The 71375-nt window shown below is 42.7% G+C and overlaps 2 protein-coding genes across 9 annotated transcripts in view; both read left to right on the forward strand.

The window, feature by feature from the left end:
- Positions 1–14692: 14692 nt before the first annotated feature.
- On the forward strand, positions 14693–41736 carry Havcr1 (hepatitis A virus cellular receptor 1). Of its 6 annotated transcripts, none has more exons than XM_021240663.2 (9): positions 14693–14756; positions 15417–15547; positions 17514–17852; positions 22019–22153; positions 25645–25749; positions 29259–29317; positions 34170–34278; positions 35750–35786; positions 38251–41735. In XM_021240663.2, exons 2-9 carry the CDS (start codon positions 15496–15498, stop codon positions 38339–38341), a joined length of 927 nt encoding a protein of 308 aa, XP_021096322.2. In that variant the 5' UTR covers positions 14693–14756; positions 15417–15495; the 3' UTR covers positions 38342–41735. The 6 variants fall into 6 exon arrangements, with proteins under 6 accessions (XP_021096322.2, XP_021096321.2, XP_021096328.2 ...); XM_021240662.2 differs by having other exon boundaries at positions 14695–14756; positions 15412–15547; XM_021240669.2 differs by lacking the exon at positions 14693–14756 and having other exon boundaries at positions 14767–15547; positions 29262–29317; positions 38251–41736.
- A 15034-nt stretch (positions 41737–56770) lies between these two features.
- LOC110344976 (hepatitis A virus cellular receptor 2-like) overlaps positions 56771–71375 on the forward strand; it is a 26492-nt gene continuing 11887 nt past the window's right edge. Inside the window, exons 1-5 of one of the 3 annotated variants that reach the window (XM_087194917.1) lie at positions 56771–56981; positions 58532–58870; positions 60242–60325; positions 64583–64623; positions 66443–66566. In XM_087194917.1, the coding sequence (XP_087051043.1) occupies positions 56924–56981; positions 58532–58870; positions 60242–60325; positions 64583–64623; positions 66443–66566 (646 nt within the window). In that variant the 5' untranslated portion in view covers positions 56771–56923. Of the gene's footprint in view, positions 56982–58531; positions 58871–60241; positions 60326–64582; positions 64624–66439; positions 66567–71375 lie in introns of all 3 variants that reach the window. The other 2 variants (XM_087194916.1, XM_087194918.1) reach the window with 2 other exon arrangements.

Raw genomic sequence — 71375 nt, forward strand, 5'->3', positions numbered from 1 at the left:
GGACATGAGTGGGACAAAAATATTATCAACCATAAGATTAGAAGTAGTCGCTTAGGTAATATTGATAAATCGGGGATACAATGGGGAAGGAAGTCATGTAGCAAGGTTATAAGGAGGGAACAAGGATTTTTGGTAAGGGATGGGTCAGGGATCTTTTCTGGAGGGGTGGGTTAAGATCTTGGTCTCCCACCCAAGTGACTGATACCTATTTAGAATACCAATCACTGCTATGCATCCCTTGGGGAAGCACAAAGGTGTAGCAGTTTCTCTTCTGCAATGCTGGCCTTCAGTGAATGTGTCTTGACTGTCCTCCATGTTGGTTCTTCCAGGGGGCACGGTCCAACTGCCTACAAGATGTCCAGTTAACTTACCTATCTACAATAGCACCACCATGTGGATAAAAAGTTGACACAGACCTTTACTTTTTGCCTTTTACATGTTTCTGCTTGCTTTAATTATTTTTTCCATTTTCTTTAAAAAAATTTATATTTCACCATGATACCAATGTTTCCCTATCCTTCCCATAGGAAAAAAAAAAAGAGACTTGGATAGGTTAAGGTCAAAGTCAAGGGCAATGATAGGATGCGGCATTAAGTCTAGACTGGAACATGGTTTTCAAGATAGGATTCAGAAGGCTGGGGATTTAGCTCAGTGGTTCTGCTGCCTGCCTCGCAATCACAAGGTCTGGAGTTCAATCCCTGGTACCAAAAAAAAAAAGATAGGATTGAGATAAACAGTGTGGCCCTCCAGGCACTGAGGCGTAGTGCTCCTTGTGCCCTCACAAAACTTAGGATTTTTTTCCCTCCCACCTAAAATGGAAGCAGCCCAAAGCAGTGTAGGAAGGGGCCTCCCTGTCAGGATATCAAGTGCTGCAGAAAACAAACAACAAAAAGCAGTGTGATAAGGCTGGATGTGTGGTTTGCCTTTAGGTGTGTCAGGGTTTTTCCCTCCAGAGGTCCAAACAGAAACCCCACAGATTCTGGAAAGAGAAGGCCCCTGATCTATTTAGAATTGAAAAAATAAAGCTTGCCATGTTTTATCTACCCATTATTTCTATCCAAGGGGAAAATTGTAAGCAGCTCAGTTGCTCTCAAATTGACTCAGAAAACATCAGTTCATGTGAATGGAAATTGCTTCCCCCTTTTTTAATATCATAAGAGGATATATTTATGGAAACAACTCAATTTAAAAAACACTATAATTACATACAATAAAATGCACAAAGTTTTTTTTTTTTTTGGTACTGGGGAGTGAACTCAGGTCCTTGCGCTTGTGCAGCAGGCGGTGAAACCACTGAGTTAAATCCCCGGCCCAAAATGCACTCGTTTTAAGCATATGACTTGAGTTTGCCAAATGTACTCCCCTAGGTAAATACCATGTCAAGCATGATATAAAACATTCCCACCATCCTGAAATACATAAGTTCAAATGATTTTCATGTCTATTTCCAAAGGTGATCTGATTTTAAAAATAAAACAACACAAATTTTGTCTCCAGATTTCTACTGAAAAAGTCTAGATCCCTCTGAGATAAGTGGAGATGCCCTGGTGATCTAGGGGGAATAGATGCAACTCCCAAACTTGCTAGATATCCCCAGCAGAGTTTGTGTTCTCTAAAGTCGAAGAATGAATTCTAGGAAAAATGGAAGTTAAGAGTAGGAAAAATTTATTGAAAGATAGCTTCTGTCTGAGAGAGACAGAAGGGGGACTGGTAAGTGGATTGCTCGCTCACCCAACTTCTTCCCAAAGGTGTTTTATGGGACAAAGCCACAAGGTGAGGTGGGTTCAAGGTGGAACAAAACTACAGTCAACTCGTAAGATTACAAATAGAGTAATACTGATCCAGTGAGAAATCACAAGGGGGACAAAACTATGAACAACTACTGATTATGACAAGTATAGTCTCTTAGATAATATTGATTAAATGGGGTTCAATGGAGAAGCAAGTCGGTAGCAAGCGTACAAGGAATGAGCAAGGATTTTCGGTGGTAAGGGGTGGGTCAGGGATCTTTCTTGGATGATTTTGGTCCTCCACCCTTGAGTGATTGATACCTATTTAGAATATCAATCACTGCTATTCACCCTATGAGGTGTGGTAGTTTCTCTTCTTTCACCATGCTGGCCTTCAGTGAATGTGTCTTGATTGTCCTCCCTGCCTGCCTGCAAGATATCTAATTAACTTACCTATCTACAGTACTAGGATGGTCATTTTTAAGGTTTTTCAGTCATCTTTCCAGGACTCAGTTGAGAAGTGCAGAAGAGGAGCAGCTGACCATTGATTGAGTGGTTTTTCCGAGTGAGGAGGACCCAGATTTCTGTTGGTTTTTAGTGGAAACCTGTATGAGTGAGAAGTATGAGTAAGAAATGTGAGTTTCACAAAGCCTTTGTAAATAGGGAAGGGTGGAGGGGTTGAAGGGAGGGCAGGGGAATGGGGAAAAAATAAAAACCAAAATACATCATGTAAAGGTATAAATTCCCAATGATGAATGTAAATGTATTATATACCTAAAATGTACCAATAAAAGAATTCAAGAGAAAAAAAGAAATGTGAATTTCAGGTTTCTGCATCCTCTATACTGCTGTCTCAACCCCACTGACTGCCAATATCAAGGCCGCTCTGTAACAGACACAGCCTGGGCCGTGGGTAACTAAGAGCAGGATGAGCTTGGCATCTGGGTCTTCACTGTTTTATTACCTTAAAACAAATCCTGCTCAGTTCCATGTGTGGGCATGTTAATCACTTAGGAGTGTCTAATACAAGGTTCATTAGTTCTAAATTTACTAACCCTGTCTCATCCCCCTTCAAGAATAGCTATTGTCTTACGCCTGCAGGCTTCTCAGGTTCCAGGAAAAGGTGAGCCTAGCTGAGCACCATGAAGACACCACTGCTCAGGCCTGAGTCAGCACCTCGGCAGGACCACAACCAGGAGCAGTTCCCAATGATGGGAGCCAAATTGCCCCTCAGGCTGATGTCTGGCCTAGAACTCACAGAACCAGTCCTGAGATCAACCAGACTAGAGCTTGACAAGGGTTACCTGTATTACCAACTGTACAAACCCCAGCTATGCAAACCCCAAGCCTGTTTGATGTCCACTGATCTAAAACTCCCGACCCTCCACCTGCGCCCAGAGGCAGATCTGAAACCTCTTTATCTGTGCTTCCCAGCAGGGCCCTGCAGCCAAGCTCCTTTGCCACACTTTCCCCGGGCTGACCTCCTTGATGGCTTTGTGGCTGGGTGGCTGAGCCAGGTCTATGGGACCCCAGAGCCAGGGCTTTTTCCCTATATCTTTTACTTCCTGATGAATCTTTTTGTGTAATTTTCTACCTATGGTATGACTCCTTTTTTTTTTCCAGAGAGGATAGTGAGATTAAAAAATAATTATTAAAGGTATTCAGATAGATAAGGTATTCAGTGGGACATCTGTTTAAATGTGTACATAAAATGATTTGTGAAATCTTTTATTATAGGTTTGTATTTTACTCTTACAATCTGCTATACGATATATTTTCTTCTGTAATTTATACATTTTACATTTCTTTGGGTTTTTTTGGTATCAGGGATGGAACTCAGGACCCTGTGCTTACGAGGCAGGTGGTGGCACCACTGAGCTGAATCCCTGGCCCTTACATTTTACATTTCTACTTTTTAATTCATGTTAAATCTAATCCATGTAAATAGGAATTTTTTTATACTTCAGTGCAGTGTTCTGTTTTGTCTTGCTTTGCTGGCACTGAGGGTTGAACCCAGGACCTTCACTGAGCTACATCCTCAGCCTTTCTTTTATTTTTTATTTTGAGACAGTGTCTCACTAAGTCACTACGTTTCTCAGGCTTGGCTGGAATTTGCGCTCCTCCTGCCTCAGCCTCCCAGAGTGCTGGAAGTACTGTACAGGCGGTGTGCACCACCATGCTTGGCTTGCAATTTCCATTGATGTCTCCAGCAACCCTCCTATTCCAACCAAAATTCACATAAACAGCAGCCTAGTCATCAGGATAAAAGAGAGTTACCTTGATGTGATGACTTATCTCATTTATTGCTCTTTTTAACTTTTTATTTTGAAATAATTTGAGATGTACAGAAAAGTTGTAAGGACAGTACAGAGAGTGTCTGTATTCACCCAGTTTCGTCTAGTGTTAACAGCTCGTGTACCACTGTACATTTATCAAAACCGTGAACTGGGAACTGATAGAGTTCTCTACCAGACAAAATGGCCCCAATGGTCCTACATTCTAAAATGGCTCCCATTCCTAAAATGGTTCTTGCTTATGGAAATGAGCCACTTGGGGGGGTGTGTGTGTGAACCTACCCCCTCTGGAGAAGCAAAACCTAAATTGTTGCTCCACCCTGCTACCCACGTGATCCTTCCTTTCCAATCACTTGCCATCCCGTTGTCTGCCCAACAAGCCGACCAATTCACGCCTCCTACCATATTCTCCCTACTGCACCGCCCTATATAAACCTCACCCCCGTTAATCTGGCTCTCTCTCGCCATTGTTTGAGACAGCCTGGCAGCTCAACTAAACTATAGTTCTTACTTGGTTCCTTATATTGGTTTTTAAAATTTAAAACTGAATGTTTTTTAAAAAATTTATTTATATATTTATTAGTACATTTTAGGTATATAATACATTTATATTTATCATTGGGTGTTTGTACCTGAACATGATGTATCTTAGTTCTTATTTTAAAACTGAATGTTTTTAGAAAATTACACAGTATTTAAGCCACACCCCAAAGTTCTGAGCTCCACACTCCAGGTCGATCTATGGTGCTGTTGCTGCACCTGTGCAGCGCAGTACAACGACAGCGGGGCTACTTCTAGAAAGCAGGCGACATTAGCTTTAAGAATATATTTAATGTAGCCAGGTATGGTGCTGCACACCTGCAATCCCAGCACTCAGGAGTCTGAGGCAGGAAGGGTGAGAGTTCAAGGCCAGCTGGGCTACTCTGTGTTCAAGGCAGAGGAGTGCACGGCAGGACACTCTCAAAACAGTGATGACAACAACAACAGAACAACAACAGCATACATTTATTTCATTTAACTCAATACATCTGTGTTGGCTTTCTGTTGCTACAACAAAATACATGAAATAAACTACTTAAAGGAAGGAAAGATTTAGCTCATAGTTTCAAAGCTTTCAGTCCCTGACAATTGGATTTATTGCTTTTGGGCCTGTGGCAAAGATGACCACCATGGCAGGGAGCACATGGCAGAAGAAACTACTCACCTTGTGAAATTGCTGAGTCAAGGGTTATGATCTTATTTGAGGTCCTATGACTATAAGACAATAATATAGTTTTATTTATTATTTATTTATTTTTGTTTTTTTAGTTGAGGACCCCCCCCCTTGAAGAATCTGGCCTCGAACTCAGAGTGACCCTCTTGCCTCAGCCTCCCAAGTGCTGGGATTATAGATGTGAGCCAGTATGTCCAGCAATAATACAGTTTTAAACAAATACACCGTAGCTAAAAAGTAGGACTGAAATTACACATCACTGAGTTGGAGGCGAGCCTGAACTACATAGGGAGATCCCATCATTAAAAAGAAATTGAATGAATGACAATCAGTTTAGATAATCCAACTTTTCTTCCAGCATGTTCCTTTCACTGAAAATAATTTTGTTTTTGCTTTTTGAAATTTGACTTGAAAAACAGACTGAGCTAAAACATCTAGGCCAAGTGATTCCTGTGAGCCTTTTCTTTTATAATCAGTTATTTTGACTCATTCATCCCCTCCTTCCTTCCTAACCTCCTCCCTTCCTCCCTCCCTCCCTCCTCAGAACCAGCATTCTGTCTGTAGCTTTCTGTTACACTTCTGCTCTCCTAATAATCCATTCTCCTCACGCAGCAGCCCAAGTGTTTTATTTAATTTGAACTCATCAGTCAGATTCTGTTATTGAACGCCTGTCAGCTGCTGCCCAGGCACTGGGCTTTGCTGGCCTCGCTGGCTCTCTTCCCTCCCTCTGTGTCAGCCCTGCTGGGTGCTGTCTGCTTGGGAAGAGCCCAGGTCCTTTCTAGCCCCAGCGCCTTTTTAATGCCTGTCCTCCTTAGAACTCGGCTTTCAGAAGGTAGCGCAGCTGTGTCTTCCTCATCTTTCAGTTTCCAGCCTCAATTTTACCTCTGAGATTCGACCCGTCATCCCTTCTGCAGTAGCAATCTGCTCGTCTCTTGTCTCCTTTATTTCCCGGATACTTTATTCCAATCTGAAATTCTCTTGTATTCAAGAGAATGTATGTGTGAGTGTGTGTGTGTGTGTGTGTGTGTGTGTGTGTGTGTGAGATCTATTTTTCCAATCTCCATTTAGAAAGTAGACTCTGTAACACATCCTATCTCAGGGGCCTAGCACAATGCTTGACTAGGCTGGTTGTAGACACTTGGAGGCTGGCTACATGGACAAGTGTAAGCCTGCTATATGGCACATTCCAGATGGGTTACAAGGGCAAAGATTCTTGTTTTTCTTTCAAGGAAGTCAGAATCCAGCAGCAAGGCCCAATATCCAAGGGAAATTATTATCATAGAAAGCAATAGACATAAGGCAGACCTGCAGGCTACTGGATTCTGAATAACACAGAAAAAGATTTTTTGGTGCTATCTTTATTTTTTCTTTTTTATGGAACTGTAAATCATTGGGCTGGGGATTTAGCTCAGTGGTTTCGCCGCCTGCTGTGTAAGCGCAAGGACCAGAGTTTGATCCCCGGTACCAAAAAAAAAAAAATCATTACCTTTACCACTTGCTTAATTTAACGCTGTAAAATTCCAAGTAACTGTCATGGAATAAGGATGAATAGCTTGACACAGAGCAGGTAGGTGCTCAATAACTGTGAAGTAGGAATTTCATGAAGCGGCAGCATGTGACTTAGATTCTAACAGCTGCCCCCAAGTAAATATGTAGTGGCCTCTTCATTTCTCACTTTGCAGAAGAAAAATATGCTTCTCTGTAGTGCTTATATGTTTATTAAAGCATTATTTCATCATTTGGTCCTTGGTGATGGGCTAGTATATCTTTAGACAATTGAAGTTGCTTTTTCTCTCTGTCTTCCTGGGTTATAGACAAGGATGATTGCAATTGGGCCAAATAAAATGTATCATGTTAAGGTAAAACAGGTTCCAGTTTTGTAAGAATGCAGAGTTCTGGCACTTGTTTATTTAATAAAATATTTTCCTTTTTTTTCTTCCCTTTCTTTCCTTCTTTCTTTGGTGGTGCTGGAGATTGAACCAGAGGCCTTGTGCATGCTAGGCAAATGATCCACTACTGATGCACATCTCTAGCACCCCCTCCTTTTTTTGAATAGGATCTTAATATGTAGCCCAGGTTGGATATGTAGCCTTGGCTGGCCTCAAACTCAGGGTATTCTTCCTGCCTCAGCCTTCTGCATGCTAGGATTACAGGTGAGCACCACCATGCCAGGCTATACCTGGCCTTCTTAAAATGTTTTTTAAGTTTTTGAGATAGGATCTCACTAAATAGCCTAGCTTGGTGTCAAAACAAGTATCCTCCTGCTTTAGCCTTCACACTTAATTGGGGTCACAGCCCCGCACCACCACCTGATGCTCATTGGTACATTCTTGTAAAGCACTCAAATAATATATAAGTACATAGCTTCAAACTGAAAGTCTCTCTTGTCCAGTCTGCTTCCCCACCAGGTAGGATCCTCTGAATAATTTGATGTGTCCTTTCCCATGATATTTCTGTGTAGACACACACGTGTATATATATGTTGTTATTTTGTTATGATATTATATTATTTTGTTATGATATATATATTATATACATACACATGTATATATATATATATATGTTGTGATTTTGTTATGATGTTTTTACAAAAATCAGCTCCTATAAAGTAGGCTGTCCTATGGATTGCTTTTCATTAATATTTCATTGAAATATTCCCATATCAGAGTGTCCTAACAGAATATTGACGTTCTGTGTCAACATAGATAGTTAATAAGCAGTCAACGTTTTATAACGCCAGATGCACTTCTCAACATACTGCCTTGACAGGGGCTTCCACAGAACCCAGCATTTTGTACATTTTGTACACTTGGTACTTAGGACGGAAAGTTCAGCTTGGTGCTCAAGTTCTGTGAGAGGTCATGGTTTTGGAGTGCTCAGAGTCTTAAAAAACTATCCTACCCCATCTGGTAAAAAAACCTAATGCTATGAAATCTCCTTGACCCACCCATCTTCCCCAAAGTGGATGTGGTGGAAATGTCTTACATGTACACAGTAATACAGCAGGACACACTGATTTAATTATTGCTTTTGTTGTTCTTTGTTGTTGTTGTTTGGTTGGTTTTTGTTTTGTTTGGTACTGGAGGTTGAACTCAGGCCCTTGTGCTTGTGCTTGCGAGGCAGGCAGTGGCACCACTGAGCTAAATCCCCGGCCCTGCTTTTGTTCTTAATTTTTCAGTACTGAGAATTGAACTGAGGGCCCCTGGAGCACATCTTTGGCCCTATTTATGTTTTTGTTTTTTTTTTTTAATTTTAAGATAGATTCTCACTGAGTCTCTGTAGCTCAGGCTAGTTTCAAACTTGGATTGTCGTGAGTCAGCCTCCTAAAGTTGTGGATAAAAGTCAAAGTTTTAATTTATTAACAAATACGTGATGTCATCTTTAATGTATTATTATCATCACTATTAAATTCCTTTTGGTGGTGGTCTGCTGGGGTTTGAACCCAGGGCCTTCACACTGAGTCACACCCCAGTCCAGTGTCTAGCTAATTCACTAAGTTGCTCAGGCTGGGCTCAAACTTGTGATCTTCCTGCCTCTGCCTTCCTGAGTGCTGGGATAACAGGCATGTGTCACCACGCTGGCACCAATGTCCTTAAGTAGGCAGTGTGCATTGTACTGCACCATCTCATCTTTCTTTGGAGAAACCTCCTGCATTACACCAGGTAGTGCCCTCTAGCTGCCTGCACAGAAACTGGCCACACCCAAGATTAACATCCTTGTCCTACACTGTAACTTCAACACTCCAGCAGTCTGAATAAGTGCATTATTACTTTTTTTAATAAGTGCATTACTAACATTAGAACAATGTATACAAATCACACTGGGGCCTGGGGTAGCTTATTTTATTTTTTCAAGTTGACAGCCTATTTTCCTAAACTTCTGAGGCAAAGACAGGTTTCGTTTGCTTAGAATGTTCCATTTTTAGCAGGAGTTTCTCAATAAGCATTTATTGAAATAATCTTTGCTGAGCCTGGCCAGGTGGCACACATCTGTAATTCCACCTACTTGGGAGACTGAAATAGGAGGATCACAAGTTCAAGGCCAGCCTGGGGAACAGAGTGAGACCCTTTCTCAAAGTAAAAAATAAAAGGGAGAGCCCAAATATGTAGCTTCATGGTAGGGCTGCTTACCTAGCACGGGTGAGCCCTGCATTCCATCCCCAGTACTCGGGAAAAGAGTTTGTTGAATGGCAGAACTGTGCAGGGGAAATAGTTCAGCAAGGCCTTCACTTCTGCCTCCGCTCACAAAAACTCCTCTCCCTCCCGTCCTCTTTTAGGGTTCAGTTCACTCGCCTGTAAATTGAGAGTGTGGCCCAGGTGTTCAGAGTCAGTTCCCGCACCAGTCATCTCGAAGTCTACCTGAGCTTTCAGGCCTGGAGTCACCAAAAGTGAAAATCTTGGGGTGGGGGTGGGGGGGGGCATCTTTTAAAATAGCCCTGCAGATAAGAAATCCTGTTCATTCTAGCCCAGGATTTGCCCAGAACCTGCTTCAGGTAGTAAGTGGATAAAATCTTGCAAAAGGCCCAACCTATTGCAGATCTGATTTTCAAGCCTCCCTCCCAGTGTTCTAATGTAAAGGTGTGGTGCAGAGATAAGCATGGAATTCTGGGAGAGGATGTCTCTGTCCTTAAGCAGCTTTGGAGAGGGGGTCAGCAACAGGCAGGTGGGGAGAAGCACAGGCTTCCATCGAGAGACTGAGAAACCATCTCCTGACTTACTGGTAAGTCCAGTCCTCTGCGGACTCATGCCAGGGAGGGAACCAGAACACTGCTGCCTGCCTCATTCTCAGTCTGAGTTGGGTGTCAATGAGCAGGATGATGTTTGATAGCAGAAATTAGGGGAAGTCAGCATAAATGGTTCCTTGGGTCTGTTGTGAGATAGATTCTCATTTAAAAGGAGTAATAACACCACATAGCTGAATTGTTTAAGCTTTGTCTTAAGGAAGGGCAGACTGACAGGAAGGAAAAAACCTCTAGAAAACAAGATGATGCCTTTGGATTAAGCCATATTTCTTTAGGCCATTATTTATAGGTATGATATAATAAATATGGTAACATGTGTCAATGGTATGGCTATGTTCAGTTTTGTTCACTGACTTTTGTGACTTTGTTAAAAAAATATTTGTAAAGAATTAACTCACTGGGGCCGGGGATTTAGCTTAGTGGTTTTACCGCCTGCTGCGCAAGCCCAAGAACCGGAGTTCGATCCCTGGTACCAAAAAAAAAAAAAAAAAAAAAAGAATTAACTCACTGAGTGGAGTGTAATGGTCTCTGAAAGAGGAGGGTCATACTGGCTGCTGACTTTTCAAGGTCTGTGTTAGAAACTACTGGCTGCTGACTTTTCAAGGTCTATGTTAGAGACTACTGAGGCTATGAAAGTCTGTGCATGCAGCAGGTTTGGTTTGGGGGGAGTGGAAGGGTGTGTCCAGCCTGGGATATGGCCTGAGGGGCCTCTGCAGTTGGGAGGGGCTGGGAAGCCACTGAAGAATTTTAGGGTTGGGGAGAGATCTAGAGAAACCCTGAGTTTAAAGCATCATTATCTCCCTAAGAAGATTCTCCTACTCCTTCCTCCCTGTGAGCTGCAGCAGCTGGTGGCAGGGGACATTGTCCTCTTGCACTCTGTCCCTCTGATGTCCCCCTGCTTGCAGTGGCACCCAGGAGCAGCCTGACAGTTGTGCTTTAGTCCCCAGTGCACCCCATCTCCTGTAGCTCTCCTCAAATCCCCAAATCTGTCCTGTCCTCACTGTGAACTTTTGGTTAATTCCTCTTTTCTTTTTTTGTTCTGGGGAATTGAACCCAGAGCCTTTGAACTGAGCTACATCCCCAGTCCATTTTTGTAATTTTGAGACAGAGTGTCTCCAAGTCTCTAATTTGCCCAGGCTGGGCTTAAACTTGTGATCCTCCTGCCTCAGCCTCCCAGAGGGCTGGGATTACAGAGGTATGTCCACACACCCAGCTACTTTGGTTAATTTCCTACTCCACTGAGGAAGCCATCAGCCCAGAGCCCCAGCAACCTACCCACTTAGCGAGTGCACCGATCTGATACCTGCCATCTTGGCCAAACCAGAACGTCTAGCTGGGCACCGACTCCATTGCTCCATTACTCAGCAAAATTTCCCCTTGTGCACTTTTTTTTTCTTCCTCTTGATCATTTTCTGATCATACAAACGTATGTTATTTTTGCCATTAAAAATAAAATGACGGGCTGGGGATCTAGATTAGTGGTTCCACTGCCTGCCTTGCAAGGGCAAGGACCAGAGTTCAATCCCTGGTACCAAACCAAACCAAACCAAAAAAATGACCCCACTTCCCATCATCCCTGTCCATTTTTGCCATTTGCCTTAAATCTCATTGACAGCACTCCCTGTTCCCAGTTACTGTCTGGTTTCCTTTTTCCACCTTTTTTTTTTTTTTTTTAACTTTCATTTTGAAATTTTAAGAGAGGATCTTTTAGTTACCCAGGTCGAAACATGAATTTGCGATTTTTTTTCTCCTGCCTCAGCCTGAGTAGCTGAGAATCTCTAGTGCCACCAGGGCAGGCTTATTTTTGTTTTTCACTATGATAAACATGCATACCTGGTATAACTTATCGATATTTATGTGGGTGAAGGAGATCTAGCTGTGGTGAAAATACGGTGAATCCTGGCAGTTGCCCTCTTTTGCAGGGCGGAGTGGGGGCCGGGGGCGGTGTACAGGAAAGAATAGTGAAGCAGCTCACGCTTGGGTCACTGCACCGTTCCCGGCTTTACAGAAACAGAGCTGTGTGCAGTCAGGGCTGGAAGTGCAGGGCTGGCAGCTGAGCACGGTCTCCTGTTGAGCCGCAGCCCTCACTGTGGTGTCCCCGCGGAGGATCACGGAGCTGCTCATAGAGGGCAGTGCCTTGTGAGGCCTCTGTAACCCAGATGAAAAACAAAGGAGTCCCCTGAGCTGCCCCGTGGGGGCGTCTGTGAGACGCAGTGAGGCTGGGGAGAGGGGCCTGGGTCAGAAAACTCAGCTCTGAGGGCTGAGCAGTTGTTTAACATCGCGGAGCTTTGGTTCTTCGTCCTGGTCTTGCCTATTGGTCATCGTGTCCTCTCCTTCTCACACCTTTCACCCCTCTGCCCGTATTCCCTCAATTATTAACTTCATGTGTCACTTTGAAAGGAACTTCCTTTCCCCTCTGATCTTTCCCACCCCAGTCAAAATGAATCATCGCTTCCTAAGCCTTTATGGGTCCATGTTTATCTACAATCAGTACTGAAATTGGCTTAAAGCAGTTTATGGTCTAAATTTTGTCTTGTTTTGAATTGAGACAGGGTCTTGCTATCTAGTTCAGGCTGGCCTTGAACTCATGATGTAGCACAGGATAGCTTTTAACTTGTGATGATCCTTGTGCCTCAGCCTCCTGAGTGCTGGGATTACAGGCACGTGCCACCACTCCTGCAAGTTCATGGTCTAAAGTTGGGTGCTGTCTAACATGGCAGTCCTTTGTAGCAACTTAGCTTTTAACTACAATCAAATTAAACGCAAAACATTTAAAATCTTTTGAGTTGTACCAGCCACACTTCCAGGGCTCCATCATCCCTGTGGGTAGCGGCTGCTGTACTGCACAGCGCTCACATGGAATGACTCCCAATTCTATTGGACAGCACTGTACAGGAGGGAAGAGAGGCAGAAACTGCCTGTCACACTCGAGCACACACACTTCCACCTGCACAGACACAAGGATGTAGTAGGGGAAGTAAGGGGAAGGAGGGGAAGGGAGGGAAGGAAGGATGCTATTAGAGAACTGAAGAGCGTGATGATTCCGCGGGGCTGGTTCATTACTTGAAATGGCGGGTGGACCAAAGGCACTCTCTGAGGAGGCGACATTTAAGCAGGATTGAAGGAAAAGGGAAATGTGAACATGGTGGAGCAAGGGGGTGAGGAATGAGACAGAATACAGCTAGAGGAAAGGCTCACGGTCAGAGAAATATGAAAGAAGCCCAAGTGGCTGTGGCCAGGTGGGCAGGAGAGAGAGTAGCAGAAGAAACCTGAGAGACAAATTCACTGAGGCTTTGTTAGGATAAGGAGTTAGGAGGAAGTGGGCATGAAGTCAGCTTTTTCTTTTTCCTGAGGGACCTATGGGAGTGTGGGGAGTGGGGCCTTGGCATGGTCTGATTACATATTTACCATTTCTCTCATTCGGCCTGACTTCATCAGTTAGCTGCTTACCTATGCGTATCTCCACCTAGTTACACAATCCTGGATTCTTTGCATCCTCCTGTGTTGAATCATGTTTCGTTAGGCTCTGTATGATAGTAATAACTGGTAGAATTGAAAGAAATGTTCCAAAAATTCCTTTTCATTGACCTACTGGGCTTTGGCCCATCTGAGAGTAAAATAAGACTTGTTATAAAATATTTTGTCTCCCAAATGAAAAAGGGCATGATTTACTTCTGTATGAGCATTCGGGCATCTGTTCTCCCCTAGATGGTTGAGGTGGAGTGTTCCTTTCAAGCACACAAAAGCAGAGAGAAACAGGGCAGCTAGTGACCAGAAACAGACTTATTCTGTGTAACAAGAACTAGAGTGCAAGAGAGTGGAGAAAATTTGGCTTTGGAACTCTGGAAGGGCAGTTCAAGATCCTGGCTCGGGTCTTTTTGTTTTTTATGGAAGAGGAGACTATGAAGTGATAGGCTGTGGAACATCTTGGGTGATGGCCCAGTGATTGGAGGGAGTTTGAGTTCTAGAGGGTAGGAGCAGGGGATGGGGTTACTGGCCTATAATCCTAGCACTTGGGAGGCTGAGGAAGGAGGATAGTAAGTTCAAGTCCAACCTGGACCACTTAGTGAGGCTCTGTCTCAAAATAATCAAACCAAACCAAACCAAACCAACAATAAGAAGAACAAGATTGAGACCTCAGGCAAAGATCTCCTTTCACCCAACGTTGGTGTAAGGCACTAAAGTTCACTACGTGGGCCTGGGACAGGCTGGAGAAAGACGTTTCAATGGTTAGAATGGTACAGGCTCCGTGTTGTCAACTCATTTTATTTCAGAAGAGGTGTAAAAGAGCTAGGTGTGGTGGTGCACACCTGTAATCCCAGCACTGTTGGAGGCTGAGACAAGAGAGTTCCCAGTGTGAGCCCTCCCTGGTAACTTAGCAAGACCTTGTATCAAAATCAAAAATAAAATATGCTTGGGGTGTAGCTCAATGCGAAGGCCCTGGGTTCAACCGAGTCCAGAGTCTGTTGCAGCAGGGTTCCCAGAGAACGCGGGTCAGGCCCTCAGTGTGCCAAGTCCCCTTGTGTCTCCACCAAGCCCATCATAGGCTGCACAGCCGGAAGTGAAGTACCCTTTGCTACTTGGGAGAAATTACTGAATCTTTAGACCACACAGGGAGCTAATGAAGTACTAGGCAGCTGACCCACGTTTGTGTGGCTCAATGAGTCAGAGCAAAAGTTAAATTCCAGCCTGGAGTGCAAGCATACATAAGTCCCACTAGTCCCAGCTTTCCTCTCCATGAATGAGCTAAAAGCTGCTGCCTTCAGCATTAAATGCCTGTGAGTATTGAGCAGAGTCTGCTCCACAGGACCTAGCTAACGGAGCTTCAGCTGTTAGCTGTTAGCCCCCTAGGTCGGTTTTCAAAATTCTACCACAGCTCTTCTGCTCATTAGGACGATCATTTGCAAGAGCAAGCAAGTGCGCTTAGTGCTATTTTATCAGTGAGGAAATGAAGGCTTGGAGGGGCTCTGTCACCCTGAGGGTCACCCAGCTTTGTGAGTGTCAGGGGCTTGGATCTGAACCCAGGGTCTCTTGAGGTGTTCTCCTGACGTCCCTCAGCAAAGGAAGTCCGAGCCCCTGCTTCCGGTAGCACGAGGACGGAGACACAGTGCTCCATGCTCTTGCGCAGCTCATCTGAGCATAGGTGAACGTGGCCCTGAGCCTGGTCGAGGTGAGGCTCTGAGCCCTGCCACCCCATCCCTGCCACTGGAAGGCTGTCTTTGCTCTGGAATTCTGCTCCTGAGCCACACTCACGTCACTGCCTCTGGCTGCAGCTGTTGGCTGTCTTCTCTGCTACGTCAGAACCCAAGTCAGATTGGAGGCTGCATGTGGAGAAGGAATTGGGAAATGAAGGGCTGGTTTGGAGGACAGCTCTCCCTGCCCTCCACTAGGAGCTGACCCCGCTCTGAACCACTGTGTGCTTTCCTCCCGAAGAGCAGGCGGCCCTGACTGACAGTCAGGGTGAAGGAGAAGTTGCAGTCTGAGCACTGAGGCCTGGTCAGACATCATTGGGTCAGCATGGTCCTTCACCTGCAGGTTGTCACCTTAGGCCTCCTGCTACTTCACACAGGTGAGTGAGTAGCGGGCTGGCATCTGGGGGTGGTGGGGGTGGAGAGAGACAGACGTCCCTGGGCTTTGTAGGATGGTCACCTGCTAACCAGGGAGCAGAGCACTGGGACGAAATCTGACTCCACATCAATTATGTAACTGCTATGATTCCAACATTGACAGCTAAGGGAGTGAGCTGGGAGGAAGGACACAGGCTGCCATTTGTATTTAACACACAGGGGTGGGGAGCTGTATATACACGGACAGTGCGTGGAAGAGGGAGGGCAGCATTTCATTAAATTCTTTTGTGCTTCTTGGTAGTTTTAAACCCTTTCGAACCATTTCATTTAAAAATAACTTTCTTTCTTTCTCTTGTACTGAGGATTGAACCCAGGGCCTTCACTCTGAGCTATATTTCTAGCTCTTTTTATTTTTCTATTGTGAGACACGGTCTCACTAATTTGCCCATGTTAGGTTTAAACTTGAAATCCTGCTGCAGCCTCCCAGAGTGCTGGGATTACAGGCATGCACCACTGAATCTGGCAATATTTTAATTGAAAACATTGCGTGAAATGACCAAGTATCTCTTAAATTTTAAAATCTAATGTTGGAGGGTTGGATTATGGGAGAGAGTTTATTACTTTAATTGTAATAATATGCATTGTACTTGTACTCCAAAGAATGACCTGAAGCAAGATTGAATTATAAGAATTACAGCCCAGTGTGGTGGCGCACGCCTGTAATCCCACCACAAGAATTCCAGTGATAGTTGAGCACGGTGTGGCACTTATAATCCTAGCACTCTAGGAGGCTGAGGCAGAAGGATCACAGTTTATAGCCCGGCCTCAACCATTGCTATTTAGTGAGACTACACCTCAAAATACAAAATAAAAAATGCAGTGGGTTTAGTCTTCAGTAGAGAAATTTACAAATCTAGTGAAAAATATGCTCATATTTTATATAGTAGTGAACATTTTTTTCTCTGAGCATTTCCCAAACTCACAGCCCAGTCTTATATATGATTATGTAGTTAGTAAATCTCAGATTTAAGAGATGTCTTGAATGCATTTGACAACAGGTATCTGAGGTATTATATCCTTCCTTTCTTCCTTCCTTCCTTCCTTCTTTGAGACAGGATCTTGATAGGTAGTTCAGGCTGGTCTTGAACTCTCTTCATTGCCCAGCCTGGCCTTGAACTCAGTTATCCTCCTCCCTCAGCCTCCCACACGTGGTTACTATTATTATTTTTAAGTGTATAATTTGGATCCTGACTGAATATTCTCCAGTTCTGTGGTTTCACTTGTTTTGGACTTGCTTAGTTACTGGGCTGTGATCAGAAGAGGTTTCGGGTTAGACAGAGCTACTGTCAGCATCTTTAAAAGCCCTGTGAGCTGGGCATGGTGGCACACACCTGTCAATCCCTCTTGGCAATTTCTCTGTTAGAAATCTGTCCTATAGGAAACCTAAATAGAATAGTTTTATAATAGAAAGAGTTTGCCATGCTTTTTATAATAGTAAAAATGAAGGTCAGCATGAATATTATACAGTACAATAAACTGTCTTATCCACAAATGTATCAATGAAACAATGATACTGATGAAGGATATACTAACAGGAAAATGCTTGTAGTATTAAAATGTAAAAGTTTAAGCTACAGCTGAATGTGGTGGGGCAGACCTGAATTCCAGCTGCTAGGAAGACTGAAGCAGGAATATCTCAAGTTTGAGGCCAACGCCAGCAGCTTAGTGAGATCAGACCCTGTCTCAGAATAATACCTTCTGGACATAAAACTCAGTAGTAGAGCCCTTACCTTGCATTCATGACTTTTAGATCTAGGTTCAATCTCCAGTATCAATAAAAGAAAATCATGCTATAAATTCATGTTCACAAAATACACAAAGAAAAAAAATGCGAACAAATAAATTAAAAAGTGGAAAAAAATGAGGAAAATACTGAGGTCTCAGCCTCCCTTTTCCCGTTTATTTTAGGCTCTGTATTTTCTACCCAAGTGAGTGCAGTGGAGGGGCAGTCGGTCACACTGCCCTGCACCTACTCGGTGTCTGGAGGATCAGTCACATCCATGTGCTGGGGCCGAGGGCCCTGTCCCAGGAACCAGTGTTCAGACACACTTATCTGGACGGATGGACATCAGGTCTCCTCTAGGAGAAATGAACGTTATTGGTTAAACCAGCATATTAAGCAAGGAGATGTGTCCTTGACCATCGAGAATGTAACCGTAGGTGACAGAGGCCAGTACTGCTGCCGGATTGAGGTTCCGGGATGGTTCAATGACATCAAAAAAACCATCTCACTCAGCGTTGTGCCAGGTGAGCTTACCTTGTTCCCTCTGATCCTTTCACTCACATTAGTGACAAGTGGGTAATTTTCTTTCCTTTAATAGGGAAAGAGGAGGTTCCTTCAATCCTGTTTGCCAATCAACACCTGCTCCTTAGAAACAGAGTAACTTTGTTTGTGTAGAGGAAGTCCTAGACCAGCCCTGATTCGAGGCCCTGGGCTGGAGTCAGCAAGGATCTTTCAGAGCAGCAAGGCAGACAGGCTCCTTGGTCCGCAAAATGGTACTCACTGTTCCACAGTGAGATCTGTGAATGGTTTATCAAGGGCAATGTGCTTACAGAATTGCATGATTTCTCTGAGTTCATGTCTTAGATGGATGATTCATTAAAATGCACATACTGTATATTGTACAGGCCTAGAGTTCTACGCCTTTCCCTGCCCTACCTTGGGGTTTTGAAATATACCTTCTATCATATCAGAAAAATTGCTGTTCTAAAAATTAAAATGACCTCATATGCAAGCTCTTCCATTCCAACAGCCATTGATCAGTTGCTTATAAGAAGTTCATGAAATCCAAACATCTGGGAACATTTGTTTCCTTTTGCTGTAGGCATCCTAATTTCCATCAGCATTTCATGAAAGAAACAGGTTCTTGAGGATTTCTTGGTTTCTGGTCCCGTTTCCAAATGAATCTCCTGCTACTGAGACAGAAGGAAAACGTAATGCTGTTGGCCTCAATAGCCTGTCTCTCTCTTTTTAATTAAGGGGAACATTGTTTTGCAGTCTCTTGGCTTTTAGATCTGGTTTGTTTCCCTTTGAAAGGCAAGCAGATGAAGTCACTTGTAGAGGAGTAAATTGAGGAAGTCCTAAGGTCCGAAAGTCTGTATGTCTTAATTAGCTGAGTCTGGGGAAACTGTCCAGGAGACAAATCAGGGAAGCAAAGGGAGGGCGATCCACCGTGCTGCAGGGAGATGTGGGCAGGAGCTGATATGATTGTGATCGAAACTTGCTTTAGTTGTAAAATATAGTATTGACCTGGATGAGTTTTTAAACATGGAATACAATGAAACTAGGAGCCTTTTTTTTTTTTTTAAATCATGCTTAGATTTTCAAAAATTTTGTTTATTTATGGTTAGCTGAGTTGCTAAGTTGCCAGCCTGGGCTTGAGGACTTGTGCTTCTGCCTTAGTCTCCCAGAGTGCGAGGATTACAGATGTGCAGTTTTCTAATATTTACAAAACTACTCCTTGGTCCAGTCAGAGTGACTCTAACTGAGCCAGTGTAACTGCCTCAGCTCTACTAAGCCAGCTTTTTGCTTAAGTTTCTACATGGAGCTAAAATGCTGAGCTTACTCTTCAGCTCTCCTGGGGCTTCTCCTGTCCAGGTCTTTCTATTCTTGACATTTCCCAGCTTTGCCTTGGGAAAAATGCCCTTGAGCCAGAAAAGTGAGCTCTTGAGGGTTTTTCCTCTTTGTTTTTTGATTTTGATTTTATTTTCATTTTTGTGTCTGTTGAGATCCTCTAATCACATTTTTTGCATGCTTATCTTCTTTTTTATATAGATTAGTTTTCTAGACTGTGGAGGCAGGGCTATAGATTACGCTCAAGCTTCTGGTTATACCTTATGTTATGGTTAGCAAATTATACCCAACAGCCAGTGCAGACTATGTAACAAGCCCACCAACTGTTTTTGAAAAGAAATGTTTTTTGGAATACACGGCTGTTTTAAAACTTGTTGCTGAGATCATGTTTTAGGTCCCCAAATCTAAAACATTTAGATTGTTTTGTTTTCTTGTACTAGGGATTGAACCCAGGGCCTCACGCAAAGCCCTTTTTAATCTAGTTTCTATTTTGAGCCAGCATCTCACTAAATTGTTCAGGTACAACTTGAAATTGGGATCCTCATGCTTTAGCCTCCCTGACCCGTAGGATCATAAGTACGGGCCACTGCTCCTGGCAATATTCACAGTCTGGCAATACTTATAATTTTAAAGATTTAAGACAACTGCTTATAAGAGAAAGATGTGCCTGGTGAGAAAAAAGTATTCAATCATCTGTGAACATAAAATAAAAACCCTGCTTTAAAGGAAATAAAGTAGTTTATTTTGAGCCAAATATGCGTGACCATAGCCCGGGAGTATGGATCCAAGTTGCTGCAGATAACTTGCATTATCGCATTCTTAGCTTTAGGGCAGGTGGAGGCTGGTCATCTGTCAAACTCAGCTGTACTTTCCAAAGTCTTTATCCACTTGTTGCAGGTGTTAGGACAGATAGAGAAGCTGATAATAAATGATCAATAGATTAGACTAAAACCGGGTGTGGTAGCATACACCCATGATCCCAGCCACTTGGGAGGCTGAGAGAAGATCCCAAGTTTGAGGCCAGCCTAAGCTATTTAACAAGCCCTTGTCTCAGTATAAAAGGGGGGAAAGGCTGGGGACACAGCTCAGTGGTCCAGAGCTTGCCTAGCATGCCTGAGGGCCTGGGTTTTATCCCTCACCCTGCCAAACAAAAGGGGCATGTTTCTGTGAAGCAAAGATGGACCAAGATAACTTGATCTGTGGCATTCTGTGGGACTGCATAACTCTGTAATCATAAAACTCCCCTAGCCCCAACTGTGATTGAATGTGAGTAAATAGATAAAAATGCTTGTTAGTTCCAGGACACTAGATAAGATCTGTATCAGCCATAATTATTCAACTCTTTGTTCAAAAACTGATGTTCGGGACACCGCTATCTATAGAACAATCTACAAAACATCTGCTGACCATCAGTACATGTCAGGCTAATTAACGTGCAAATGTAAGACCACTAACCTTTGTTCCCCCTTCGGTAAATTTCGCTTGTTAACTTCCCTGGAACCCCCTATAAAAAGAGCCTCGGACTCTGGGCTGATCGCCTCTCTAAGCTACTTTGCTTTGGGAGTGCCTTCTGGCCAGACTAAGGTCTGTTTTACTTTCCAACTTGTCCGGTGTGTTCCTTCCTGGGTGTTCTTCGCTGCAGTCAGCTCCTCGGAGCGTTTGGTAAGGCCCTTGGTCTTACATTCTGGAGGCACCGCTGGGATCCCTGGGTGTGCTTCACTACAGTCAGCTCCTCCAAGCGTTTGGTAAGGCCTCCGGTCTTACAATTCCATCCCTGCAGTTACATTACCTTCAGCCAAGGTCAGTCTGCAGCTCTTCAGTACAGATGTGGCTTCTTCCCAGATTGTTCACACCTGCTTGATCCCTTGCTTTATTGACTCTGCTTTTGGGCCAGGCACTCTGTTCAGGCTTAATTCTCCTCTCAGCTCTCTGCTTGGCTCCCAGAACTTCATAGAGCTGTGTGGCTTCTTACATATTTCAGATGCTGTCGATTTGTAACGTATAGAGTGAGCATCTCTAATCCAAAAATCAAAAATCCACCATACTCCAAAATCTAAATTTTGAGCATTGACATGACAGGAAAATTGGATAATTTCAAGCATGAAATTTGTTTCATGTACAAAATTATTAAAATCTTAATAATAAGTTATTAAATTATATAAGCTTTCCACCTAGTTATATGTATTAAGTATATGTGAAACAGTGAATTTCATATTTAGGCTTGAGTCCCATTTCTTGGATATCTCATTATGGATATGCAAATACTGGAAGCATTTTAGAGAAAAGATACTCAAGCTGTAAATCTTAGATGGGAAAACTTCCAAGTTCTTGTCCACCCTCTTACCAAGTGTGCAAATTTTCCCCAGGGCGCCTCCATGTGATCTAGCATAGATTAAGGGCAGGAGTTAGCCTTCAGCTAAGATACTAGTCTCTTGGGTGTTTTCCCTAGAACTGACAGAAGTGAACACTATTTAGTAAACTTGCTGGCCTAGGAAGCACTATTCAAGTCAGTCACTTGGCTTTGAGAGGACAACCCACATTCCCAGAATCTAGACTCCTTCCCTTTGGCACGTCTTCAGAAAGGGACATGAGTACTAAATGACATACATGTTTTCATATCCCAAATGCTTCTCAATACAGCTGCTCCCCTCACTCCCAGCAGGTATCCAAAGCTCTCCCGCCAGAGGTTCTAGCTGGACAATGTCAATGGGTAAATTCAGGAATAGATAGCCCTGCCTAGAGACAGTCTGTCCTTGGTGTGCTCAGCTGCATTGCAGCAGGAGTTTCCTGTTTCTTGTTCCCCCATTAATCCTGCTTTCACGTTGATTTCTAACTCCAGCCACGACCACAAGAGCTCCAAGAACACCAGGTGTCTCTACTGCTCCAAGAACACCAGGTGTCTCTACTGCTCCAAGAACACCGGGTGTCTCTACTGCTCCTCCAACACCAGCACATACACAGAGCCACAAAACAGGTAAAATGTGAATTGGAGCTGGAGGCCTTCTCATAGAAGGTATAGATCATCCAGCCCATTGAGTCAGAACAGAAGTACCATCAAGGTCAAGGATTCTTACTTGGGTTCAATACATGAGCTTCACAAGGTCTGTGTCCTCCCCTCTTCCCAGATGATGTGTACCTTCCACAGTGTAAGCATGTGAAGAGTGAGGGCGCCCATTACTTTTTATCAGATTCTCAAAAGGATTCCTTATTAGCCATAAAGAGGTGGACCACTGATCTAGAACACCATGTGTGGGTCTCACCTACTTGGGCAAGGCTCTGTGATAAGAAAATAGGGAATTCTGGGGAAGAAGAGCCAGGCTAATGAGCTTTTGGATCATGAGGCCATTCTGAAGTTAGGCCCTCCAATTGAGGATCATATTTCAATGAAAATAATATTTATTCTGTGTACCAGGCACTATGTGTTACAGTATCATATCATTTAATTCTCAAAATAGCTGTCACTATAGAGAGGATTCAAAGGGAGTTTATAGTGATGGGAAATGAGACACAGACTCTAAAAGGTAATTGTTGAAATTCATAAAGAGAAAAAGTAGTTGAATTAAGATTTAATTTCTATTCATTTGAATGTGGGGCTGGTGCTTTTAATTACTGGATCATGGATGGTTCCTATCATAGTCACTGACTTTATGTGAGAATGAATTTGTCCTGTTTTGACATCCTCATTGACAGAGACTTTGTAAAACTACCTTGTCTTTGTGGAGCAGTCAGTGCTTTACAGAGTTTTGCTTCAGGGATCCTTCACCTTAATTTACATGGTATGGAAATTGCAAAAGATGGTATTTATACTAAAAAAAAGAGAAAGAAACATTTAACTTAGTGACTTCGGAGGTTTAGAATGTACATGTTCATGTTGTCAATTTGTGTCATGTGGTTCACACCTCAAATTCCCCAGAGAAAAGAGTTTAAACAGTAAAAAAAATGGAAATGACTTACAGGTGAAGAGGTACTTTGTCATGCTGAGGACAAGTTTAGGGTCAAATTTTCTACTTCGAGGATTGAAAAGATAACTTACAATGGAGATTCTCAAAGCACCCTGAAACCCTTTGACTCCTGGAGGTAGCCCTGCATTCTGGGCTGTAATGAAATGTCACAAACACTTAGATAGAAAAATAGGTGGAACAACAACAACAAAAAATAGGTGGAACATACTGATTTCCCTTGACGCCTATTGAACCACGTGTACATATAACCATGAGGGGTCTGGAGGGTTGGGCTAGAAGATGAGTTTAGAAGACAGGGCTTTAGGTTATCTTTGGCGGGGGGGGGGGGGGGGGAGCGGGTACCAGGGATGGAACTCGGGTCCTTGCATTTGCAGGGCAGGTGGCAGAACCACTGAGCTAAATCCCCAGCGGCTTTAGGTTATAACTGGGATTTTAGAGCCATAAAGACACATTAGAAAAACAGCTTTGTTTCAGGCAGTTAAACACACTGGAGAATCTGTGAGACTTCCTCAATATTGATTTAACTTTTTAATACTTACTTTGTGACTTCTAAGGTAGATGGTTTCAAGGACTTGGTTTGGAGAACATGGGTAAGTTACTGACTTTATTGAAAGCTGAGATATAGACAGGTGCTGGTTTATGTGGCCATATGACTTGGGGGTTGTTCTCAGTTCAGTCTTTTTTCTGTTTTTTCATTTTTTGGTTTCTGGGGTTTCTTTTGAGATAGTCTTCCTATGCAGCTCAGCTGGCCTTGAATTCACTATGTAGCCCAAGCTGGTTTTGAAATTCTGGAAGTCCTCCTGGCCCAACCTCCCAGGCAGGCAGCTTCACCCCTGCCTTATTCTTCTCCTGGGAGTTTCCTAAGGAGTTTGAGTTTAGGATTAAAATGTACAGTACGGGGAGGAGGGGAGCACTCCAGCCAATCAGCTGCCTAAAGCAGTCGGAGTGCTGGCTTCAGCAGCACATACACAAAGACAGTCATGGAACCACTAGGTGTGAAGTTGTAAGAGGTGGGGAGAAAAGGAAGATGCTGTAGAGGAAGAAGTTAAGCTAAAGAGGACTTTTGTGCAGAACTAAATCGGGCAAGACTGACCATCTGACTCTTGCGTTTTCTTGTTTTTAGTTCCTAAAGACAGCCACATCCTCTTACTGGTTTGAGTATTAGAGGAAACAGTTCAGAGCATGGGAAAGGTTGAAGCTGAAATGCACGGTTAGTGACAGGGAGGGAAAGAGTGAGGAGCAATTAGGAAAGGCTGGACTGAGGAATTCTTATCCAGCCACCCCCATGAGTTTGACCCACAATTCTGTGGTGTTCTTGGACAAAGAGATCATGGGAAGACCTTATAATGACAAGTGAGCAGCTCTGCAGATAAGGCAAGCCATGCGATCAGAATAAAAGTTAAGATTTCAGGAGAGGAAAGCGACACATAGCTCTGTGTGAGAGAACTCTCAGTGGAATCTTTTGGATGATTAATGCAGGATGAGTCAGGAAATTACTCTTCAGAAAAGATGCCTAGGATGCACATGCAGAAGAGCTGGGACCAAGGTCTACCAGGGGCCTTGCTTTGAGGCTTGCAAATCATTACCTGGGGCAAGACATTGAGCGATATTGTCACCTTGAGGAGACATCGAGGGATCAAGTAGTGTACACACAATGAGTCAGTCACTATGTTTACCTCCCTGGACAGGTATGCAGACAACCTAGAAGGTGAATATACCTAGGAGATCCAGATGGAGACTATTATCAGTGGGCTAGGGCCGGTTAGTGGAAAGTAAAATGTCACTTGTGTAAATAGCATAAAAGCTTCAATCGTGTGTTCCACATGAGATGCACTGTTGTAGGCTTTGCATTTATAGGGAGGACTGGCATCTGGGAGTGTAGCAAATAGGGAATAATTTTATACAATAATTAAACTCTCTACCATATTATAAGGATTATATTTCCTATATGATAATGAAATAGCTAGGGAGCAATTCAGTGTCTGGAGGCCATTTTTTTAAATAAATATCTAGGGCCAGGGATTTAGCTCACTGATGGCATGCCTGCCTTGCAAGCACAAGGTCCTGAGTTTGATCCCCGGTACCAAAAAATAAATATAGAAAGAAAGAAAGAAAGAAGGAAAGAAAGAAAGAAAAGAAAAGAAATATCTAAGAAGAATTAAAAGGGCTAGAAGTGAATGGGTGGATATCAACCTCATGAGTAGGCTGGGGTGAAGGCTTTGTGGGAAATTGATGGTCATTTGTAATATAGTATTTATTTACTTCTTTAGTTGTTTTTTTGAGACAGGGTCTGGCTGCATAGTTCAGGCTAGTCTTGAACGCTACTGTTGAACTCACTGTAGTCTAGACCATCCTCGAACTCTCAGAGATCCTCCTGCCTCAGCCTCACAAGTGCTAGGACTATAAGTGTTCCCCACCATGCGTGACTTGTTTGTTATTTTTGTTGGCATTGAAAATTTCCCTCTACAAATAGAACATACTTCTTCCATTGTTTTCATTGCAGAACCTAGTCCACCTGTCCCTAGTCAAGCAGGAGAAACCCAGCCTACAACACTGCAGGAAACAAAGCCTCAGCCCACCACCTCCTCCCCAGACTCTGGCCCAACAGGTAACTGCATTCTCTCTCCTGAACCCTGGGAGCATGTAGATCATGGTAGCCATTGCCTTAACTAAGAACACAAATTCTGGAATACAATGAATCTGACTTGAGTTGTGATTCTGTCCACTCTAGTCAACAATGTGACTTATACCGATGTCTTCCCTCTCTGAATCTGTTTTGTGATTTGTAAAACAGATGTAATGCACTGATCTGATAGACTGATTATGAAGATTCAGTGAGATGAAGGGCTTGGACAGATACAAGCCACTCCACTAGCCAGAACATCCAGAATCCATAAGCGTAGTACTGGGTGCTGTATGGGACATCTATGTGCATATTACTCTACTGCTGTAAATCAAATCAACCAGTCTTGGCTCCAAGCTTGTTCCTGAGCTTGACCCCTCGGATGGCCTCCTCCAAGTCCCAGACCCTAAATATGCCCAGGAGGCCGCCCTGCTGTCAAGCTTGTATTCACATGGGCATTCTGAGGTGGTGCTGTGGACTGAGTATTCATGTCACTCCTCAATTTCATATGTTGGTACCTAATGCTCAGTGCAAGAGTTTCGAGAGGTGGGACATCTGGGAAGTGATTACTTCCTGTATAATAGAGACCAGAGAGGGCTTGTTTGCCCTTTCCTCCCCAAGGGGCTGCACTGAAGGTGCCATCTGTGATGAAGAAAACCCTCACTAGGTACCCAGTCAGCCTGCGTCTGGATCTTGGCCTTCTCAGCCTTTAGGTCTGAGACCAATACATTTCTTTTGGTTATCAGTGACCCAGTCCAAGGTATGTTGTTACAGCAGCCTGAGCAAACTAAGAAGGGCTGAAGGCACCAACACCAGCACCAAAGAGGCTGCCCTGAGGCCCGGCTTCTCTACATAATGCCCCAGTGCCCCGGTTCTGGGCTGGTCCCACTATTTGGCGATATAGAATGAACCTGTCTATCCTAGATGAAGAAAGGTCATCTCTCCCTGAAGCCTGTCACCTATCCCAACTAACTCCCTTTGTTACCCATAGTGTTAAGTTTTGAGAGCACCATGTGCTGAACTTCCTGTGGCTTAGAGCTGGTTTAGGTGTCCTTGTGCCTGTGTCATATCCAGAGAGATCAGGTCTTGCAGGGTAGGTCTGTGTATGTGCGTGACTCATTGTTTGAGGAGTCACCAAACTGTGGGTTCCCCACCCTTGTGGCCTTTCTTTCCCCACATTCCTGGAAACTGGTGACTTTTACAATGGACCTGCAGTGAGATTCGCACACAGTCAGTAGGGATTAGATAACGGTGATATTTGGGTCTGAAATTGGGATCCTTACTGTGAACTGTTTCTGGGTACAAAAGCAGAATGGAAACTGATAGAAATACAGGGTAACAGCAGTAGGAGGAGCTGTACCCATTCTTCTAGGGTTGAGGAGGAAGAGAGTGGGAGCGGGCAATTTTTCTCTACAATATCATGTCATTAAAACCTGGTCCAGGTAGAGCTTTCCAGAGTGGAGCAGAACTTGGAGCAGCTCTGTCCCCAGGACTTTTGTGCCTGCTGACATTTTGGCGGAGTATCTGAGGCCCCTGGGCTAGGTCTTCATCACACCTTTGTCAGCCCTCTGTTGGTGAGAGCTGTATGGAAGAGGAGACTGTGGAGTCTGGAAGGCAGGTCACATGGCCTGCCACCCATGTGACAGAGGTGTGTGCCAGGAGACTTGCATTGTCTCACTGAATTCTTCCAAGGCAGGCCCTGTGTCTGTGACCGCCAGACTGGGAGAAGTGCTTTGGAGGGCAGCTCCTGATTCAGCTGCCATACCAGCTGCGTGCCCGTGGGGAAGTTGCTGAACTTTCCTCACTAGATGGTCACATGTTTGGAAAGTGTCCCTCCCTCCTCCTCATGGCTCCTTTCACCTAGTGATGATAAGCTGTAGCTGGGCGTGGTGGCGCAGGCATGTCACCCCAGCTACTTGGGGAGGCTGAGGCAGGAGGATCATAAATTCAAGGCCTGCCTGCACAATTTAGTCTCAAAATAAAAAATCAAAAAGGCCGAGGATGGGCCGAGTGTGGTGGCACATACACAGATGTAATCCCAGCACCCTGGGAGCTGAGGTGGGAGGACTGCAGTCTTCTCCTACTCTAGGCAACTTAGCGAGATCCTTTCTCAAACTGAAAATAGAAAAAAGGCTGGAGATGTTGCTCAGTCAGTTCGAAGGCCCTGGATTCACTACCCAGTACTGAAAACAAGCATGCTTTATACGCATCATCTAATTTGATTGTAACACATTTTAATATGTACTATTAATAGCTTGTAATTCAAAGATATCCAGGCTAGAAATACCTGAATATACACACACGGCTGCCTACATGTTTATGCAGGGGCCATGTTGCTAAGGGATTGAAATCAAATTTCCTCTGACTCAAGTCCGTGCAGTTTTTGCTGCAGTACCCAACCCAGTCTGACTTCTGAAGGTCTTACAGTCATCACCTGTCACACACAGAGCCCAGGCTCTGGATGCTGCCTTTGGCTCAGTGTGATGTACTCTCAGAATGAGTCCCATAGGAATGTAAATAAACCAGCAGTGTGAGTCATCTGGTTTTGTTCCTGCAGGGATTCTGTGAGCTTTTGCTGTAGGAAGGAAACTTTAGAGAGGTAACATATTTCCATTTGATGGGAGAAAAACATGTGTCATGGCTACAGCAGGGGCTTCTATCTTTAAATAAAATTGGAAACATCGGAAATGTCTTGCCATTCCATCGCTGTTTCTTCCCCAGTGGGACTAAGGACCTGGCTGTTAGTATGTACCATGCTTAGTATTTGACCTATAGATGCCTAAAAGGAAAAAATTATGTGTTGTCTGTTACAAAATAGATATTGTAAAAACACTTTAAAAATCTGAATATTTGAAACTTTAAGATCAAAGTCTCTTATACTATATGAGATCCTAATCCTTATGTGTTATAAAATACATTGATCTTGTGGCTGATACAACGTATTTTCTAAAGAGTTTCTGGATCCAAACCTGGATGTCATGGCATATCGTGTGAGATATACAGGCCAACCTTTTTTCAAATCATCACTCATTTCATCCACATCCTGATTGTAAAGCCAGGGTCACTCCGTTCTGAGTAGGGTGGTTCTGGTCTTTGGAGCTGTGTATGGCCTGTGGGTGCCCACTGTCAGCTTCTTAGCCAGCATGAAAATATTTGATTACATTTAAGTGGCATCTTAACCTGGTTGCCTGAACGTACTTCTCTGATTTCTCAAAATTGCAGGTACAACTTTTCATACATGCATTATTTCCCCATAAAGAAAAAAAAGGAGTCCATTTCAAACAGTCCGTGATGAAAATGTTAAGAAACATACATTTGTAAGATAAATTAATAAAACATTAATAACTTGGTATGACTGCTGGAATGCCTGCAGTACTCTATCACATTATCATTCTACTTTCCATTCATTACCAGAGGGCAATGTGAATATATTTAGTGTCTGCAGTAAAAGTCCAATATGTTTGGTAATTCTAATTAATTTTTCTTCCTTTTAGCAGGTGGGAATGCCATGGTGACCCAGTCCTCAGATGGCCCTTGGCGTAACAATCAAACTGTAAGCATATTCCTCCCTATGGGCCCAGTTTGTTAGATAAGCTTAATAAGTGATATTTTACTAAATAACGCAAACATACACACACACACACACACACACACACACACACACACACACCCCAGAGACCTCTTCATGGACAAAAATTAGAAAGAAAAGATGAGTTAATTTAAAGAGAATAAGGTAACCTAACATACCAAGAAGGCCTGTAATGATCACTAGAGATACAACATGCTTTGGATCCGTGGGACAGAGTTGGGGCTATCCCAAACAAAAATAGAATGTAAGGGGAAAAGTTCTTACATAAAGATAGGTCTAAAACATCTTTTCTTACTCAATGACTATTCTGTTCATAAATTCCTAGGCCATTGAATTTAGAACTCCCCATATAATTACTTATTAAGATAGTAAGGTCTTCAAAAAGTTTGATTCCATAGGATGTTGTTAAACTTCTTCGAAAGGGAGCTTGAGAAAAATCTAAGGAACCTCAGTCTTGTGATACACATAAACATTTAACTGTGCAGATAAGTTGGCAAATTTATCAGTAAGATTATTTTTGGCTCCAGGGGGAAACAACCTTTATTTCAATATCTGCAAGTAGTATCTTTAAAAGACAAATTAATCAAATGTTGGCCCTTGAAAGAATTCAGAAAGCTCAGCTGAGGTGGGACTGTTTAGTGTAGGGCCAATTGGCCTTATGCTGGGTACTGTAGTGAGAATGAGAACACCTCTGCAGGGTGATGTTAGGGACTCTAAGAGGGACTGAGGCAGGAGGATCATGAGTTCAAGCTCACCCTGAGCAACTTAGAGAGAAATTGTCTCTAAGTAAAAAATAAAAATGGGCTGGAGTTGTAGGTCAGTGCAAAGGCCATGGATTCAATCCCCAGTAATCCCTCCTGCAACACACACGGTCATTGGTTGAGCTGATAAATATGAACTAAATTTGTACACACTGGTTAATATCAGAACTACTACTACGTAGGTGTTCATTGTGTTGCTTAATGAGCAGAGTTATGTTAAAGTTTTTATAAATCCTCTAAATGGTGATGTTGTTCACCTCAGGTATTTGTAGAACAGGTATGTTTAGCAGCATGTGGAAGCAACTTAGGAGCATGTTCAAAACAGGTAAAAATAACAAAATTCGAGCTTTTTGTGCCTTCACTCTGAAGATGTTTTCCAGAAATATTTGAAAAGAGTAAATAACAGCATACAGTTTGACCCAGTGGGTTAACTTCTTGGGCTCTACCTTAAGAAGAGAATTGAAACAAATATATGAATATACATAAGAAAGAATTCTCATTACTACTGTTGCTAATGAATATATTATAAACAGGGAGATGTTCAGTAGTAAAGGATTCAGTGAATTAAACTCAACCAAATATTGCCAGAAAGAATTCAGTTCCTGCAGCACTCTTATTGACATGGGAAGGAGTGGGTCACCATAGATTAGAAAAAGAGAACAGTAACTTATAAAATCATGTATATACCATAGCACATGTAGGATTGTCACTGGGGAGCTGAGTCGGGACACCATTTGAAACTGGCCCTGGGCTTTGTCCTTTGTGACTTTGATGAATGAATTCAGTCAAGACACATAGGCAGCCATTCAGAAGTGTAGTCAGAGTTTATTGTAAAGCAAATGTGGAGAAATTTACACCTTGAAAGAAGGCAGGCAGTGCCCACTAGGCACACACAGGGAGAGTGCAGAGTTTGGACATCTTTGTGTACACAAGTTACTCCTGGGCTTCAAGAAACTATGGTGAAAAAAAAGAAACCATGGTGATTATGATGCTTAGGAACATTTGTCTTAGAGGCTACTTTGGAATTGCAAAAATGTCTTCCTGAGATCTTTTAAACTGTCTGTTGACCACCAGTTACGTATTAGTTGCCAATACGCCAGCTTGGACATCAGTGTTTGTTGGATCCGTTTGACCAATTTGCACCAGTTTTTAAATCCATAATGATGGATTTAACAGGATGACAAAAATTATTTTTTTGTTGTTCTTGATGGAATTAAGATGCCTTGAATTATCTAGGGTGTTGTGTACTTAGAAAATAACAGCTCTAAGTACCTTTTTACATTTTCTTTTCTTTTTTTTTATTATTAAACAGATGTCTTCAATTTAATGCAAGAGAACATTTTACTGTTTTACAGTGGTATTCTGGTGGTTTGTTTACAGGATATTCCAAAATAAAAGGACTCTGGAAGGTTAAAAAAAAATATGTCTTCCTGGTTCTTCTCAGATAGTGTTCTCTCAGGGGCCATAATCATGAAAGAAACTTACAAAAAAAAGTCCTAATCTAAATTAGGTTTTAGCGTAAGACAAGAAGGTTTTTAAAGGATGTTTCCCTTTCTGATATCATTGGGCCTCAGGCCATGACAACTAGGTGTGCTTTGTGCCTTTGTTGTGGAAATAGCTCCCTTTCCTAATGAAGGGGCAGGAGGTAGAACCTTCAAGTGTCATTGAGCTTCCTGCTGGGATTGTTTGAGACCTAGCAGATGATCATAAATGCATTACACAGGGAGGTTTTTTTTTTCATTCACTTAGGTTTTTTGTTTTTTTTTTTTGGTACGAGGGATTCAACTCTGGACCTTGAGTTTTCCAGGCAAGCAGCAGAACCACTGAGCTAAATCCCCACCCCTCATTCACTTAATTTTAACTGGTAAAGGATGCTATTTTGAACCCTGTTGGTCTTTCAGGCCTGCTAATGACTAGTGAGGTCCTAACAGGATTTAGTTCTTGTATCTGTTAAAAGATCCTAGAAGGACAAACTCTAGAAGAATATATAAAGCAAAAATGGTAAAATGTTTGTTTATGGATATCGTGTAATCATTGTTTTTAGTTTTCCTTTTTCCTTTCTTGGCTGCATACTCTCAAATGACCATGCCGAATTGGGGTGATACAATTTAAAAAACAAAACGAAAGCCTGTCTGCTGAGACCCCATTCTCCATCTATGTGCTCCCCTTCCCTCCCCATACTATGGTAAAAGCAGCACAATTTTCCCTCCCAGGGACTGGGTAGGTCCTTTCCAAACAAGGATGATGCATATATTGTCACTTTCCTTTATATTCCTCATAGGGATTCTATCTCAGGAAGCTAAAGGTATCTAACCCAAGGACCTTACTGTATGTGTTGTTTGTAGGCATAGAAATGGAAAGTCAGAGGGGCCAAATGACTTGTCCCTGGTCACACAGTGACTAAGTTGACATTTATCTCTTCTGTAGAAAAGACTTGATCTTTTTCTCTGATCTTCCACTTTCTTTTTGTTAAAATACCTGTTCTATGGGATCTCTTTGGGATTAGAGCTCAGTTACGAAAAGGGGCCTGACATAATACCTGGAATGTTTCACTTTTGTTCCAGGAGGAAGGAATCTCTTATGATCTGCACTAGATTTAAATAAACTCTGCATTTCTACCTCATTGCACCCTGTTAAAGTGTTCTCTCAGGGTCACATCCATAAGCAGTTATTTCCAAGTCTTCTTAATAAAGATATTATCTTGTATTACATTCCATTCATTCATTCATTTCTTTCTTTATAAATTTATTTTTTGCAGTAAGTGGGACTGAATCCAGAGCTTCCATACACACAGGACTATATCTTTAGTCTTTTTATTTATTCTTAGGCTTTATTTATTTATTTATTTATTTAAAATTTTGAATCAACTTTGTTAAGTTGCCCAGGCTGGGCTTGAACTTATGATCTTCCTGCTTCAGAATGCTGGGATTACAGTAGTACACCAGGCACACCCAATTTATAATACATTTTGAAAAACAATTAAGGAGTTTATCAAAGACCAAATTCAGTAAGTAAGCAAATTCAGATAAAAGCAAATCAAATCAACGTTTTCTTTGTTTTTTTTTTTTTTTTTTTTGGTACTGGGGATCGAACTCGGTACCTTGCGCTTTTGAGGCAGGCAGCGGAACCACTGAGCTAAATCCCCGGCCCCGAGTCAACTTATACATGAACAAAAATTCATTTTTTTTTTGGTATGGGGGGATTGAACTCGGGACTGTTTGCTTGTGAGGCAGGCAGAGGCACCACTGAGCTAAATCCTCAGCCCCAAAATTCATTCTTAATACTGTAAGATGATGTACTACAGAAATAGCCTATTGGCTTTAAAACAGATGTAATTTATATATGTCACACACAAGCCCGCTTTAACTGTACAGTTTTAATTTTACCAAAGTATACAAGTATGTAAATATTATCTGAAGCAAAATGGAAACTATTTCCATTATCCCTGAAGTACATTTTGAATTTCAAGTTGTCTTAGAATTTCTGTGTATGTTTATATCCTCAGACGATTTGGTCTGTGTCAGGTAAAAGGGCCGAAGACCAAGATCAGATCAGGCCACAACAAGCCTTTATTAGGGGAATAGATCTGCCGGGCTGTCTCTGCACAAAGGAGAGACAAAAGCAATATGGCTGGGGCAGGGAGAGTCTTTTATAGAGACTGGGGTGGGGTTTGTAGGGGCTGAGGTGGGGTTGAGTGAGGTAGTGACTAGGGAATGGAGGAACCAGTGATGTCACTATGTGGTAGGAGGTGAGCGAGTATTAGGTTACTTTCTAGGTGGGAACAGGGGCATGCTGGGAAGAAGGGTTTGTTCTTTGGTGGGGGCAACCATCTTGGCATGACGTCACACAGGGGAGAGGGCAAGGCACCATAGGAAGAGGGCAGCTACTATACATAATAGCTGCTGAGGTGGTGGGAGACCTATCAGTCTGAGGTACCTTTGGTCTAAAAGTAACCAAGGGCCAGTGGAGTAAGTGTTTGGGTTACGGTACTGTAGGAAGCGTTTGCTGTTCATAACCCTAATAAGGTGCTTTTACAACTGTTGGCGTTTCCTCAGCAGGTGTTTGAAGCACAAAACCCCTGGGTGAACACTGACGGGCTCTATATTGGGATCCTTGTCTGTACCTTGGTTTTGCTCAATATTTTGGTCGCCATCGCTATCAAAGGTAAGTCATTTCAAGATCGTTCTTAAGGGACTAGAGCAAGGGCTCTGTAGCCAAATGCCTGCATTCAAGTGGTGTAACTCCATGTGGCGTGTCATTTTGTTCCATGTGACTTCCCCGGTCCCCAAATCCTCATCTGTCAAACGCACAGGGTAGGACCTTGTATTTCCCAGGGGCTGTGTTACTAGGTACAAAGCAGAGAGCATGACGTCTGTCCTATGGGAAATGCACAGCAATCTGAAGTTTTTATTATTATTTTTAGAAAAGATCTTTTTGCCATGTACAGCACCTCTGTAAGTCTCATGGAGCTTACATTCTAGAGGAGTTTTGACTAAATATCGTTGTTTCTTAATCATGGTTGTTATTTTTCAACTTCTGCTCCCACACAGGGAAAAATAAATTTAAACTATCTAAGAAGGTGTTAAATACTAAGGTAACAGTTTTTTGAGTAGGTTTGGAATGTGGGAAGCAACAAACTGTTGTGATGCGTAAGATGTGTTCCTTTTCCCCTGAAGGTCCAATTTTCGGCCCCTTGGGTGGTGTGTGGAAAGATTAGAGCACCTGTTGAGCAGAGAGGGTAATGAGAGGCTGGGAGTGGACACTGAGAGGATAATGCTAGACCTCTGGATTACAGGCCTTTAAGAGGCAGCCATCCCAGGATGAATGTCCCCTTTCTGCCAGGGCCGTGTGTGTGTGTTTCTCTGCCTCCCCTGGAGAACCTCAGTCATCTTTTGACAAGACACTGTATATGAACTCTGCTGATCTGTTTCTTGTGTCTGAGCAAAAATCAGAAAACTAAGTTTGCTATCAAATTTGAGGACATTTCCACAAAACTGCTGGGATTAAAACTTGGTTAGTTGGAATGATTATTAGAAATTGGGTAAAATACCTCAAATATGCTCCATTCTTTAACCAAAATAATTTCCCTCCCTTTTAAGATGAGAGATTATGGGGAATATAAAAAATTGACAAAAGTATGAAAGGTCTCTGACAGAGGTGTGACCCTTGAGCATGGGACCTGCTCTCCCGTGAGCCTGGGACAATCTTGGGTTTATGCCTGATCACCCACAGCCAGTTAGGAAAATTGAATTTTCCCATTGTTTCCAACAAAGATAATTTAACAATTTCATTATACCAAGTCATGCTGCGGATTTAGCTCAGTGGCGCTGTGCCTGCCTCACAACAAGGTCCTGAGTTGGATCCCTGGTTCCAGAGACAAACAAAAACACAAGTCATGATATGTGGGTGAATATACTGAACATCAATGAAAATGAGACACTGAGCACTAAAGACCTTGTAAGGCTTTCTGTAGACTCAGATGGGGTTGCAGGGAAGAATTACCTGAAGGTACCAGGGAAGGGTTCAAATGATAACAAAAACAGCATATTTGGTGGGAAGCAGATATCATGAATGTTTTTGCTGACATTTTAATTTTCTTGTCCACTCCTTTCTGGCTCTCTGCACCACTACTCAGAGTATTTCATCAGCAAAAAGGCAACATGGACACTAAGGTAAGTTTGAAAGTTTTGTGACAACATCTTTTAATGTTCTCACTCTAATAAGAATAAAGAGAAATTCCTCTTAGTTGCTCTCCTCTTTTCCTCCTGAACTTTCCATTCTTTCCCTTGGATTAGGAAAGTTTATCTCAATGTGCACCTCTGTTGTCATGCACACCTTCCAGCAATGCTTTAAGTTTCTGTATTTCCCTCCACTTGCTGGTACAGAAGGAGATTTGCCTAATCCTAGAGTAAAAGAACTGCATTGCAATTTTTGTGCCATGGAGCTGTATACTGAATGAGTCATTTTGATTTGTTTTTAAATTTTTTTAATGCTTTCTCTTACTGTTTATTGAGTGTCTATTAAATTCCAAACTGATTTAGGGAACAAAAACATGTGAGCAACTAAACAAGGTCCTTTTAGGTGTTTCCATACCAACCCCATGAGACAGGAGGACAGGGGATGGGCTGCCTGAGTGAGCCTCAGGGAGCAGATTTGCAGGAAGCTAATTCCTGGCTGAAGGGGCAGGAAGTGCAAAGGCTCTGAGGTAGGGCCAGTGCCTCCAGGTATACACAGCTCCCACCACTTCAGCTGCTCCTCAGCCAGCTCACTCTACTCACTGACATTGCTTATCTGGCTTTATAGACATGTAAAGTAATTACATTTGTGAAGATCTTTCAATTACACTTGATCTCTTTGACGGCATCTATGCCATGCAGCTCTCTGCCCCATTAGAAAGCCAACTATCCTGCTTCATGTGACTCAGGTGGACTTTACCCAAAATTCAAAATCAGTGCCTACCAGGCCACTGTCTGCCATTCCTAGTTGTCCTTTGTGGATGACTCTACACAGAGCTGCCTGTGTGTGAGTCACAAGAGCCAATCCACAGGATGTGCCTTGAACAGTGTCCAACACATTGTAAGCACCCAGTGCATCATTCTGCCTTCACATCAATAAACCAATGAGGTGGACGGTTAATGGTGTCATTTTACAGACCAGAAAACAGGTTCGGAAACCTGCAAAGACATCCCAGGTTCTAACACACAGTCTATAAAGAACCAAATCTCAGGAACCCATGCCGGTAAATGTTTTTCATTACCTGCTCTGCGCATGGAAAGGAAATGCTCCTTTTAGGTGGAAAATGATGGAGCATAGCATTGTTTCAGAAATGTGATTTCTGTCTTGGATTGTTGACTATCTTTTTCTGTGTAACTTTTATCACTGTATAACTATTGCAGAAAACAGAAAGTATAAAAAGCAAAAAAAAAATAATCCCAACTTACCATATTATGAGCCTTTCCTACTGATTTTCTTTTTGGCAGTTGTCACACTGACTCACTTGAGTTTGTTGAGATTGGATCTGTTAACCACATGTGTGACTGAGCCAGGACCACAGAGATACCTTGTCTCACTTGTTCTTTTCCATGTAATGGGTGGCAACATAGTCTTCATCGGTGCCGGACTAAAGACTCGAGGTCCGCATTTTCCATGGCAGCAACAGTCACTGTTATACCAAATGCAAAATGCCAGCCACATGCAAACCCCAGGCGCGCGTTAAAGCCGAGTCTGCTGGCTTCCTGACTGGACCTCCTGGGTTCTGTGCAGCTCAGTCAGGGTCCACGGGGCCCACTGCGGACATCAGGAGGCAGCATGCACTCCCCAAGCAGCCTCACTAAGCCCCCCAAATGGATGTGAGAAGCAGGCACACGGAACACCACAGTTCTGTCCAAAAAGTCAATCCTGTATCTTCGGTGTTTCTTATTAATGGATGTGTTTTAAAAGTTTCTAACCCGGGCCTTCTGAGACTCGAACATAAGACACAGCAAGGATTGTGGGGCGAGGATCCAGTAGATGTGTGTGAAACAGGGCTGTTTGCTGCCTTGGATCCTTTTCTTTTTTGTATTTATCTTACAAGATGTACATCGCTAAACGGACCTAATAACCCTCTCTAAAGGATCAGAATTCACAGCAAATATCAGGGATCCAGTCCTTAGCCATATTTAAAAAGCGAGGAACTCAGTTTGATACTAAATATGTGTCTTCTTGGAGTTTTATTTTTTGGTTCTATTATATGAGCATCTGAAGGACACTATTCTGAGGTTCTTGTATTAGGGTTTGAGCTCAGCACCTTCACATGGATCCCCAGCCCCTCTTGCCTTTTTAGTCAGGGTCTCACAAAGTCTCCAGACTAGGTTTGAATTTGTGATCTTCCTACCTCAGCCTCCCAGTTGCTGGGATTACAGGTGTTCACCCCCGCACACAGTCTGTTTGCTTATTAAATCAAACATTGCTGTAGTTTCATAATAAGGACCACACTTTTTATACCACCAAAAGGTGCTTCTTTTCCTTTGTGTGAACAGGGCAACTAGAGGACGCAAATAGCCAATCTTGCTGGATCATATATGTAAACACTGCTCATACTTACAAGTGATCTGCTTTTTCCTTACCCATGTTATTCTTCAACCCCTCTTTCTGCAGCAAGGTTTTGTGGACTCCTTCTCCAATTCCAGCTTTGGAACTGCGAGCCTCAGCAGAAGACAATACCTACATCATCGAGGCAAACCACTGAGTCATAAATTAAGGCCCAGCGGTTCTCTCTCCAGGACTGCAGAAGACAGTGCCCTGGCATCACCACATAAAGGCCTTTTCAATCCCAGGACCACGTTTCTGTATCACTTTTCTCTGCCGTTCCAAAAGATCAGTGCTGCTGGATAGAGTAACTCTCGGGGTCAAAGCCATATGTTGTCAAATTCATTGTTAATGGAGTCCTCATTTTGAGGCTAAGACTGGCCCAGTCTTTCCAGGCACTGCAGCACTCTCTGTCAAACACGAACACCTCAGAATTTTGTCTTTTCTTTAGACTCCATCAGCCCTCTGTCCACCAAAGAGAGTAATGGGGGATAGCACAGGAAATGAACCCACCACCACTGTCAAGAGGAATAGGATTTAAAAATCAAAATATCCAGTTTGAGTCTTCATTTGGGAGAGTTTCATGGTTACCTGTTGTTTTCACACTGGAAGTCCAAATGTGACATCTCGTTTGTTCCCTAAGTTTAAATCACGTGAGTAGCAGGGTTTTATTTGCTTTATGAGGAAGCAGAAGTGAGTCCCCTTTCGGTGTTGTAGGTAGATATGTTTTCTCACGGCTCTGCGTGGTCCCGGGACACACAGGGCCCTCTTAGCTGTCAGTGAAGTCACCACTCTGAGTAGGAGCCAAGTAGGCACCCGGGGAAGACAGTCACTGCCCATGGCCCATCAGCCTCAGTGTGTGTCACACTGTCCCTGGGCGCGGTGCTGGCTGTGGACAACTGCCAGCTCTGAAGTAAGCTTGAGAACGAGGCAGGGCAGAAATGAACAGCAAAGAAGGAAAGAATGGGAAAAAGGTTTTCTACCTAACAAAAGTCCTACTGCGTGTATAATCGTATTTAAAATTGTCGCCACCATTTTCAACCAAAATTCTAACTTTCTAAATTGTCCCCAGAGCACTTTTAGATTTCAAATTATTTCTGAAGGGTCTTTTTCCTATCAATCAATACCAATGTAATTTTTGCTATGTAATCAAATGTTTGGTTCTGTCAAGAGAGTTAAACAAAGGCTGCCCTAAAGATAGCTTCAGTCACGGCTGTGATTCTTTATGGTGCTGGCTTACAAGGGTTAGCGTTGTCCAGAGAGAGAAGCGTTTCTACAGGCACCGTTAACAGGCCTGGGTGTTCATTTTAGTTTCGATTTGAGCAAACGCTGACATAACTCACGCTTGGGGCTCACAGCTGCTCTCTCCATAGTGGTCTAGGAGGGCAGGGCGCTTGTTTTCAAAGGTCCTGGTTTTGCCACTGCTCTGCAGAGTTCTAGGAAGTGAGGAGGTCCTCAGAGGGAGGGTCTGGGGCATAAGACAGCTGCACACTTTATTCTGGGTTTGCCAAGTGAGGTTAACATGGCTTGGTGTAAAATTTTACCGTGTTCACACTGCAGAGCTTTCTTTGTCTGAAATTTGAGGCAACATGCATAAATGGGAAACTTTAAAATAAATAAAACCCCAGATTTGGAGCTTGTCCGGAAAGACTTGTCAAGATTGGGTTGCATTCTGATGTGGCCAGGGCCCTAGGAGATGGAGCCACACACTCTAGCACTGAGCTCCTTGTCTTCCTGCACACTTATTTGTATTCCTGTTTGATACCTGCAGGGCTTTGTATTTATGCCACCTGCTCTAATTCTCCACATCCTCCTGCAGGTTTATAGTGCACCTTAAAGGGCCTGGGAATAGGGTCAATTGTTTATTTAGCATTTGAATTTGTTTGAACACAGGAGTACCAGTAACTAGTGGCATCCTGTGAACAAAATACACCAGACCTTGGCAGAAAACACGAATTTTACAGGATTTGAATTGGACCTGATTTCTAGTCTTAACGCTTAGCAGTAACACTAGGTGACCTTAGACTAACTTGGTCTTTATTCCTATCAGATATAATCAGTTCATATCTACCTTGTTATATAGTGGAAATTCCAATAAAATGTTACTTGTTAGAAGACTTTAAAAAGTAAAAAACACTACAGAATGCAAGTTTTCCCCCCCAGCAGAGTTTCTAGTGTTAGCAAATATACTATCTGTTCTCAGTACTTCATTTCACTGGAGTTACATTCATAAATCTCTTGCTGTATATGAATATATATATATTTTTGAAATAATCATTTTTGGAAGAGTTGATATTGGGTGGTTTCATTACTATAGTATAGAAGTAAATTGGTAATAATGGGAAGAAGGGATAAGAAAAATGGAGGAATTTAAGAGAATTCTTCTCTAAACTTATCAGTCATAGATAATATAGAATTTGGTTTGATTTTGATCTTTTGAAACGTGATAGAATCCATTACCTATAATCTGTCCTGGAATGTTAGAACACAGCTATAGTTAATATTTTTACCTAAATTGATGAAATTTTGAACATCTTTTAGAAATGGGAAAACCAATCATTCACTGCTAGGTATAAAAATGGGATAATTTTATGAGTACATTACAGTGAGGGATTCTTACTGATTGTGTAATAAAAGTTCCTTTTTTATTTAGAAAATGACTTGTCATTTTTGGGGGTTCATCAGTTAGCTTGGGCCGGGCATCCTCATGTTGCTGAGGACTCTGGATGTTATGTCAGAATGTATTGATTGTCCAGTAGGTGCCAGGCCCTCTTGGTGCTGGAGATAGAGCTGGGCGGGGTGGGTCAGGTCTGTAATCTCAATACCCTGGGAGGCTGAGGTAGGCAGATTTCAAGCTTAAGTGGCTCTGGGAGACTTTGTCTCAAAAATAGAATGTAAAAGAAGCTGAGGATGTAGCTTACTTAGTGTGAAGGCCCTGAGTTCAAACTGCAGTACCGAAATAGTTAAGCAAAATGAGCAAACAAACAAAACGTCTATCATTGTGGCGCTGATGAAGACAAGGAAAAAAGAGAATATTGTGAAAGAGCCTGGTTTCTCCACCTTGGTGTCTGGGGCTGGAAACTCTGTCTGGGGGACGTCCCAGTCATCGTGAGGGGTTGGGCGTCATCCCTGGCCTCTACCCACTGGATGCCAGTAAGACCCTCCTGGTGTGACAACTGGAAATGTCTGCTGAGGGGCACAGCAGCCCTAGGCGTGAACCGCTGTGGCACAGGACATCTTGGGTTTGGGCATGGTGTCGGGGGTGCCTGTGGGAAAGAGGTGACACTGGAGATGAACCAAAAGAATGTGTCAGTGGCAACTACAAGAACATCTGAAATGCCCAGGGTAGGAAGAAGATTAAGTACTCAGAGAGAAAACTGTGTCCCGGGACTTGGCTGCAGCAGAGAGAGGAGGAGGCAGGGAAGTGAGGCTGGGGAGATGGGAGCTGTATGTAGCTCCAGGGGCCAATGAGAAAGGCTCTGTGAACAATCTGCTTGAGAAAAGAATCCCACTTTTTGAAAATAAAGCACTTCAGCCTGTTAATGGCTTCAGTGACACTCTTATGTTGGGTTATAGCTATGAAAGAGCCGAGAGCTGCCTTGGCAGAGGGCAGATGGGAAAAGAGGAGGGGAAGTTCGGTAAATCCTGCAGTCACAGGGCTGTGTCATGGCACCCAGAGGAAGCTCTGCACACCTGTAAGCCCAGCTCTTGGGCAGCTGAGGCAGGAGGATTATCATGAGTTAGAGTCCAGCCTGGGTACATAGACCCTGTTTCTAACTAAACACATAAGCACAAGAAAGGTGTGGAAAAGAGGGTTAGGGTCGAAAAGTTTGTCCATCCCTAAAGTTAACTAAATGAAAGCTTTTTGAGAGAATAACGGCAAAAGTCAAAGTGAATATGGTAAAGTTACGGAGATGACTGAGGCTGTGGAAGCCACAGATGAGATCAGTTGGACTCTTGTTAGAATAGAGATTCTGATTTAGTGAGGCAGGTGGGACCCAATCATTTGTGTTTGTTTCCATGACAGAAGATAAGGTACGACTAATTATTTTTCATTTCAACAAAAACATTCGGACTTGGTTAAAGAATATGGAGAAATAAGAGTATGAGTACATCAACCCCTCATTTTTGTTTCAGTAGTAAGTTTCAGGAAGTGAACACAAAAACTACTTTATTCCTTATTGGTATAGTCATGATACTTGAGCCAAAGAGAATTCCTCACTCAAAGTCCCCAAAGTGTAGGAAAACCCTGAGAAATGTGAACACATTTACGCTCAGGTTTCCTTCGCTCAGCTTGTGCAGACATGTCTCCTCTAGTTTCCAGAGCTCTCTGGAAGGAAAGAAACAGTTTGTGCTTTGATCTCCCTCATCAAGGTTTCTTTTGTCTCTCGTGAACACTTTGGGAGGTCTCAGGATATAGGTCTTCTCAAACTGTTTATTCTTTTACTGTTGATCTCATTAAATATTTGAAGGAAAAATACACGAAGAGCCATTGGTCTACCTACTACAAAGGTAATGATAGTGTACCAAAAATAAGATGGTGTATTTGGCGTCCTTGATGCAGAATGTGAGCAAAGGATGTGTGGGGCTGCAGGAAAATAATTCAAATAGAGTTGGCTCTCTGTATCTGTGAGTTTGACCAACTATGGGCTTAAATGTTGGAAAAATTGTGCCCCTGCACTGAACATGTGTTAAATTTGTCATTGTCCCCTAACCAGTATAGCGTAACTCCTTAAAGCATTTATATTCCATTAGGTATGACAAGTAATCAAGGTGAGTTATAGTATATGAGAGGATGTACAAATACTGCATTGTTTTGTGTAAAGGACTGGAGAATTGTGGATTTTGATATTTGTAGGAGATCCTAGAACCAGTCTCTTTTGGACAATTGAGGGGCACTGTTCTTTGAACTGCTGAGCTCCAGACATTCCTTTCCAGTCCTTACTCAGGATTTTGATGGCCTCTTCTGCTTGTTCCCAGTGTTCCCTGAGTACTTCCTCCACAAGGCCACCAGCGCCATGCAAAGTCAAGGTCTGACTAGCTCCTGAAACTTCTCGTCATTGGGTAAAAGTCCCAAGTCCACAGTGAGCTGTCTCCACTTATGCTCTGCTCACCTGCTGACCTCATGCAATCTTTCACTGCTGTGCTGCGGTGGATACAACCCCTCAGATGCCTACTGTTTACCCTGGGCATTGTCTTTCCACCTGCTGGAAAGGCTTGTCCCTTTCTCTACCAGGCACATTATTCCTCAGGGCTTAGCCCCAGTGACACCACTTCAGCCCTTCTGTACCTCATCTGCCTGGGCAGAATTAATCTCCTGAGAACTTCTATGCAGCCCAATTTCAGTTACTCACTATGCAGGGAGAGATGCAGTGCTGCCCATATGCCAGGCGTGCTGCTAACGCCTAGCTCAGATCACTCTGCACAAGGCCAGAGCCCATCCAGCCCATGTGACATCTTTGGGTGGCATCTTTTAGGTCTTGTATGTGTTTTGTTGGATTTGTATGGTATTTTATTTTAATATCAAATTCCAGTTTTTCATTGTTGGTTTATAGGAAGGTAATAGACTTTGGGTATTAATTTTATATCCTGCAACTGTGCTGTAATTATTTATTAAGTCCAGTAGGAATATTTTCTCACCTACTCTTTGGGATTTTCTACAACCATGTCGTGTGAATGAAGACTATTTTATTTCTTCCTTCACAATCTGTATACTTCTTGTTTGTCATCTTAACTGCATTAGTTAAGACATCAGTATGATGTTGAAAATGAATGTTGAGAGGGGAGAGTCATATCTTTTTTTTCATCTTGTTAGTGAGAGCATCTAGTTTCTTACCATTAAGTTTGGTATTAGCTGGAGGTTTTTTAAAAGATTTAAAAAATCAAAGTAAGGAAGCTCCCTTCTATACTCACACTTTTTAAGAACAAAAATTCACATTGACTTCTATTTTCCTGATCTTTCACCCAACTGTTAACAAATCTTTATTGTGCAGTTGCCTCACAAGGAAGTTTTTAGATTTTAAGTAAGAGAAAACATAAGTGTAAATTTCAATACTTTAAAGTAGATAATGGTGCTTAAGCTATTGTACCAAAAGCATAAACAACTAAGTTAAAAATAATTAAGTTAAACCTCATCAAAATGTAACCCTTTTGTTCATTAAAGGTTACTATTAAGAAAGCAGAAGGGGCAGGTATTTAGCTTAGCAGCACCTTACCTGTCTGGCAAGTGCAAGTTCCTGAGTTCGACCTCCTGTACTGCAATCAATCAATCAATCAATCAAAATATTATGGAAGGAGATTTAGCTCAGCTGCACAGGGCCTGCCTGGCAAGCAGAAAATGCAGTGGTACATTGGTTCATAAACTTAACTATTTATTGTCATTAAGTTCATAAACTTAATTATTATCTACGATTCTGGTTACAAACCGAACTGGACAAGAACGGAATCAAATTCAATGGTTAGATTCAATGTTCACCTTATAGGGAAATTTGATTTGGTTCTCATCCAATTGAGTTTGTGACCAGAATTGTGGAAAGAATTAAGTTCTTGAATGGAGGTACCACTGTATTTGAAAAACATATACAGTTGTCTTTTCCGAAGAAGATATGTTCTAAGAATCTTAGTGGATGGTTACAAATGAATAATAGTACTAAATCTTATAAACAAGCTCTGGAATACTTCACCCAGTCAGTGTGATACTCAGACAGCTACTAATTGGTAGCACATACAGTGTGAAAATGCTGGACCAAAGGATGATTCCCGTTCTAGGATGAATGTACAAGACTGTGAAATTTCATTATACTCTTCAAAAGAGCATGCAAGTTAAAAGTTATGAATTGTTTATTTCTGGAATATTTCATTTAATATTTTCAGACCTGTAGTTGAAACCATGGAATGCAAAACTAGAGAGAAGGGGAAACCACTCTATGTGGTAAGGTCTAGTACATCATGGCACCATTAGGCCAAAGTTCACTGTGAGTACAGAGGACTTATTGTTCAGATTTCCTTTGATTCTCTTCCTTTCTGGCTGGGGTGAATGTCAGCCATCAGACAGAGAAAACTACATGGCAAGGACCTGAGGTCATCCTCTGGATGACAGCTAGCAGGAGTCCAAGCCTTCAGTGGCACAGACCACAAGCAACTAAATTCTGCCAGGTGTCATGTGAATGAGCAGTGTAGCCTTTCCCACCTGCACCTTCAGATAAGACCTCAACCCTGAACGACACCTTGATTGCTTGTCTGCAAAAGACCCTAAAGCAGAGAATCCAGAGGAGCTTCTTAGCCCATAGTTTGTTATCCATAACCGTGTTTATAACCAGTGATAGATATCTTGAGGAGTGTCCTCTCCTTCACAGGTAAAGTCTAATTCCTCTCATCTTGAATCTGGGTTAGCCTTAGCATTGCTCGGCCAAGAAAGTGTGCCAGAGGTGATATTGTAGGACTTCTGCAGCTCAGTCACACAGAGTCTTGCAGCTTCCAACTAGACCGTTTGGAATGAGCTAGACTGCTTGGAGTGCTTGTTCCTGACACTCCCTTTTAGATGGTTTTATTCAGAACCCAGCTTCCATGATGAGAGCAGCCCAAGCCAGATGAAGAGGCTGGGCAGATGCTCAGGCTGACAGCCAAGCTGAGTTCTCAGCCAAAAGGCAGCCTAGCTGTCAGCCACAGGAGGCTGCTGTCCTGGACATCTAGTGGCGCCTTCAGATGGCTGTAGCCCCAGCCACCATCTGACTACAAGCACAGGCGTGTTCCCAGATGAGAATCGCCCAGCTGGGCCCAGCTAGCCCACAAAAGTACAGGGGAGAATAGCATACTGTGGTGTTAAGCCCATTAATTATGCATTGTGGTTTGAATGGACAAAAAAAATGAAACAAACCTTTAAAGTTAAGAGTACTTTATCCAGGGCTGGGGATTTAGCTCAGTGGTTTCGCTGCCTGCTGTGCAAGTGCAAGGACCGGAGTTCGATCCCCGGTACCAAAAAAAAAAAAAAAGAGTACTTTATCCTATTTTTAGTAATAACTAACAAGAGGAAGGCTGAACAGACTATAGGGACATTACTCTTTCATTCCCAAGATAAAACATAGTCATCTTAAAATATAAAAGATAACATGTCATCCATGCAGATACAGTACTTAGAATAAACCCTCCATTTTTTCCTCTGGCTCATGTCATCTGTCACTGGTCCAGCAGCTTTTCCATTCTCACACACACCATCTACCCCTTATTCACCACTTTCTGATCACAGTGGCCTTTACGCCTCTGGGAACTCACACATTTTTAGTGTTTTTATGCATGCTGCTTTCTCCATCTGGGAGATCATGAATTTAGCTCCCTGTATGGTTGACTCTTTCCCTTGTATAACTCAGCTCATGTTTTACTGTCTTACTCTGGGTTCTCTGGAGAAACAGAACATAAGGAAGTTATGTATCTATCTATCTAGGAAGATATTAGCATAGGCTGAGAATCCTTCAGTATGCTGCCGGCATGCTGAGGACCCAGAAACATTGGTGGTGTTGTTTGAAGTCCAGAGTTCTGGATGGCTGGTGGTACAGGTTGCGATCTGGTCCAAAGACCTGAGATCCATGAACACTGAGTCAGAGGCCTGATGTTCAAGTAGTCAGGCAGAGCTAATTCACCCTTCCTTTGCCATTTTGTTCTGTCCAGGGCCTCACAGCTTTTCCGAGGCTCCCCACACTGGAGAGAGCCATGTGCTTTATTCAGTCCACAATTTCCAACGCTAATCTCATGGTCTGGAGACACCCTGACAGATAGGCCTGGAAATGATGTGTAACCAGCTCTCTGAACAGCCTGTGTCCCAGGCAAGTTGATATATTAATTATCAGAGTGACTTTCTCTGAAAGACTGTCTGTGACCAGTTTCTCACAGCCTTTAAAAAAAGACTTCTTTTTTGTTGGACTAATTAATTAATTATTTTTTTCTTTACCACTTTAAGCTCCATGAAGGTAGAGGGAAGTGGTAGTTCTACAAGGTTGAGGATCGCTGGTCTGTGGGAGGGGAAGGGAAAGAGCTCTTTATCTTTCACCTTTGAAAGCTTGATTATAAGGTGTCTTGGGGTAGGACTGAATTAAACTCGACTGGTGACCTTGACCTTCCCATACCTGGATATTTGTATACTTTTCTAGGTTTGGGAATTTTTTTACTACTTCTTTAAATCTCTTTGTGGTATTGTGGGTTAAAACCAGGCCCTTCACATTGAACTTTTTATTTTGAAACAGGGTATCTCTAAACCACTAAATTGCTTAAACTGACCTTGAACTTGAAATCCTTCTGCTTCAGTCTCCCACACTGCGGGGATTACGATCATGAACCACCACATCTGTCAGGCTATAAACTTCCCATCCCTTTGATACTCTTAAGTCCTTCTTAAATTCCAATTGCCTAAATATTTGTGATTATAATACTGTCTAAAATATTCCATGAGCTTTCTTCAGTCCTTTTGGAGGGGGGAGGGGGCGATACCGGAGATCAAACCCCGAGCTGCCTTGTGCATGCTAGGCAAACACTGTACCACTGACCTCCATGCCCAGCTCCTCTTCCCTGTGTGTATTTCCAAATAGCTTATCCTTGATCTCATTCATTCTTGCTTTTGTCTGATATATCCTGCGACTGATGCCTTCAAATATGTTTTAATTTCGTGGAGTATATTTTTAGCTGAAGAATTTGTTTGACTTTCCAAAAGTTGCTTCCATCTGTTTCTTTGTTACAGCATTGAAATGTTTCTCAGTATGCTCCACCCTTGTGTTATTGTGGATTGAATGGGGACAGTAAGCATGCTAGCCCCCACTGAGCTAAATCCCCAGCCCTAGTTCTCTGTTTCTTCCAAGCTCATTGATCTTCCTTTAAACATTTGTTGGAAATTCTCTGAGAGTTCTGCCATATTGATTACTGTCTGGTCAGTTTCGGGAATCTATTTTAAGTATTAGGTCATGAGCTCCTGAAAGCGCTTAATGCTTGTTTGTATGTGGCATCACCTGGGCATGTATTCCAATCTTCCTAACCTGGCTTGGTATGTGCCTTTCTTACAAGACATTCTAAGAAAGCTTGTTTAGTCTGAGCCAGTAGTAATCCCCACTATTTTTACACTAGCTGCCACTCAGGTCCAGATTTACCAGAAGTATGTAGAAGGTGTGTTGTCACTGTTTCAGAACTAGAGGGCAATCCAAACCCAGATGAGTCCCAAATACACTGTTGGTGTGTTGTTCAGAAAGGACCAGGAGGCTACTTAGACTAGTCTGTCCCCTAAGCCTTTTCTTGGCTCAGGGTGGGCCTGGATGCCTTGTGTTCAGTTACCAGTCTATCATCAGGTGCTGGAGAATTTTGCTTTGGGCAGTCACTATGAATGGGCCAGCCCCAAGCTCCTGCGTTACATCGGTGGCCACCACCACATTCCAAGCTGGGTTACATGCTGAGCCCACAAGCTGCCCAGATCAGCACAAGCTGGGGCAAGACCAAGGCCCAAGCTGCTGTGGGCTGCCTATTACTGAAGTGGACCGGTGACCCACCACCACTTTACCACTCCCAGGTAATGCGAGCTGGAATAGGTATTTGATAGACTTAGGCTTCTTGTCTCACTCTGGTACTAGGTTTGTTTCAAAGGCCTCATCTGTAAGCAGGCCTGGGGATGAGGTCTGTCCAGATCTGCCAGCACTAAGTCTCAGGACAAAGCCTTGTGTTTACTGTTCTGTCTTACCCCCAGCAAATAGAGCACACTATGTTGTCTGAGGTTGGGGTAATGTAGGTGAAGTCCTGACCAGCTGGGCTGATGGATTGAGCCTCACAACTGGAAGGACCTGCACAGTTTCAGGGGTGCAGCTGGCCCTGATGCAGGCTGAAATATAGGTCTCTGCTGAGTGCTGGGTACATCTAGAGCTTTGTTTCTCGATAGCCCTGGCCTGGGTATAGCTATGTTACCTAAGATTTGGAGAGGGGTGACAGAAAGTTCTTCTGCCCTCAAGACTCATGCTAAGCCTGGTCTTGCACCTGAGTATCACAGCAGCAGTGCCAGGCATGGTGCCCCAGGCCCACCCCAAGGCTGGCAATGACACAGGCTAAAACTTGAGTCTACCCAACCAGGCTGCAAGCCTCTTCTCTGATGCCATGGTATGTCTAGAGTCTGTCTGCAAGCTCTGGCAGGGCTAATTATGTAAAGGGGCCTTTGCTTCTTTTGCCTCATGCTGCATCTGATACTGAGTTCTGTGGCAAAGGCCTGTGCAAGCTTTTGTGCCCTGCTCCACATTATTGGAATCTTCCTCCTTCATCTGGTGCCTAAGATTGGGGAAAGGGGTGGTGGCAGCAATCCCTCAAATGAGCCCATGGCACTAGGTACAAAGTTCCAGCTGCTCAGTTCACAGATATATAGGTTTGGGCAGAAATCCTGGGGCTCTGCCCCATACTAGGTTTCACTATGGTGGGTCTAGTACTGGGTTCCTGTCCCAGGCATGGACTGATTCCCTCTCTCTCCCCAAAGTTGGAGACATCTCTGCACACTGCTTAGGGGGAGTGGTGACACAGGCAATTATTTTCTTCTTACACTTTTGTTTTTCTCCTCTCCTCTTTCCTCTCCTCCCCTCTTCTCTTGTCCTCTCCTTTCCTCCTAACCTCCTCATGTCCTGTTCTTCCCTTCCCTTCCCTCCTCTCTCCTCCCCTCTTCTCACTCTTTTTTGTGGTATTGGATTTGGAATTAATCCAGAGCCTTCACACTGTGCTACAAACCCAGCCCATTTTTTTCACTGAGATAGGGTCTTTCTGTTGTTAAGTTGTCAAGTTGGGCACAAACTTGTGATCTTCCTGCCTGAGGCTCCCAGAGTGATGAGATTACAGACATGTACCACTAGAAGATTCTCAGCATCTCTGCACCTTATGCACATTCCTTTTTTTTTTTTTTCCCCCTTGTTTTATCCTTTCTGTCTGTCTTTCTTGCCTTGGTACTAGGGATTGAACCTTGGACATTCACACTGGGCTATATTGCCAGCCCTTTACAAATATTTCTGTATCTGTGTAGTGAACAGGGAAAGGGGACGTTACTAGAACCTCTGCAGTAAGTCCTGGTCTCCTGTGAGCCACGGCAGCACACGGCGAATTACAGAAAAGGTAGAAAAATGAGACTGAGAAGAAGCTGAGCTTTGGGTCTGTGGGCCGCAAAGACAACGACCTCAGTTTACTGCACCTTTTATTCAGTACTCAGTACATCGGGAGAAACAAATGTAACAAATGACTTGCGGAGAGTTCAGTACATCCTGCGTAAATAAGATGTAACAATCCAAGATCAAGAAGGAACTGAGTAGATGTTTGTTCCCCCCAGGATGTTCTCAGCTCCCAGGATGTTTCTTGTCCTGGAGAATCACAGACAGCATCACCGGATCATTGAGGTCTCAGTTGTGACCGGAGGCCCAAATGCAATTATGTCTCAGAATTCCATAGCTGGGCTGTAGGCAGGACAACTAGGCTAACCAAATGATTTTTCCCTAAAATTATGTAGCATTGCTCCCGACATTATCTGTATCTATTTATATGTGTATAAACCTGACTTCCTTAGCTTTTGGGAAGAAAGCTAGGTATGTGACTAGCTGTTCAAATTGGCATATCATGGGGGAGCTGATGGCGGGAGTGTCTTAGCTGTCATCTTGTTCCCCGTCAGCCCTTCTTGTTCTCACACTACATTTTTGTTTTGAGAAATCATTCTTCTCTCACTCTCAGGACAGGAGGTTTGGGGAAGTGACTCAGGCTGAAGTCACTTAGTGCTTTTTTTTTTTTTTTTTTTTGGTACCTGGGATCAAACTCAGGACCTTGCACTTGGGAGGCAAGCGCTGGAACCACTGAGCTAAATCCCCGGACCCAGTTAATGATTTTTGACCTTTTGGACCCAAAGATTTTTCAGGAATGAGTCTGCAACCTAAGTTAGGCTTTTGAGGGAGTATGAATGCCTGGATCGGGGTGGGAACAGCCAAGAGATTGTGTCTGTGGTGGGCACATGTGTGTTCTGTACATGTAGCAGAGGAGCTTGTGTGGAATCTGAGAAAGGATGCAGCACTGGATTCAGGTGAGAGTTGACTTCAGCCAGAAACTAAGTTTTTCGTGACCTTACTGGGCGCTGTTGACTCAAGCCTTAAGTAACCTTGAGTTTTCAGTTTATACCTTTAAGACAGTTTAGTTGGTTTTCTCTCTTTTGATGCATAAATAAAATATTGGCACATTTGTGATGGAAGGCTATTCGCAAATGAACACACCAAAATGAAAGTAAGGACACACTAAAGTCATGCTATGAGAGGTGGTCAATGGCAATGAGAAATTTGTCTTTGTAAATGTTGTTCGGAAGATCCTGAAATAATTCTCTCCGTATATGTCCAAAATCCAGATTGTCTGAAATAGTCCCCTCAGTGCTGGGTCCTGGGGTGGGGAGCAAAAAAGTTGAAAGTACTTTGGCAAAAGTGAGGGGATTGAGACAAAAATAAATAAGTAAACGTACATCCATCTGAGGTTGAGACCATGAAGTGATGGTGACGAAGTGGGGAATGCAGAGAAATATCTTGTATCTTTGTGGAATTCCTTGGGACACCCAGTGGGTCAAAGTGTGCTTAGGTTGCCTCAGGATAGAAGACTGCTAACTCTAAGGAAGTGGGATATCTTGAATTTGAGATGTTTTGCCAACTGATCAGAGATGGGTTTTACAGGGAAAACAAGGAAGCTCCCTAGGGGACAACCCGATGAAAGTTAATTCAGCCAAATGATCACTGTGCCTTGCTAACCTGAAACAAACCCCTGTGCTCAGCAGAACTCCTTTGTTGTTCCTCAATAAAACTGGGAGTTTGAGTCAGTTTGGGGCTTCATTTCAACGAAGTCCCCTGTGTCCTGCAATGATATTCTCTGTCCCTTGCATTTTTCATTTATCTATCAGGGTTTGTTGGCCAGAACCTGGTGTAGCCAGGTTGAATTCTACGTGTCTCCATGATGGTCCTGATTGTACAGGAGGGAGATTTTTTTTCTCCTAGCATATCAGTGGGATATATTGACACGAACAAGAAGTTACATGTTTATATTTGTATAGAGGTATATAGGAGAACATCTGAAAGAGGATCCATCATGTTGATAGAAGTTATTTCATGGAACTGGGATCATTGGCTTTGTTTTATTTATTTTTTATTCTTATTTCTCATGATCATCTGCAGTAAATAGGACATATCTTTTTTTTTTTTTAATAGGACATATCTTTAAGTACTGTGCAAACACAGAAAGTAGCAATTATTATTTATTTTTTGGTACCGGGGATCGAACTCAGTTCCTTACGCTTGCAAGGCAGGCAGCAGAACCACTGAGCTAAATTCCCAGCCCAGTAGCAATTATTTTTAAAGGGAAGTCATGTGGCTAGTTATAATCTGGAAATCTGAAAATTAATTGTTTATTTTAAGTTTTTATTCTCTTTTTTTGGTACCGGGGATCGAACTTGGGACCTTGTGCTTGCGAGGCAGGCACCGGAACCACTGAGCTAAATCCCCGGCCCTAAGTTTTTATTCTTATTATCCAACCTATGTATCTCTGAGATTAATGGCCCATGTAATCTGATAAGTTGGAATTTAAATAAGAGCAGATAATCAGTGCAAATCAATTATATGTAGGGGCCCTGCGTTTAGTAGTCATTGTGGTTACTATCCAATATCCACTCTACTGCCCTTATCATCATATAGGGTAGATTCCGATTGGCCCGAGCTTTTCTAGATAATCCCATCTGTATCACCCATATTTTCCTATCCCCTGACCTGGATAAAATTCTGTAACTTCCCCTTTGTGAATTTTGTCAAGTGTTCCCTTAATTCTCTACTGGGCAATTGTAATTATGAATAATTCTAATGTTTCCTTTTGGAGCTTGGAGGCCATCTTTCAAGGGTTTGATATTTTCTGCCACTTTTCCTGCTAACTAAGGGGGAAAACAACCATGCAATCTCTAGCAGAGTACCTATTCCTTTACATAATTGTAAGTACTAGTTAACAACTAGCCTGTAAGAAAATGTGTGGCACAACTTTCTAAACACAATTTAGAAACTAATTATGATACAAAACACTTGCTGGTCAAAAAACATGTCCAAAGGCTCCTTTAAAAAAAATACATCCCATTGTTTAAAATGTAAAACTCATGGGCCGGGGATTTAGCTCAGTGTTGCAAGTGGAAGGTCCTGAGTTTGATCCCAGGTATAAAAAAATTTTTTTTTAAAACTCATCCTTGTGGATGGCTCTCTTCTTATTATTTTTGCAAGTGAAGAAAGCAAGACTATTTGAAAAGGAATGACACATTTTTTTAATTTTTCACCCAATATTTTCATTTATTGAATCTATCTAGTTGCAATAAAGAATGAAGTCAGGTTATATGAGCTGAAATGGAAAGATTTTCAGAATATAATGTTGAAAAGAAAGTTACAGGCTGACCGATTTTAGTATCTCTACATGTGAAGGAATCAGAAGTTTGTGCTGGAATATGAAGTCCAGAGCGTTACCTGTAAAGTATTTCTGCTAAAAATGTCAACCTTGAATCTGAAAAATCTCTAGCGCTAAATTTTTTTTGTCAGGAAATACAAAAAAAAGTGGTGAGAAGTGTTAGTGATATCACAAGGAAACAGACAAGCCCCATAATGTTAGTCGTTTCACAGGGAAACTGGTTTGTATAACCAATCAAGGGCGAGGGGATTGAAAAGCAGAATGCCTTAGGTTAAACAACACTTTAGAATCATAACCACCAACTGTAATGGGGGGGCTTTTCCTGGGGTGGGTGGCGCTTGGGTCTAGATTTAAACACATTGACTAAAAAAGAACATTTTTTGAGAGATTATGGAAATTTGATTTTGGACCAAAGTATGAGGTATAAAAAGTCATCATTATTAATTTTGTTTCCTTTATGTGATAGCGGTATTATTATTACATAGCATCATTTCCATTATTTTGAAAGAAGTTGTACAGAGAAGTTGTACAAGTGGAATAATATGTCTATGATTTGCTTCATGTCTATGATTTGTTTTAACATACTTTAGCAACCAAAACAGCAGAAAAGAAAAGGTAAGAAGCAAAAGTGTTTGGGATGTACTATTTTGTCTAAGTAAGGAGATATTTCATTTTCTTGTGTTTCTAGTGGGGAAACAGATTTCTGAAAAGGGAAACCTAAAATGCGGGTAGGAGAAATGAAAGAGACACGGAGGGGTGGGACAGGCTCCTTAGCATGAGCTTTTCTGGTGCTTTGTCTTCTTAGCCATCTTGGATGAGGTTGGTCCTTCAGTGGTTCATCTAGGGGAAGCCATTCCCAGTGGTAAAGCAGACACAGTGGCCCTTTAAGAGCTGAGGCCTAGAAGAAGGTGAGTACATCACAGGGGACATCACCCTTGAAGGGGCTTAAGACAGCTCTCACAGAGCCCTGAGTTTGTGCTTGAGAGAGTGTGAGCAAGAGAACACGCCTGTTCCCTGGCCTGACTTTGGCTTCCTGTGTCACCCTGGTGTTTCTCCCTCCTCATGCTTCCCACTGTCTGGGTCCTGTCCTCTGTGAGGTCTTCCTCAGAGCTGAGCCAGTGCCCTTAAACCTCCAAAAGTATGAGCTAGACAAACCTCTTTCTATCATAAGTTATCTAGTCTCAGGTGTTTCATTACAGTAAAAAAGAGAACTAAACATTATGTAGATGTTAAAAGATAAACAAGAGACAACTCAGACAAGGGCAGTGGTAGCAGGGTCTCATTGTTACAAAGAAGACATATTTTAGACAATACTCGTGTATAGTTTAAAAAACTGCAGGACTAGATTTATGATGAATGTATAACATTTATTTTCAGTTTTCCTCTGTGAAAAGTGTAAGGCATTCCAACAAAGGGCTTTAGTGTAGTTTGTTTGTTTGTTTTTTGCACCCATGCTAATGATTGCTAAATGTAATAGTCTGATCATAATGCTTAATAAATGTGTCTTAAAACAAAAAGGAAACCCCCCAAAAATCTGTGCTCAGTAGTACAGAGTTTACCTAGCATGTGCAAGGCCCTGGATTTAAACCCTACTACTGCAAAAATTAGGGAGTCTAAGAAGTTAAACAGGGATTAAAATTTTCAGCAAAAGGGCCTTCCACACAGTAGAAAGGGTTACAGTAGATCTCTAAGCTTCTTCCTGTGTAGACTTTAATAAATTAATACATTATTGATGTTTTATAAAGCTTATCTTAGCAACAATTCTCGAGTTAGGCAGAAAACAGTAATAAGAAAGAAAGCAAAGCACAAAAACTGCAGGCTGATGATTTTAAGAGACGTATCCAAGTCATGCTGGTAGGAAATATGACTGCTGATCCATGTTTAATCCACTCCACCTTACACCTGAAAATGAACATTTGCTGGGTTACTAGTTGTGCAGGCAGACACCACAAACAGATTCATGCAACATAGTTTACAGTGGGAAATGTCTGGAGTTTAGGAAACTTGTATTCTTATTCTGAACTGCCAAACATGTGCCTTCAGAGAAATGGGTCTACCTGAGTTTCATTTTCCTTGTCTGTAAAATGAGAAAATTAACTATGATCTCTTGCGTAACTACCAATCTCTGATGCTATGGAAGTACATATTTTGAATAAGTTGGATATTTTTTATTTTAGGTGCATTTAATAGCATAAAGATGACAAGGAAACTCAGGAAGACAAAACAAAGAGGAAGCCCATTTTTTTCCCCCCAAAACTGCTTAATTGGTGAGCTGAGCTCACTTCCCTTTTGCAGAGAAGCTTTGGTTTTTAAAGTATCCTGATAACAGTTACATTCCCAGGACCCAGGGTATTTGGGTCTGACATGTTAGCTCAATAATGGATGGTGTGGCTAGAACTCAACATTTGGTGACAATTCCTGCACAAACCCCCTGAGGTGAGGAGAGAGGAGATACCTTGTATATGAGATGAAACAGAAAATTGAATATGGAATTTTCCATTCTTCCCAACGTAGGAGAAAAGAAGCATTGCAGGAAGGAACACACCTTTCCTAGATGGGAGAGATTGAAAGTGTGAAGATCAAAGTCAGAACATTAGAACACGGAGCTGTGCATATATTAACTAACACAGTTTCCTCCTTTTGTAAATTTTGCAAATGAGAAAACTGAGATCTCACAAGGTTATAGGACACAGCCTAACCTGGGGTAGAACAAGGGTAAGAATTAGGGCTGCGATTGGAATGGAAATGATCCTTAATGTGAGGCTAAAGACTGCACCATTCATTGTTCTGTTCTCCAGCAACTGGTCTGGACCCAGCCTCAAAGTAGATGCTCCATGAATACTGGGCAGGATGGACTGGACTGAATGGATGCCTGAAGAATATGTTTGAGTTTTATGTTCCCTTATAACCAGCCAGACAAGCACATGGTCCATTTCAGACCTGTTTCATCTGAGATATTAAAGGGTTCTCTCTACTCGCCATGATGAACACTTTTCTTGTCCTGTAGTATTGCTTCCTCTTTGTTGATGTAACAGGTTACACATCAGAATGTTACCGGATATGTGTGGTGGCGCATGACAAAGATTGAGGCTTCCTTTGATGTGAGTGTAGACTTAGCAGCCTTAATATAGAAATCACTGGTGGTTGGACAGCACACTGTGCTGGCTGGGGCTCAGTGGGTGTAGCCACCACTCCTGTGACTGTGGTGATGTAGATACTTGGAGAAGTACCCAGTTCAACTGGAGAGTTAAAACTGCTTGCGCAGTCATCCTTTGCACTTCCATCTGAAGAACTCATGTTTTCACATCTTTCTTTGGAGTGTGTCTTGTTGCTGTTGCTACTACTGCTGACAAGTAAGTGCAAGTGGGCATGGACATTTGAAGTTGGAGAATGGTGTGGTAGGGAGCACAAGAGACCAATACAGAGATGGTCATTGCAGTGTTGTTTGCACAAGTTTGGAAGGCACCTAAGTGACCATCAGTGGGGAGTAGGTAGATATATGTGGTATATCCGTGATACAGTGAGCCTGACTGAACAAGCTGATACAGAAAGCCTGTAAGTTATCATGCTATGAAAAACATCAAGGGACAGAACAGTGCACTCACCAGATACTAGACAGAAGTGTGCACGTGCGGGGATTGTAAGGGAGAAGGACTGCTTAGACATTTCCTAATATATGGATTCTAGGAAGGGGAGCTCGGAAACGGAGAGATTCGGAGAGGAAGTTGTGCTTTTCATATGCCATGTTTACTGTTTGAATGTTTACCGGGCAGATCTGTGTGTATGTACACATATGATGAAGGAGTATTTTAAACTTCAACACAACTTGGAAGTGGTTTCACATATGCAAGCTTCTTCTTTGGCCAAGGGTTTTAGGTTTTTATTCATTTTGTCTCTAGTGCATTTCTTTTCATTTCTCCATCTCTGTCTCTGTATCTCTCTGTCTTTATCTTTCCTCTGTCTCTGTCTCTGTGTGTGTGTCTTTTTCTCTCACTCTCTGTCTTTCTATCTTGGTTCTCAGAATGGAACACAGGGCATTCTCAGTGAGCTATATCCTGAGCTTTTTAAATTTGGAAACCGGGTCTTGTAAACTCACTAAATTGTTGGGTGTGGTGGCAAATGCCTATGAGCCCACCACTCAGGAGGCCAAGGCAGGAGGATACCTGGAGTTCAAGGGCAGCCTGGACTGCATGGTGAGTTCAAGGCCAACCTGAGCTATATAACAAGACCTTGTCTCTAAAAAACAAACAACGCACAAGAAAGCAAACAACACACACAGAAACCCCCAAACACTAAGTTGCTAGTTGCTCATGCTGGGCTCAAACCTGCAATTCTTTTACCTCAAGTTCCTAGAGTACAGGGACTATAGGCATGTACCACCATATCCAACTTCCTCCTGATGGTTGAGTGAGAGAGAGGAAGACAGAGAGAGAGTGAGAGACAGAGAGAGAGAGAGGGAGAGAGGGAGAGGGTGATTTATGTTAGCATAGCCATCCTTTGATGGTGTGTGTAAAATGTTCCTTGTTGACAATGACCTTTCCTTACTTCTAGTTTCTGTCAGCTGTGTCCTCTGATGTTTACAGAACTAGTCCACAGCTCTCTCTGAGGACGGTGGTTCTCAGAGTGAGGAGGTGGGACTCTCACCCTGGGAATTGTTAGAAACACAAGGTTTACGGCTGCACCCCTGACTAGCTGAGCTAGAAACTCTAGAGGCCAAACCTCACAATTCATGTGAGGCAGGGCCTCCTGGTGGTTTTGATGCCTCTTCCATCTGAGAGTCACTGACATAGCTACTCATCCTTCAAGCAGGACAGCAGCAGTGGTTTCATCCTTATGCTGTAAAGTATCCTTGCAGTCTTCTGAAATGTGCTGACTTCAGGTGTCACGCTCTTTCCCTCTCCAGGGTCTTTGGAAGTGGCGTACACAGTGGAGTTGGGCCAGAATGCCCAGCTGCCCTGCACCTACCAGCCTGACTCCTCAGGGGCTCTTGTGCCTGTGTGCTGGGGCAAGGGTGCCTGTCCCATGTTTAACTGTCCCAATGTGCTGCTCAGAACTGATGAAAGGGATGTGACATATACGACATCTGGAAGATACCAGCTACAGAGAGATTTCCACAAAGGAGATGTGTCCCTGACCATAACGCATGTGACTCTAGGTGACAGCGGAACCTACTGCTGCCGGGTCCAATTCCCTGGCCTGATGAATGACGGCAAATTCAACGTCGAGCTGGTTATCACACCATGTGAGTAGACCTTTGAATGTCTTCTTTGTGCTTAAGACTCACCTGTAGATCATAAGAGACACACTGATCTTTCCACGTCTGCCCTCCCTAAGTGTATCCCTAATTACAGGGCCCCAGAGACCTACCCGTAATGCCTAGTGATGTATAATACCCTCCATATGTTTTGGAACTCAATAGAATCGACAGAATAGGAAGAAAGGCGTAGACCAGAGGCTTTCTAGAATTGCCTGGAAAGGTTTTTTTTCCTTTTCTTTTTTTCTGAACAACTACATATGCTCAGTCACTACCCACACAGCAGAGACATCAGCATCTCTGAAGATAGAGTCTGAGCATCAGCTTTTTACAAAGTTTACTCCAGGTACAGCCAGGACGGTGAGTCACCGGGCAGTGCACGTGTGTTGGAGGAGTGTGTGTATTCTTGAATGTTTCAAGAGTCACAGGGAATGTTCTTTGTTGCCAGATGGGGGCCAAATTCAAATCCAACTCTGCCTCTTACTGTAGGGAACAGGGAAAGGGGACGTTACTAGAACCTCTGCAGTTAAGTCCTAGTCTCCTGCAAGCCATGACAGCACACGGCGAATTACAGGAAAGGTAGAAAAATGAGACTGAGAAGAAGCTGAGCTTTGGGTCTGATCAGTGCTGCTCTGGGCAGCAAAGACGAAAGTCCCCAGCTTACCGCACCTTTTATTCAGTACTCAGTACATCGGGAGAAATAAATGTTAACAAATGACTTGCAGAGAGTTCAGTACATCCGTGTAAACATGATGGTAACAGTACAAGAACAATGAGGAACTGAGTAGATGTTTGTTCCTCCCAGGATGTTCTCAGCTCCCAGGATGTTTCTTGTCCTGGAGAATCACAGACAGCATCACCGGATCATTGAGGTCTCAGTTGTGACCGGAGGCCCAAATGCAGTTATGTCTCAGAATTCCATAGCTGGGCTGTAGACAGGAGAACTAGGCTAACCAAATGATTTTTCCCTAAAATTATGTAGCATTGCTCCTGACATCTTACCAATTGTGTGATCAAGAACAAATTATTTAAACTCTGTGACCTCCTCTTCTGTAAAATATGATTCCTACCATAGGTCAATGGAAGACATTCATGAGATAATATTTCATGGGAACCTTTCAGTGTAGCCACATGAATGGCTGTTAGTTCTGTTGTTAATTAGGTTGTAACAATGGTAACTGAATTTGCAGAGTTGACTAGATCCTCACTGAAGGTGTCAGTACGGTAAGTTTGGAAGCTGAGGATGTTTCTCTCTTCATTTATTGTGTTTCACATTTTTCCTGCTGCCCCTTTGATTCCCTGCAAGAACTTCCTTGTTCTCAAAGAAGCCTCATCCTTAATGTTGGTTTCTGGCATTAGCCAAGGTCACTCCTGCTCCGACGGCACAGAGAGAGGGGACTGCAGCCCTTCCAAGGATGCTCACCACCAGAGGACGTGGCTCAGGTAACTCACGGGGCACAGGCGGGAGCCTTTGGTTGGTGTCTGAATTCAGAGGGTGCAGAATGTGGAAAAGGTGGATAGAACAGTGTAAGAGTAGAGGAATGAGGAGCCGCTGCATACCAAAAATGGTGTTCAGGATGAGGAAGGTGGAGACACACTTGTGCTGGCAGCCTGGGTTAGGGTTCTGGGTTAGCCACAAGCTAGCCATGAGCCCTGGACCAAGGTCTTTCACTTCTCTCATCTCAGCTTCCTCTTCTAAAAAGTAAGTTTAGAGACTTTTGAGTTTCGTGGCCCAGTAAAATTTCCCATCCCCTTCCCCAGAAAGAATTTTGGCGAGCTATGCATTTTGCCAAATAAAACATGAAAAAAGTTTGATGTTGCTGTCATTGTTAAAAGACAGTATTTTAGACTTTATTCTGCCTACATTTTTTTTTTTTTTGGTACTGGGGATTGAACTTGGGACCTTGCACTTGCAGGTGGTGGAACCACTGAGCTAAATCCTCAGCCTTATCTGCCTAAATTTTAAACTTTAGGAGTTTAATAAGAAATGATCCTTGTATTTTACTTAAATATTAGGTAATTTTGGTCTGATGAGAAACTCATCACTTTGTGCTCGTTATTCTGAGTAACATGCACCAGTGATGTTTCTGCAAGAATTAACCCAAGTCCATGTTCAGGGACTAATGGGTTGGATTAGGTGATTGGAAATTTCTTTCAGCTGAAATATAGCCCACCAGCTTTCTCAGATTCCAGCTAAATTCTTCATGTAATTCATTGAGGACTTTCCCAGCATGCCCCAGAAGAGAAGACAGGACGGAAAGAGTCACATCAATCCAGGAAGTTAATCTTACATTTTGTTTTTTTGGGTCAGAATCCTAGCATCTCTCTGAAATTCTATAGAGCTCTTCTTTCTCTGAAATGAAATAAAAACAGGTAAGTCCCACCACACAATGTTATCAATCTCATAATCAAACCTTATCAAATTTAAATAAGAAAGTATACCCAAATGCGTAGCTCAGGGTCTGATCATAGTATGTACTTACTGTAGGTTAGCTATTGTCATTAATTTTGTCAGTAAGATCAGAAGGCAGAATCAGATTATGGTCAAGTACTTCAGTGACAGGTAGAATAGGTTTGGAAATCAGTTCTTTCTAGCTTCGAGAACTCAGTAAAGTTGTTCCAGCTTTCTGAATCTCAGATTTTTCATCTGTAGGATGAGAGCAATTCCAGTGCCTGTTTCATAAGTTGTAAAAATTAAACATAATGATGTATAGAAAGTGATCAGCATGGCACTTTGTCCAATAGGTCACTCACATATTAGTTGCTAGCACTACAGTTATTAGCTTCAGCTCTCTAAGGTTTCGGTCCTCTAGCAATTGGTAGCTAACATTTCTCATGTGAGTGGTGAGGAAATTCAATGTGGTGGGAACAGATGATTGCCCCCATGTAGGTTAATCAAGTCATACCAGACGCTATAGTGTGCCATTGCGTCATGTTACAGAACTCATCAGCACAGACATAGATGGGACTTGGGGGCACACTTCATCCCACTCCTGCATCCTGTGCTTCAGTGCCCTTCACAGCAGCACCGCTGAGTTGGCATTTACCGAACGCCACACATGCGGGCAGACAGTGGATGGGAGTTCACTTCCCCACAAGACCTTTGCTCAAGACTTTCATTCCTTTGTTCTTGCCTGTGCCATGAACAGAAGTCTCCTTCCATTTAGTGTTTGATTATTGCTTAGTTCTTCCTAGAGCAGGAAAAATGGGGCCATTTCTTACATCAGAGAATATTGGTATACCTCTGAGCATTTTAAGAGCCTGTCTGAGAAAATACTTAAACAAACAAATAAGATAAGGGCTTCAAGTAGTACAGTAAATTAAAAAGTGAAACTGTGTCAAGGATTTAGCTCAGTGGTTCTGGCGCCTGCCTTGCAAGCGCAAGGACCCGAGTTCGATCCCCAGTACCAAAAATAAAATAATTTTTTTTTAAAAAAGTGAAATTAATGTATAATAGATGGCTTGTCTATAATATATATGCCAATCATTGTTGAGTTAACTCTTATGCAGTTATACATACCTTCTGTTTAATGTGAATGCAGTTGCATTTAATACATTTGATGTAAAATGGAGTAGAGCTTTAAATAATGAGTTCCAAGAGCTGCGGAACTTCCTTAACCCACAGTGAATATAGAACAAATGCAATATCTCTCCTTCCTTAAGGAGGTGGGACCTAGTTTGAATCCACCTTTCTCAATTAGTTGCTTTGTGATCATGTTTAAAGTACCTCTCTAAGACTTAATTTCTTCATCTGAAGAATGGGAGAAATAATGGTACCTATCTATTGTCATCAGCATTAAATTGTGTGTAATAGCACTAACCATGATGTCTTCTGGATCATGTGCATATATACATGCACTTATATACTTTTAAGACTATCTCACTCCACCCCACTGCTACCTCCACCCCAGCCACATTGTGTTTTCCAGGAATAAGACTGCAACTTCATCTAGCTGTTCTACCCATGTTGGCCGATGGCAAAATCTTTGTGAGGAAAGCTATGATAATGCAGCAGTGTTCATTTTACTGATCATTTTCATAGCAAAATAAAGTTAAAGAGGAGCTGGGGATTTAGTTCAGTGGTGCTGCTGCCTGCCTCACAAAACCAAGGTCCTGGGTTTGACCCCTGGTACAAAAAAAAAAAGTTAAAGAGTCAGTTGGGTTTCATGAAACACACCTGTGATCCCAGCACTCTGGAAGACTAAAACAGTAAGATTCCAAGTCTGAGCCCAGCCTGAGGAACTTAGCAAGACCATGTCGGAAATGAATGAATGAATGAATGAATAAATAAATAAATAAATGAGGCTGAGCATATAGCTCAGTTTAAAAGCCCTGAGTTCAATCCTCAGTGCACAAAAATTTAAAAAAAAAACAAAAAAAGGAAAAACGTCAGTCTCAACATTTAGAGTGTAATAATTATAGGGAAGTGGAAAATGAATTTTCATTTGAAAACCCTGCACGTGGTTATGATTCATGTTTACTTAGTAGTTCCACCACTGTGGTTTTTATACTTAAATTCCTGCTTAGGTAATAAAAGCTAAGTGAAACATAATGTCTTTCCCTTTTTTTTCTTAAATTATTCTAGGCTGAGCCTGCCACTTGATAATATTTATACCATAGTCTATTAAACTGTTAGCCAGTAAACCTTTTCTGCACCTTACAAGGTGTAGACTTTAAGGCTCCCACAAGGTGACCGTGACATTTAAGGAGTTTCAAAGTGTGTGACTCAGCCATAAACACGAGCCGGCCAGCTTGGTCTTCCTGATGGAAGGGATCTACGGTGGTTGTGTTCAAAACGCCGTGTTCGTGAGATCGGGGCCTGCGGGCATCTTGGTCGCTGCTCTGCCCTATGTACCTGGTGTAGAGCAGTCCATACTCATTGGCTAAATAAGCAGGTGAAGAAGTAAACAAATAAACACAGGGAAAGCTGGTGAGCCAGCAGCCAAGCACTGTGCCCGCCTCACAGTGGTGGCAGTGCCAGGGGAAGGTTGCTCAGTTTGACTGGGTAAGAATGTGTGTTCAGGGCCATGTGGACCCGAGTTGGAGGCCATTTCTATTGCTCACTAACCCGTGTGACCGTGTGTAAGTCACTTGCTGAATTCTGTGTCTTCATCTGTCTAGGGGAACACTAGTCCCACTTCAAGACAGTGATTTTGGATGACAGATGAGATAGTTCCTTCTTTAATAGAGTTTGGCGCAATGTCTGGTGAATTGTAGCTGTAGTATTATTTTCTTTGAAGGCAACCAAATACCCTGTCTTCCTCTTACTGAGTAAATAGCAAACTTTTCCAAGACAATTAATTTTTGTTGTCTTTCAAAGTCTGGTTAGAATACAAGGGCTGTGTTAACCATGTTACTCGATTATTGTAGCAGTCTTTGAAATCCCGAAGACAAAACAAACTACTTTTTTAACATAAGTCTTACTGGCAGAAGTCTCTAGGTCATAAAGTATAGGTAGGAGGGAATCATTATCTAGGTGAAAAATGTAGATACCTTGAAGTTGATTCATAAGCATTCAGTGAATTTTGTTGATCTTCCTATTATTGGGAAGAGTATGGAGAATTAGTTTTAAATAGAATTACAGAAAACTTTATTTTTTCTTTAACTCAGATTGTAAAAAATAATTCTAAACCATTGTCCATTTTCCCTCCATTTGTATCTGTGTGTGTGTGTGTGTGTGTGTGTGTGTGTGTGTGGTAGAAACACAGACCCTGAGGACACTGCGTGACAAAAATCAAACAGTAAGTATGTTTTGTGCCCTAACATCACGCTCAACTCAGAGTAAAGAAAGCTTGGCCCCAGATTTCCTCCATGCCCACCCTTCCTTGGGGAAGAGCCTTAACCTCCCTTGCTGTCTTGGGCTGGGAGATGATGACAGGACTGCCCCACGGGCTGCTGCAGGAGTGGAATGGGCGTGGGAGTGCAGAGGGCCTGGCGCATGCTGGAAACCAAACAGAAGGCTCTGGGTCTTGTTCCTTTCCTGAGTCTCACAACTGAGCACAACTGTGCATCACTAAAAGACTCTTGTCTTTTTAGGACAGGGGTCCCCCGACACACCTTGTTTCCATCGCAATCCTAGGGGGAAAAGTTATTTGTTTGTATACACTTATTTATTTATATAAGACAAGACATCAGTGAGTGATATTCCAAGCCAAGACTTTATACATTTACCTATGAAGTAATACTTCATTTGACCACAGATTTAGTGTCCCGCATTGTCTGACAGCAAAAGCAGAACAACAGAGCTGCAGCAATGACTAATACTCCTTGAGGTCATATCTAGGAGTCTGCACTCATTTGACTCTGGCTCCTGCTTGTGTACTGAAAACTGGTGCTCAGCACCTTGTGTGTGCCCCTCCCCTCTCTGTGACCAAGGACTGTCTGGTTAGTACCTCCGTGTGCCCACCGTGCCTTGTGCACAACGCCTCTCGTACAGGACTCGTGCCCCTGCGGGAGCATTGTGTGTTCAGTAAGAGTGTAAACATGTAAGGAATAAATGGAAGATTTAACTTCCTTGACTTCTTTGTTTTAAAAGTGTTTACTATTACTGCTTTTCAAGGGACTGAAATTCTAAAAAGCTTTTTTAGGTAGCTCTCATTTCAAAACTCATATTAATTAGGGCTGGGGATTTAGCTCAGTGGTTCAGCCACCTGCCTTGCAAACACAAAGTACTAAGTTTGATCCTGGTACAAAAAAAAATCATATTAATTAGAGAAATAGCAATAATCACCACCATTGAGCAAGTATATACCATGCATCTCACCTAGTGCTAAGAATTTTATATTTTTTTGTCACATCATTTCCCAATAACTCTACTACATCCCTGAGCTCTTGGTATTGAAGGGAGATTTGAACCCAGGACTGTCTGGCTGCAGAGCTCTGACTCTTAAATCACTTTTCATAGAAAGACAGTGATTTAGAACCAGGACTTTGGGGCCAAATGAACCTACCTGCCCGTCAGCAGATGAATGGATAAAGAAAATGTATGCATACATAATGGAGTTCTCAGCCATAAAGCAGTATAAATCTGAGTCATTTGTAGGAAAATGGGTGGATCTCGCAACCATAATACTAAGTGAAATAAGTCAGACAGAGAAGGTTAAGTATCACACAGTTGCTCTAATAAGAGAGCCCCAAAACAAATGACTTCAAGAGCAAAATTAAAAACAGAAGGTAGGAAAGAATAAAGTAGGCATTCACTGCAAGACCTCAAATGTAGACCACTCTGAAATGCCTTGAGGAATATAAGGGTACTAAATGAACTCTTACGTCCATTTTAAGGAGAGAGGATTGGGGAGGAGGCCCTTTACAAAGAGCTCCTTCTATATCCACAGCACAGAAGGAAAGATTTTATTTCTTTGCTAAATCCAAAGATGAACCGAATCCATTTCTATGGTGGTTTGAGTCTTGTCTAGAAGGAGGCAGATGAAAGGTTTCCAGTCCATGCAATGCTGTGCTGCTGCACAGTGCATGGTCCAATCCAACTGTAAGGTGGGTTGAGCACATGACTGATTTTCCTGGACATTCACAGCCTCGATTCTGTTTGTGTTTTCATAGCAGACATTCCCCCTGGCTAATGAGGTCCCAGACTCTGGAGCAACCACCAGAATACGTGTCTACATCGGAGCAGGAGTCTGTGCTGGTGTGGCCCTTGTGCTTATTTTTGGTGCATTAATTCTCATGTGTAAGTCATTGTTTCTGGCTTCTCTCTCCTTCTGGAACTGTTACTGTAGGAACCAGTACACACCTAGATAGAAATATCACTTTATCATCATACCTAAAGGGAATTACCTGAATACCCATTTGTCCCTGTAAACCCTAACACTAACACTAGCTAATAATCAGTGTTTCCCTGTGTCAGTCGGGCACTGCACTGAATGTTCTACATACATTTGATTTTCATCACCATCTTTTTTTTTTTTTATCACCATCTTAAAAGACAGGTAGTATTATTATCCCCATACTATGGTAGAGGAAAGTAAAGCTTAGAGACAGCCAGACACTTTCCTGGGTTTCAGAATCAACAAAAGGCAGAGCTAGCATTGAAATCCAGGCATGCTGATTCCAGTGCCTGTTCTCCATATCCTTGGTTGAGAAAACTCATCTTTCCAATTTATGAATATGCCTAGGTTCATTAGAAAACACACTGAACAAAAACCACCCCACTGTGTTGCCTCAACCCCTACAGCAAAGGGTCTGAAGCTGGGGAAAGGGGTGGGAGATGAAAGATGACAAAGACCAAGATTACTCTTCACTCGATCTTAGCCAAAAGGCTGGGAAGCGATGACCAAGATTACTCTTAAATGGGAGCTTGTCAGGAGCTAATGGCCCCCTGGAGCACTAGGCGCTCTTTACTCATAGAAGACGGCAAACAGGAAGAGAAGGAGGGGCAAATAGTACTATGTGGCCTACGTGGCCTAGGCAGAACGTAGCGTGGCTGTTTCGTGATCTGGGCATGCCCAGGAAGGGAACAGGGAAGGATACAAGGTAACACTGTCTCCGGTGTTGTGCCGTCCAGGGTCTACAATACTCTGTGGAGGAGAAAGGGAGTAGGGAAAAGACAAGGGGCAGCCTCAGGCCCGCCTCCCGGCCCTGTGTAACAATGGATCATGACCAAGGTCACAGAATTCTTTCCCCTTTGTTATGACACTTGGCATATACAGTTTTTTGTGTTACTTGTCTTCTCTTAAAAAAAGAACTTTTTAAAAGTATAATTCCTTAATAATTACAAGTTTTTAAAGTATAGTTGACATACAATATACAGCATATTTACAGTGTACTCAAATTTGATGATTATACTGAGAAACCATCATTACACTGAAGATCCACATATTCTCATCACCCTAGAAGTCTCATATTGTTGTGTCCAGATTGTGAAGTCCCAGAGACCACCAGGAGGCCATTTCCGATGTAAGCACACAAGGGTCGTTTATTCAAGCTTAAGCAGGGACTCTCAACTGTCACCGACACAGCGGATCGAGATTGAGAGCCCTGAGTCCCTAACTAGCAGGGTTTTTATTGAGAATACAACAAGCTTTGGTTATTAGTAGCCAGGTGATTGGTTAATACTCAATACATATGAAGTGTAGGGTTTTGGTTGGCTAGGCTTTGGGGGTCGAAGGGGATTACGTATTGGTTTTTGTGAGGGAGAAAAGGGGCAAAGATTAACGGCCGGTTGTTACATACTGATCGTTAGCAGACCCACTAATGGCCGCATCTATCTTGTGTGGACAGTCAGCTCATTAACTGCTTATCCTACAGATAGTGTGCCTGGAACGCTCTCTCCCCGGGTACACAGGTGGTTGGGTAATAAACTCAGGAATTTCAAGTGGTGAATTCCTAGTTTAAGCACAAATTTGAGAGAACAAAGGAGACGGCTCCAAAATGGAGTCATTTTGGTCCCACAATATACTTTCATAATTGTGATATATTCTTTCTTCTCTGAGGGAAGTGGTCAAGGTTTTATGCTTCAGAGTTTAATACATTACAACATTTTTTTCTTCCTACATGGAATTTCTTAAAATATAGACTCTGTGTAGTGTGGCCAACCATCCCAGGATTACCAGGATTGAAGGGGGTCCCTAAGATATGGGACTTCTGATGACAAAACTGGGGCAGTCTGGGAAAATTCAGGGTAGCTCGCTCACCCTAAGTGTTGCCTGAAGGTGCCAACTACTTTAAGCAGGTTAAATCCTCGTAATGACCCTACGTAGTATATACTACTATTAGTCTAATGGAGAACCAGGATGCTGAAAGCTTAAATAATTTGCCCAAATTTGCAAAATTAATTGACGAATCTAGGTGTTGAAAAGGGGCTCCACTGTTCCCTGTCAGGTAAAAAAGCTGAAAACCAAGACCAGACCAGGCCACAACAAACCTTTATTGTAGGGACAATCTGCTGGGCTGTCTCTGAATAAAGGAGGGACAAAAGCAAAATGGCCAGGCTGGGGAGCGCTTCTTACAGGATCTGGGGTGGGGTTAAGTGAGGTAGTGGCTGGGGACTGGAGGAGCCTGTGAAGTCACTCGTTGCTAGGAGGAGAGCAAGTATTAAGTTAGTCTTTTGGTGGGAGTAGGGGGCTGTTGGGAAGAAGGTAGCTATTATCTACAGCAGCTACCCTAAATTGGAGGGAAATCTATCATTCCGCATCACTACCTCTTCTGCCCTTATTGGTAAATGGATTGTTCAGAGAAAGAAACCACACCAACCACACTTACCTGTGCTTACCCAGAGACAGAAGTAAAGTTTGGGAATGGATCACATGAATGTAAGATCTAAAGGCTACTCAGGGACAACGATAAAACCGGCTACTTTTTTGAATTAAAAAGTGAGGGCCTATTGTAGTTTATGTAAGGGTAATCAGGAAGGGGAAAAATCTGACATTTTTTTCCTGTACGCATACATGAACCCTCCACATCCACGCATTCAAACAACCTCAGGTCAGAAGTAACTGCAGATAACATTGCACAGACTTTTTTCCTTGGTATTCCCTAAATACAATGTAGCAATTATTTATATATAGCATTTCCATTTTATTATGTATTGCAAGTAATTCAGAGGTGGTTTAAAGTACATAGAAGCATGTACTTAGGTTATGTGCAAATGGCATTTGTCACAAGGAACTTGAGGAACTTGAGCACTCTAAGATTGTGGAATCCGTGAGGGCTTCTGGAACCCATAATGCTGGATACAAAAGGCCAACTGTAAGTAATTCCCACACATGGCTAATTAGAAGAACAAATAAGAAAGTCCTGATTGGTAATTTTTCCCTAAAGTTACTGGAGAAAATCTTACGAGCAAGGTGGTAGGATTTTAAGCCACGATCTCACAGTGGCAAACTGGCTCGATCACGGGAACAATTCTGTGTTATAGTCACTGACATCCGGACCTCCCTCAGTGCTACTCAAACCAGCTCCGCCCCTCTCCCGACTGATGACACAGCAAAAGCCCCTTGGCTTTGCCCAGAGTTCATCTCTCCTTTAATCCTTCTTATCTGAATCATCTGCCTCTCCTTTTCTATTTTTGCTATTTTCATCGATCCACACCTTCTTCTCCAGCTACTCCCATTTCTCGCTCTCCTTCACAGCCACAGTCCTCAGTGAGTTGTTCCTACGCCTCCCCTCTGCACTCTGACCCACACCATCTTGCTTCTATTCTGCAAACATCTGCTCTATTTAGATACTTTTAGTCAAGCTCCCCTCTGCCCTGCATTTTTCAGCCTCTCACTGACACTGTCCTCACTGGCCGATCTCCTGCCCTGTTCTCCCACTTGGAGGAGCCCTTATTCCCCGATCTGAGAAGTCTTTTTTCTTTGGGCTTCTATACCCCATTGTCCTACTTGACTGGCAATTCCTGTTCAGTTCTGTAGCTGTTTCCTCTTCTGCCTGACCTTTAGGTCTGCCTGGACATTCCTTAGGACTGGGCCTTTTCCAGTCCCCTAACCCTCTAAACGACGGCATACACTTTCATGGACTTCAATGCCGTCTTCCATTCATTTCTTCAACACTTAAAGCATTGGCGCCTTGGGTAACTTTCCAGGTGAGAGCTCGTCTTTGATGTTCAATACATTTATCACGTCTGAAAGGCTACATTCCTCCTTCCTGCAACCCCACCTTTCCCTCCGGTCATCTCCCTCATGGTCTCAGCACTGGCTCTCTGACTGCTTAAGCAAGAATTGCAGAAGCCATCCTTGCATCTCCTCTTTCCTTCCTCTTAATTCACAGTCTGACTTTAATTCCCGCAATCTTTCTCGAGAACATATAAAACCTGGCTGGGCTTGGTGGTCCACGCCTGTAATCCTGGCATTCAGGAAGCTGAGACAGGAGGGTCACTGCAGGTTTGAGGCCAGCTGGGCTCTGTAGGCCAGTGTGAGCTACATATTGAGTCCTGGTCTCAAAACAAATAAAAGAAAATAAATCTAAAATCCCTTCGTTATTCCGTATCTCTCTCCAAAGCAACATCATCTTTATTTGTCTCCTTATTTCCTTATTCCTCTTTCTAATCTGCTCTCCACTTAGCACCTGAAGTGAAATTAAAACTGAAATCATCATATTTCTGTCCTTCCATTTCTTTCAGGCCTTAGAATAAAAGCCAGACTCTCAGTGATAGCTGCGAAGGTCCTAAAGGACAACGACCCCAACCTTTCTGGCACCAGGGGCCAGTTTCCTGGAGGACAATTAATGGCTTGGGGACCTGGGATGGTTCAAGAATTTATTCAATCCTTCTATTATTATATATTATAAAATACAGTGAGGTAATTATACAACTGACCACGATGAGCCATCAGTGAGAGCCCTAAGCTTGTTTCTCTGCACCTAGATAGTCCCAAGGGGAGGAAATGGAAATGTGACACCTGTGTGTGGCCCTTGTCCAGTCTGCTCCCCAGTCTTGTTTTGGTTGCTGTCACCACAGAAAACCCTGCTTCACAGAGATAGGGCGTTAGAAATGGGAGCAGGCTTGTCTGAGCTTTTGTGACAATCTCAGGATATTCCACTT

Source organism: Heterocephalus glaber, unplaced genomic scaffold, assembly GCF_053883595.1.
Source record: "Heterocephalus glaber isolate CG9 unplaced genomic scaffold, H.glaber_assembly_v1.0 deba00001606, whole genome shotgun sequence".
Classification (NCBI taxonomy): Eukaryota; Metazoa; Chordata; class Mammalia; order Rodentia; family Bathyergidae; genus Heterocephalus; species Heterocephalus glaber.

Excerpts from the sequence above, each read along its gene's own strand:
- Havcr1 (XM_021240663.2), top strand. The coding sequence starts at position 15,496 with ATGGTCCTTCACCTGCAGGTTGTCACCTTAGGCCTCCTGCTACTTCAC. Across the intron at positions 25,750-29,258 it reads CCCAGACTCTGGCCCAACAG|CAGGTGGGAATGCCATGGTG; the intron begins GTAACTGCATTC and ends TCTTCCTTTTAG. Across the intron at positions 29,318-34,169 it reads CTTGGCGTAACAATCAAACT|CAGGTGTTTGAAGCACAAAA; the intron begins GTAAGCATATTC and ends GCGTTTCCTCAG.